The 66805-nt window shown below is 44.9% G+C and overlaps 1 protein-coding gene across 3 annotated transcripts; it reads left to right on the top strand.

Annotated features, from left to right (window-relative positions):
- Positions 1 to 24639: 24639 nt before the first annotated feature.
- ACOT9 (acyl-CoA thioesterase 9) lies at positions 24640 to 65885 on the top strand. 3 transcript variants are annotated; one of them, XM_025373015.1, is made up of 16 exons: positions 24767 to 24935; positions 31270 to 31367; positions 33298 to 33324; positions 34444 to 34489; positions 36996 to 37166; positions 37418 to 37455; positions 45574 to 45657; positions 46348 to 46451; positions 53947 to 54020; positions 59341 to 59408; positions 60573 to 60684; positions 61431 to 61521; positions 61694 to 61779; positions 62206 to 62293; positions 62441 to 62591; positions 62969 to 63291. In XM_025373015.1, exons 1-16 carry the CDS (start codon positions 24916 to 24918, stop codon positions 63079 to 63081), a joined length of 1371 nt encoding a protein of 456 aa, XP_025228800.1. In that variant the 5' UTR covers positions 24767 to 24915; the 3' UTR covers positions 63082 to 63291. The 3 variants fall into 3 exon arrangements, with proteins under 3 accessions (XP_025228801.1, XP_025228802.1, XP_025228800.1); XM_025373016.1 differs by lacking the exon at positions 33298 to 33324 and having other exon boundaries at positions 24640 to 24935; XM_025373017.1 differs by lacking the exons at positions 31270 to 31367; positions 33298 to 33324 and having other exon boundaries at positions 24662 to 24935; positions 62969 to 65885.
- Positions 65886 to 66805: the final 920 nt, after the last annotated feature.

Raw genomic sequence — 66805 nt, 5'->3', positions numbered from 1 at the left:
AAAAAAAAAAAAAAAAGTAATTCTGTAGTCCAAATCCCTCATCTAAAAGTTAAGAAAACTGAAGCCCAGAGGAGGTAAAGTACATGTCCCAGGTCACCCAGCTAGAAAGTGACAGATAGTTGACTAGAAACCTCATTAAAAAGGCCAGGCGCGGTGGCTCATGCCTGTAAACCCAGCATGTTGGGAGGCCGAGGCGGATGGATCACCTGAGTGATCGAGACCAGCCTGACCAACGTGGAAAAACCCTGTCTCTACTAAAATTACAAAAAATTAGCTGGACGTGGTGGCACATGCCTGTAATCCCAGCTACTTGGGAGGCTGAAGTAGAAGAATTGCTTGAACTCGGGAGGTGGAGGTTGCGGTGAGCTGAGATCGCGCCATTGCACTCCAGCCTGGGCAAGAGAAAAGAAACCTCATTAAAAAAGAAACAGAGTCAGAAGTACAGCTGAGATTTACCGACTTTTTTTTTTTTTTTTTTTTTTTGAGATGGAGTCTTGCTCTGTCGGCCAGGCTAGAGTGCGGTGGCACGATCTCAGCTCACTGCAACCTCTGTCACCCGGGTTCAAGCCATTCTCCTGCCTCAGCCTCCTTAGTAGCTGGGATTACAGGCACATGCCACCATCCCCAGCTAATTTTTTGTATGTTTAGTAGAGACGGGGTTTCGCCATGTTGGCCAGGCTGGTCCCAAACTCCTGACCTCAAGTGATCTGCCTTGTCTCTGCCTGCCAAAGTGTTGGGATTACAGGCGTGAGACACCACACCTGGATAGTTTACTGACTTTGAAGTCAAGAAATCTTTTACTGTACCACTGTGCAATTATGACCCTCATAGATTTTCTGGCAGAAATGGTAAATAAAAAAACAGATGTGGCCGGGTGCGATGGCTCACACCTGTAATCCTAGCACTTTGAGAGGCCGAGGCGGGTGGATCACGAGGTCAAGAGCTCGAGACCATCATGGCCAACATGGTGAAACCCCGCCTCTACTAAAAACACAAAAAAATTTAGCTGGCGTCTTAGCGTGCGCCTGTAGTCCCAGCTACTCGGGAGGCTGAGGCAGGAGAATCGCTTGAACCCAGGAGGTGGAGGTTGCAGTGAGCCGAGATCGCACCATTGCACTCCAGCCTGCACGACAGAGCGAGACTCCGTCTCAAAAAAAAAAAAAAAGAAAAAATCCTCTCTAAAAAAACAGATGTTATATGAAATATTCTCCAAAGGCTGGAACTTGGGCAAAAATCTGTAAACAATCAAAACACTTGAGTCCACGTCTCACAAATTAAGTTTCACTAGCGCACGTCTTGTTTTAATTACAACAGGGAGTGCTCTTGACAGTTTCAGTCTCCTCAGCCTCTTCCTCTTCCTAGGCCTTTCTCCTCTGCTTTGCATCCCTGTCCCCAATCACAAGAATAGGACTGATAAGTAGAGCTCTGCAATATGGGTTAGGAACACTTACAGTTTAAGACAAGTAACAATTGATGGCAGCAGCGGCCTGTCTGGAGCGGCTACTGCAAAGATGCCAGCTGTAGTGGGGGAGGCAAGGTAGGGGCTGCGTGCTCCGTGGGGCTGGCCGGAGCCCCACCCCCTTCTGAGTTGGCTGGGTGGGAGCCCCGTGCTTTCAGGCACAGCTGCAGCCGCACAGCTGCAGCCTCCCAGCCACAGCTGCAGACCTGGACATCCCTGTGCTCTCGGGGGCCAGGAAGCCCCCTGCCCCGCAAGGCTTGGAAGTGTCTGCTCCCGCTGCCTGGCCTCTCCTTGCTCCTGGAGCCCACTCTGGGGTGCAGCAAAGTTGTGGCTGAGCCCAAGCGCTGTCTAGACCCAGCTGGGTGTGCCTGCGCCTGGGGCGCCGCTGACATGCCAGCTCCCTGCCACCTTGGCCCCCTCCAGACTTTGGGCACTGACAAGCACAGGAGGGAGGCTGGCGGCGTGGGGCAGGGGACTCTGAGGGCAGCTCGGTGCGGGCCTGCCGGCACTCCTCTGCAGAAACAGCCTGGGTGCTGTGGACGACATGATTGATGGTAGCAGGAGGCAGACAGGCTCCTGGGTGGAAAGGGGTGGGTTGAAGCCCCACCTTCAAGTCAGGGAGGCCTGAAGCCCGGGCACTAGGCTGTCAGTCACGGGTGAAGTCTGTGGCCCAGAGTGAGAACTTACGGTGATTTTTCTGGGTCAACCCATGGCCACCCATGGACCAATCAGCACGCACTTCCTCCCTTCTGCGCCTACCCACTCACACAGACCCTGGGACTACCAGCTATGGGAAGGAGCTACCCAATTCAGGTCTCCTCGACTCATCAAGATGACCTGCCTGAGGAAGGGAGCTACCCACTCTGGGTCTCTTCTCCACTGAGAGCTGGACATTCACTGGGACAACCTGCCTGCGGAAAGGAGCTACCCACTTCAAGTTTCCCGAGAGCTGTTCTGTCACTCAATAAGGCTCCTCTCCGCTTTGCTCACCCTGTAGTTGTCCGCGTGCCTCATTCTTCCTGGATGTGGGACGAGAACTCAGGACCCACTTAATGGCAGGACTGAAAGAGCAGTAACACAAACAGGGCTGAAACACGCCCTCCTCCCCCCACACCCCCCTGCCCCGACTTGTGGGTGATGTGAAGGAGAGAAGTGCTGTGGCCCTTCAGGGAGCCCAGACCTAGGGGTTCCCTGAGCCAGGGATGTGACACCCTCTTTGGGGCTCTGCGGTTTCTGGTATCTTCAAACTTCCCGGCACCACTGCATTCCCCTTGTCCAGACACAGGTGCCCACAGCAGAAGCTGCTTGTGGTTCATCAGATCCAGTTGCAGACTTGCATGGAACTGGCACCTTTGCCGGCGCCTGGAGCTGCCCGCCCAGCTGCAGCAGCTGGTGTGTCTGGCTGTGCGCAGTGACTAGACCTTGCGTTCGCTCGCCTACACAACCCTCGCAGCTCTGTGCCTGGCTCACCCTTGACAGGCGTAGAATCCTGGCTGGTAGCATGAGCTGAGCGCAGCTTGCCAGGCCACGTCGGTGGAACGAGTCTAGCGAGCCTGATCAAAACTCAGGCAAAGGCACTACTGGTCACAGAGCTTTCTAGCTGGAAAAGCAACACCAGAAGGATCCCGTGACACAATCAACATGCTAGGAAATCCCTGCCACCCTGAGAGGCTACAGGAAGCTGCCTCCATCCAGGCCTCTTCACAGAAGGGGAATTGCAGAGACCATAGGATTTTTCTGCTCACAGGAACAGATGGTGTCCGGTCAGGAAGCTAAAATGCTTCAAGGAAAGTGCAATAGGGATTATAATACTGATGATCTGAGACTCTGGTAATGATTCTGAGATGATTCCCAATTCTATGATGAATCATCTCAGAATGACTCTGAGAGGATTCCTGATTCTATGATCATTGAGGTAGATCTCACGGTTGGTTAATCTACTTGGTAAAGCTGAGGCATCACAATACCATCGTTTCTTTCTGAGGTGAGAGCTGTCCCAATACTTTGAAAATAGTCTGCAGGCTGCTCTACCTGTGGAGTAGCCATTCTTTATTCCTTCACTTTCCTAATAAACTTGCTTTCACAGCTGGGTGTGGTGACTCATGCCTGTAATCCCAACACTTTAGGAGGTGGAGGTGGGCAGATCACTTGAGGTCAGGAGTTCAAGACCAGCCTGGTCAACATGGTGAAATGCCATCTCTACTAAAAATACAAAAATTCGCTGGGTGTGGTGGTGGATGCCTGTAATCCCAGCTACTCAGGGGGCTGAGGCAGGAGAATGGCTTGAACCCGGGAGGTGGAGGTTGCAGTGAACCAAGATTATGCCACTGTACCCCAGCCTGGGTGACAGAGCGAGACTCTGTCTCAAAAACAAAACAAAACAAAAACAAAAACAAAAAAACTAAACTTGCCTTCACTTTAAAAAAATGGTCCACATCTCTTCATTTATGTTCTTCCCTCATAGATAGAATACACACTTATCCTCAGACAGGGATTATGGGTTCTCCCATCCATGCGAGTGACTTAGAGAATGCCAGCCCTTGGCATGACGCCAAAGAGTAGTTGACTCAGTAAGTCCTTTTAGGAAGGTGGAGCTAAGTGTACTTGTGTGGTGGAAAAAGCAGGGTGTTTGTTGTTGTTGTTGTTGTTGTTGTTTTTTGGCCAGGCACATTTAGATGCAAATCTCAGTGCTGCCAGTTACCAGCTGTGTAATTTTAGACAAGGTACTTGAATTTGAGTGTGATTATGTGTAAAATGAAGTGAATAATAATAGCTTCCTCCTCCTAGGGTTGTAAATACTAAATGATGTTGTAAAGCCCTTTGTAGAGTGCCTAGAATACAATAGGCATCCTCTAAATGTTTGTTCCTTTCTGGCTACCTGGCGATATAAGGATTCCAACTACTTTTGGGTTAGGAAGAACAGCTGCAAATGGCCTAATGAGGCCCTAAAGTTGTTTTATCCTGCCCTTACACAGGACCATTCTCTTATTCATTGACCTTTGGCATGAAGCATTGACCTTCCTCACGAATAATAAATGTGTAATGATTCTTGTTTGCCAACCAATGAGGTGTGGCTCAATAGTCATAGAATCAGGAATCATTAGAGTATGGATAATCAGTATTGTAAACCCCATTGCACTTTCCTGGGAGCATTTTATCTGCCTGGCCAGACACCATGTGAACATGTGAACATGGTTCAATCCAGAACACATCACCTGGGTAAATTATTTACAAGTCTGTCTCACTTTAAAAGTGGGCCTTATTCATGACCTAAATAGCATTCAGCTATAATCTACACTTGCAGATTTTTTTTTAAAGAAGCAAGCTTATAGAAAAGATGAAAGTAGGAGAAAATGTTCAAAAGGCCATGATACAGAATATGTCAATTCACACAATTTTTCTGTCACCCAGGCTGGAGTGCAGTGGCACGATCTTGGCTCACTGTAACCTCTGCCTCCCGGGTTCAAGCAATTCTCCTGCCTCAACCTCCTAAGTAGCTAGGATTACAGGTGTGCACCACCACGCCTGGCTAATTTTTGTATTTTCAGTAGAGACAGGGTTTCACTGTGTTGGACAGGCTGGTCTCAAACTCCTGACCTCCACCTGCCTTGGCCTCCCAAAGTGCTGAGATTACAGGCGTGAGCCACCATACCTGCCCCTTTGTTCTTTTTATAGATATTTTACAGATACCAGATAGGGGGAAATCGTGCAGTTATAATGCTTAGAATCTGGACAGGACAGCAGACATAACCATTTCCCAGACTTTCTATTTTTTTTTCTTTTTCTTTTAAAATGTCAGAAACCTATTTCTTGCTAAATTTTCCCAAACTTTCTTTCAATTCTTAGTCTCTGAAGCCATGGTTAAAAACAAAAATAGGGCCGGGTGCGGTGGCTCACGCCTGTAATCCCAGCACTCTGGGAGGCCGAGGCGGGTGGATCACGAGGTCAGGAGATCGAGACCATCCTGGCTAACACGTTGAAACCCTGTCTCTACTAAAAAATACAAAAAAAATTAGCTGGGCGTGGTGGCAGGCGCCTGTAGTCCCTGCTACTCAGGAGGCTGAGGCAGGAGAATGGCGTGAACCCCGGAGGCGGCGCTTGCAGTGAGCCAAGATGGCACCACTGTGCCCCAGCCTGGGTGACAGACCGAGACTCTGTCTCAAAAAGACAAAACAAAACAAAACAAACAAAACAAAAAATAGTTAAGTACCTGTGAATAGTAGTTAAGCACTCTTTATTTACTTTCTGTAATATATATTAGTGCAATACAAATCTCAGTTTTGTAATTCTCATTCTACATTTGGAATGTGCCAAATATATTGAAGATGATAAATTAACACATCTAAGAATCCCAGTGAATGCCAAGCTGCATAAACACAAAGGAAACCACAATGCATTTCAGAATCAAATTTCTGAAAACCAGTGATTAGAGATTTTTTTTTTTTTTTTTTTTTTTTTTTTTTTGAGATGCAGTCTCGCTCTGTCACCCAGGCTGGAGTGCAGTGGCGCGATCTTGGCTCACTGCTACCTCTGCTTCCCAGGCTCAAGCAATTCTCCTGCCTCAGCCTCCTGAGGAGCTGGGATTACAGGCATGCGCCACCATCCCCGGCTAATTTTTTTATTTTAGTAGAGTCAGGGTTTCACCATGCTGGCCAGGCTGGTCTTGAACTCCTGACCTCAAGTGATCCACCCACCCTAGCCTCCCAAAGTGTTGGGATTACGGGCATGAGCCACCATGCCTGGCCTGATTGAGAGAAAATTTTACAGATGAGACTGATGACTGGTTTCTCATCAAAAACAATGCAAATCGGAGATGGTGGAATGACATCTTTAATGAGCTGAAAGAAAAACACTGTCAGCCTAGACTTTTATATGCAGTGAAAATGTTCTCCAAAAACGAAGGCATAACCTAAAAATGGATTCATATTTCAGGAAAGCTAAAGGCAAAAGAATTCATCACTAAAACTGTACTATGAGAAATGCTAAAGGAAGTTGTTCAGATTGACAGAAAATTATACCGGATGGACACCTGAATTTACACAAAGGAATGAAGAGCACCAGAAATGGCAAATGTGTGGATAAATAGAAAATATATTTTTCTTGCTTTTAACATCTTTAAAAGATATTTAACTATCTAGGGTGAAAGTAATGGGCATGTATTACGGGGTTTATAACTTTTGTAGAAGTGGCCAGGCACAGTGGCTCATACCTGTAATCCTAGCACTTTGGGAGGCTGAGGCGAGCTGATCACTTGAGGTCAGGAGTTCAAAATTAGCCTGGCCAACATGGTGAAACCTCGTCTAGACTAAAAATACAAAAAAAAAAAAAAAAAAATTAGTGGGGCAGCCAGGGCGTGGTGGCTCACGCCTGTAATCCCAGGACTTTGGGAGGCTGAGGCAGGTGAATCACCTGAGGTCAGGAGTTTGAGACCAGCCTGGCCAACATGGTGAAACCCCATCTCTACTAAAAATACAAAAATTAGCCAGACAGTGGTGGTGTGTGCCTGTAATGCCAGCTACTTAGGAGGCGGAGGCAGGAGAATTGCTTGAGCCTAGGAAGCAGAAGTTTTGGTGAACTGAGATTCCACCTTTGCATTCCAGTCTGGGCGAGAGAGTGAGACCCTGTCTCAAAAAAAAAAAAAAAAAGGGGTGGGCGTGGTGGCTCACACCTGTAATCCCAGCACTTTGGGAGGCCGAGGTGGGTGGATCACAAGGTCAGGACTTCTAGACCAGCCTGACCAACATGGTGAAACCCCATCTCTACTAAAAAATATAAAAATTAGCTGGACATGGTGTCGTGTGCCTGTAACCCCAGCTACTCAGGAGGCTGAGGCAGGAGAATCACTTGAACCCAGGAGGTGGAGGTTGCAGTGAGCTGAGATTGTGCCATTGCACTCCAGCCTGGGTGACAGAGAGAGACTCCATCTCAAAAAAAAAAAAAAAAAAATTGAGGCCAGGTGTGGTGGCTCAGTCCCGTAATCCCAGGAGGCCAAGATGTGAGGATCACTTGAGCATAGGCGTTCGAGACCAGCCTGGATCACATAGGGAAACCTCATCTCTACAAAAATCATTTAAAAAATTAGCTGGGCATGGTGGTGCGCACCTGTGGTCCCAGTTACTTGGGGGGCTAAAGTGGGAGGATTGCTCGAGCTTGGGAGGTTGAGGCTGCAGTGAGCCGTGACTGCACCTGAGCCTGCGTTGACCTACTGAGAGACCCTGTCTCAAAAAAAAAAGAAAGAAATTGATATTCTAATTTCATATATCAGTCTCTTCGCTAATGTGAGTCCTCCTAGACACATAGATTTACCTTTACTGAAGTGACAAATCAAGTTTCAGACTTGCATATCAGAGGGCCAGTATCTGAACCATGGTAAACTCAACAAGCATTTCAACCCTGTGAGCCCCTGTGGGAGACAAAGAGCCACACAGCTTTTTCCAGTTAATGACACCAACCGTGCAGGGTAGCCTGTCCCTTATTTAGAGTGTTTACACGTATTCATATATGAATCTATCCATTTGAAATCTATCCAAGGAAGGAGTACTGACCTTGAAACTGATTTGGTAATGCATTATGAATTAATTGGATTAAAAATCATTCCTTGGAGCATTCAAAGTTAAAAAAATTCCTGTTGATGGACATTTAGATTTGTTTTCTCTTTCTTTCTTTTCTCTTCCTTCCTTCCTTCCTTCCTCCCTTCGTCCCTCCCTCCCTCTTTCTTCTTTCTTCTTTTCCTTCCCTCCCTCCCTCTCTAATTTCTTTCTTTCTTTCTCTTTCTTTCTTTTCTCTCTCTTTCTTTCTTTTTCTTTTCTTTCTTTCTCTTTCCTTCTTTCCTTTCTTCCTTCCTTCCTTTTTCCCTCCCTCCCTCCCTCCCTTCCTCCCTCCCTCCCTCCCTCCCTTCCTTCCTTCCTTCCTTCCTTCCTTCCTTCCTTCCTTCCTTCCTTCCTTCCTTCCTTGATGGAGTCTCACTCTGTTGCCCAGGCTGGAATGCAGTGGTGTGATCTCAGCTTACTGTAACCTCCACCTCCCACGTTCAATTGATTCTCCTGCCTCAGCCTCCCAAGTAACTGGGATTACAGGCACCTGCCACCACGCCCGGCTAAATGTTTGTATTTTTAGTAGAGATGGGGTTTCACCATATTGCCCAGGCTGGTTTCGAACTCCTGAGTTCAGGCAATCCACCCGCCTTGGCCTCCCAAAGGGCTGGGATTACAGGCATGAGCCACTGCGCCTGGCCTTGTTTTTCCTTTCTTTGGCCATTTCAAACAATGTTTGAAATGTTGTTTGAAACAACATTCTTGTGTATGTCCTTGTGTACAGGAGCAAGAATTTATAGGGTATTTACCTAAGACTGGAATGCTGGGTCACAGGGTATACACGTGTTCAACTTTGTGAAATAGTGCTAACTTGTTTTCCAAGGTGATCATACCAATTTACAGCCTGCACTAGCAGTGAATGAGAATTCTTGGTGCTCTCCGTTATCACCAATAGTTGATATTTTCAGACCTTTTGGTTTTGCTTATCTGATGGGTATGAAATGGTATCTTATCAAGGTTTAAATTTGATTAATGTGATAGTGATCTTTTCATATGTTTATTGGCCATATATTTTTCTTCTTCTATAAAATTCTAACTTATGACTTTTGTCCTTTTTTTCCTTGAGACAGAGTCTTGCTCTGTTACCCAGGCTGGAGTGTAGTGGCATGATCTCAGCTCCCCGCAACCTCTGCCTCCCAGGTGATTCTCCCTGCCTCTCAAGTGATTCTCCTGCCTCAGCCTCCCGAGTAGCTGGGATTACAGGTGCCCGCCACCACACCCAGCTAATTTTTTTGTATTTTTAGTAGAGATGGGGTTTCACCGTGTTGACCAGGCTTGTCTTGAACTCCTGAGCTCAGGTGATCTGCCTACTTTGGCCTCCCAAACTGCTGGAATTACAGACGTAAGCCACCACACTGGGCTGACTTTTGTCCATTTTTGATTGCCTTGTTTTTCTTTTTCTTATTCATTTGTAGTAGCCCTTTTATTTAATTCATTATTCTAATCCCTCCCCTTTTGTTATTTTTGTTACAGACATGTACTGAATCTGTGGCTAGAATACTTTTTTGTCAATAGTGTCTTTGGTCATATGGAAGTCTTTCAATTTAAAGTAGTCAAGTTTGGCCAGGTGCAGTGGCTCATGCCTGTAATCTCAGCACTTGGGAGGTCGAGGTGGGAGGATCTCTTGAGTCCAGGAGTTTGAGACTAACCTGGGCAACATGGCAGACCCTGTCTCTACTAAAAATTTAAAAAATTAGTTGGGCATGGTGGTGCACACATGTGGTCCCAGCTACTCAGCAGGCTGAGGTGGGAGGATTCCTTGAGTCCAGAAAGTTGAGGATGCAGTGACCTGTGATACTGCCACTGCACTCCAACCTGGGCAAAAGAGTGAGACCCTGTCTCAAAAAAAAAAAAAAAAAAAGTCAAATTTATCAATGCGTTTTAAACTGAGACTATGTTATTGAGTACAAGCAAGTTCAAAGTTTTTATGTTATGTCACCCAGCTGGAGTACAGTGGCACAATTCCAGCTCACTGCAACGTCAGCCTCTCAGGTTCAAGCAATTCTCCTGCCTCAGCCTCCTGAGTAGCTGGGATTACAGGCTCCTGTCACCACGCCCAGCTAAGTTTTTGTATTTTTATAGAGATGGGGTTTCACTATGTTGGCCAGGCTGGTCTTGATTTCCTGACCTCATGATCCGCCTGCCTCAGCCTCCCAAAGTGCTGGGATTACAGGTGTGAGCCACTGTGCCCGGCCAGTACACCTTTATTTTTGTAAGTATTTACCTGATAAGCCTTTTTCCTAATCTTTACTTTCAGTCTTACTGTATCTTTATGTCAGTGCCATACCAAGGACAAGACAGCAGGAATGGTCCACTCCAGTTGCAGACAATAATGACCCTGTAGCTCCAGCATCAGCTCACCATTCTGGTTTTGAATTTCATGCTTATTACTGTCCTGTCATCACCTACTGTTTCCATGGTAGACTGGACTAAGAGATGGGTAAGAATGATACATGTGTAAGGATGTAACCAATAAATGAGACAGACTCACATCCACCTGAAAGGACGCAATGAAATAGTAGTAAGAAGTCCAGAATCGATTTTTGCCAAAGTACAGTGGAAAGAAGTGGAAATAAAGTTTCCTTATTTACTGGCTTTAGATAGAAAAGAGTCCTAGATTACGAAAATTAAATGCAGACATAGGGTTCTGAGATGACAATTTTCAAGTCATTTTATTTGCAATGTTGGTGGGGAGCCTGTCAATTAAGTTAGAACTATCTGTCATTCATTACTTTATAATTTACCAGAGTAAAAATAAATGTAGAATACACTTGTCCCCATGGGGCGACAAACCAAAAAGGGAGAAATATTGTCTGAAGGCTTGGAGAATGCTGAATATGTACATGAAAGGGAACTTGAATATTCCAATTTGAGGCCCCGTGATCATCTAGGTTTCTAGATGATTTCTCATTTCCAAGTTTGAGTCCTCTGACTTCAGAATCCCCTGATTCCACCACTGATTGCTGTTATCAATGACTGGGGTCATGAGCCTACTTTCAAATCTACCCCATTATCAGTTTTTCACGGCATGTCTCGGGTGCAGGACTGCGCCCTCTGGTGGAGAAGGACACAACTAATTACACATCTGATAATAGCCATTACTTTTTTTTGTTTGGTCATTACTTTCAGTGGCAAAAACTGCAATTATTTTTGCACCAACCTAATATTTGGTAGATGTGTGCTAGCTATCAATTGCTGGCCATTTGACTTTTTGGAGAGTTACTTAATGTCTCTAAACCACAATTTCCTTATCTATAAAATGGTAATACTGACCTCATACAGTTGTTGTATTAAATAAGATTAGTGCTTATTTAAGGAGTTAGTGCTCAATAAACAATACTATCCATACTATTATTTGGTCAGTTTTTTTTTTTTTTTTAGACGGTATCTTACTCTGTCACCTAGTCTGGAGTGCAGTGGCACAATCTTGGCTCACTGCAACCTCTGCCTCCCAGGTTCAAGCAATTCTCCTGTCTCAGCCTCCCAAGTAGCTGGGACTACAGGTGTGTGCCACCACACTCAACTAATTTTTGTATTTTTGGTAGAGATGGGGTTTCATCCTGTTGGCCAGGCTGGTCTCGAACTCCTGACCTCAAGTGATCCACCCGCCTCGGCCCCCTAAAGTGCTGGGATTACGGGAATAAGCCACTGTACCTGGCCCAATCCTGTAATTTTTACCCTGGCAGATTTTTACTAATTATGTTAAACAACAATATAGAAATTCAATAGGAACCCCTTTTAAAAATACCAACTAGTGCCCGGGCGTGCGTGGTGGCTCATACCTGTAATCCCAGCACTTTGGGAAGCTGAGGCAGGTGAATCACTTGAGGTCCGCAGTTCGAGACCAGCTTGGCCAATATGGTAAAACCCCATCTCTACTAAAAATATAAAAGTTAGCCGGGCATGGTGGTGGCTGCCTGTAATCCCAGCTACTTGGGAGGCTGAAGCAGGAGAATCACTTGAACTCAGGAGCCGGAGGTTGCAGTGAGCCGAGATTGTGCCATCACACTGCAGCCTGGGCAACAAGAATGAAACTCTGTCTCAAAACAACAACGACAACAACAAAACAAACCAACTAGTAAGAGTTGCTTCTGGTGATATTCTTTATGACTTTGCTGACCCCAAATGTAACCAGCCCTATCACCTTTCACTTGAAGAATTCATTACTTTTAACCAAAAGGCCTTGGGACTAACCTGGTCATCAGCAATGGAGGATTCCAATATTGGTGCCTTCAACTGTCAGTATTTTTCTTGTATTCTGACTTCTTCTTGCCTAGTGGTTCACGAGTTAGATATCTAAGCCCTGGAATAGGACAGAAAGGTACATCAGGGGCTGGCACTCTGGTGGGAGGTGATATATGGACCTATGGCCCCTGCTCTGATGAAATCTGACAATTTCTCTGTGTGTGGGAGGTGTAAGGGAAATCAGATAAATCTCTCTTCTAGCTGAATAGGAGGGCTATCACTCAAAATGAACTCTGACCTCTTGGTTAGTCCAAGCTCTTGGTTCTTGGTCTCACTGGTCAATCCAACCATGAATCAGGGCCGAGATTAGGAAGAGGCAAGTGAGACATTCACCTGTGCAGAATTTAAAGGGGTGCAAAACCCCCAATAATCAAGATAAATAATATTTCAATGGAATATTAGAAAAATCAAATTTGCATTCAAGGCAAATGCCTCACTTGCCACATCCTGGTCCTGACCCTGGCCCTGCTTGATATAACTGCTTCTATAATTAGTCACAAGTGAAGGGAAGTAAGTAGTGAGATCAGTTATAGGCTGGGCATCAGACATCAGTAACAATCAGGGATTGATCAATCCTCAATCTCCCAAGTGCCATGAGAGGCAAGGAGTTGAGATGATCATGGAATAGAGGATTGGGGTGGGAGGGTATGGAATAATATGCACCTGTTCTGTACATCTACTAACATTTACCCAATGTCTGGACTGAGAAGCGGAGTTATTTTTTCTCATTACAATGTCGGGGTGGACATCCTCCCCCAGGCACATGGAACGGCATATAGCAGCATCCTGCATTCGTGTTTGTAGAATACGTGCCTTAAACAGCCTTGGAGGACGACTACTCTGGTTTAGGGCTGCAAACCACTGTGTCATTGAAGGAACTGGCAATATTTAACTGAACTCAAGAAGATGAAAGGAAAGGAGTAACATGGCAAAGATTTAAACTTGAAGGCTTGTACAAGAAAGTGGGACTAGGCCAGGCGTGGTGGCTCATGCCTGTAATCCCAGCACTTTGGGAGGCTGAGGCGGGTGGATCAGAAGGTCAGGAGATCGAGACCATCTTGGCTAACATGGTGAAACCCCGTCTCTACTGAAAATACAAAAAATTAGCTGGGCATGGTGGCATGCACCTGTAGTCCTAGCTACTCGGGAGGCTGAGGCAGGAGAATCGCTTGAACCTGGGAGGCGGAGGTTGCAGTGAGCCGAGATCACGCCACTGCACTCCAGCCTGGACAACAAAGCAAGACTCCATCTCAAAAAAAAAAAAAAAAAAAAAAAAGACAGTGGGACTAGACTTAGACTTATTCTATGTCATATCAGGGGCAGTTCCAGGAAGCAGATATTAGCTCCATGTAAAGAAAAATGTTTAATAACAAGAATACCCCAACAGAACTGCCCTAAAGAATGGGGAGCTTCTGGAAAAAGGGTTACAAAAAGGCATTTCTACTTTAGGGGGCAGGTTTGCTGAACCTGTTTTTTTTTTTTTTTTTTTTTTTTGACACAGTCTCACTCTGTTGCCCAGGCTGGAATGCAGTGGTATGATCACAGATCACTGTAGCCTCAACCTCTGGGCTCAAGTGATCCTCCCACCTCAGCCTTTTGAGTAGTTGGGACCCCAGGTATGCGCCACCACACCCGGCTATTTTATTTTATTTTATTTTGTAGAGACAGGGTCTCACTATATTACCCAGGCTGGTCTCAAACTCCTGAGATCCAGTGATCCTCCCACTTTGGCCTCCCAAAGTGCTGGGATTACAGGCGTGAGCCACCACGCCCAGCCTGAACCTGTTCTTATAGGGTTGTTGCCAATTCCAATATTCTATTCTTTTTTCTAGATTGGCTGCCAGGAAACGTTTGACTCTTATTATATTACTATAAACATCTTAGGTCACTTCCGTAAAAATAGCCCTCAGAGTCAGAGGGGAGAGCAGTGTGGAATTTTCTGATTCATCTCTGCCTCAAATCATAAAAAAACTTGCTTAACTGATTATTGTAAAAAGTTTGATTCCTTTTTCTTTCTTTTTGTATTGTATCTTTCTTTTCTAAAAGTTGCAGCTTGATTTACCAATTGGAAAACATGTTCTCTTTTCTCAGAACATGTGCTTAGCCATGCAAATTGCTGTTGTGTATATTCATAGCTCTTGAGAGATGATGTAGGGGGCTGAAAAATGTCTTGGCTGGCTTTTAGGAGCCTTGGATTATAGTTCTGGTTCTGCCATTATGGCCTTAGGCAAGTCTTTTAAGTTCACTAAGTCATATTTTCCTTGTTAAAAACATTGTTTGTTTGGTTTTTGAGATGCAGTCTCGCTTTATCGCCCAGGCTGGAATGCTATCACAGTTCACTGCAGCTTGGACCTCCTGGGCTCAAGTGATCCTCCTGTCTCAGCCTTTCAAGTAGCTGGGACCACAGGCATGGGCCGCCATGCCTGGCTAATTTTTGTATTTTTTGTAGAGACGAGGTCTCATTACGTTGCCCAGGCTGGTCTTGAACTCCTGGGCTCAGGTGATCCTCCCGCCTTGGCCTTCCAAATTGTTGGGATTATAGGTGTGAGCCACCATGCCCAGCCTCATTGTTAAAAAAGTTGTACAAAAATTTACAAAAACATTTGTATATGAGGAGAGGAGAGAAGGAATAGGATAGTTTTCCAGGTCCCTTAGAGCTCTGAAATGTAAAGTTTGCATCATCGCTGAGCTGAGTCCAGCAAAATTGTTTCATGTCTTGATCTCACTTCTTTCCTCACCTCCATCCCCAGTCAAATGATGATAGACGGTACAGGGTCAGATAATCAGGTAATGTTACATGACATTTCAGAAAACCGCTTTTTTACTTTTTTTTTTTTTGAGAAGGAGTCTCACTCCGTTGCCCAGGCTGGAGTGCAGTGGCACAATCGAGGCTCACTGCAACCTCCGCCTCCCAGGTTCAAGCAGTTTTCATGCCTCACCCTCCCGAGTAGCTGGGATTACCGGTGTGCACCACCACGCCTGGCTAATTTTTTGTTGTTGTTGTATTTTCAGTAGAGATGGGGTTTCGCCATGTTGGCCAGGCTGGTCTTGACCGCCTGGCCTCAGCTGATCTATCCACCTCGGCCTCCCAAAGTTCTGGAATTACAAGCATCAGCTACTGCGCCTGCCCGAGAAAACCACATTTTAAAAATGGACTTGATGGTAGTCTCCTGAGCTACTAGGCACAACTGTATATGGAGCAATATTTTTTTATTGTTTTATTTTTTTATTTTTTTGAGACCGAGTTTTGCTCTTGTTGCCTAGGCTGGAGTGCAATGGTACGATCTTGGCTCACCGCAACCTCCACCTCCCGGGTTTAAGTGATTCTCCTGCTTCAGCCTCCGGAGTAGCTGGGATTACAGGCATGTGACGCCACACCCGGCTAATTTTGTATTTTTAGTAGAGATGGGGTTTCTCCATGTTGGTCAGGCTGGTTTCGAACTCCCGACCTCAGGTGATCCGCTCGCCTTGGCCTCCCAAACTGTTGGGATTACAGGTGTGAGCCACTGTACCCGGCCAGCAATATTGTTTTTAACTGGGTTTTTAATCCAGTAGACATTTACATTAATTGCTCATTTGCTGTCCTTTTTCTGAACTGGCAGTCTGCATGTTGACTTGGCGACTGGCCCCCAAGCACAGGGCTTCATCATATCTGGGAGTGCAATTGTGCCTGCTGTGTTTGCAATTAGACTTTAGGGACACTCATAGCTTCAGGGACTTGCACCAGTGCCTTCCCCAGGTTCTCAGGCCTCCTGGGCTCAACAGCATGGACTCCCACTTACGAAGGTTCATCTGGTTACTACCACCTTTGAATGTCCAACCTGCCATCAGAGACCAATGCCAAGTCCCCTGACATGGCACTCTTCTTCAAGGAGACTCACAAGCTAATTGGCAAGTTGATGACATTGGACCGTATTACTTTAGAAGGGCCAGTGATTTAAAAAAAATATTTATTTGTTTATTTATTTATTGAGACTGAATCTCCTCTACCACCCAGACTGGAGTACAGTGGCCCGATCTTGCTTCACTGCAACCTCCACCTCCTGGGTTCAAGTGATTCTCCTGCCTTATCCTCCTGAGTAGCTGGGATTACAGGCACATGCTACCATGACCGGCTAATTTTTGTATTTTTATAGAGGTGGGGTTTCACCAGTTGACCAGGCTGGTCTTGAACTCCTGACCTCAACTGATCCACCTGCCTTGGCCTCCCAAAGTGCTGGGTTTACAGGCATGAGCCACTGCACCTGAGAAGAGCCAGAGATTTGCTGGCACAGGAATCAGTATTTTCTCTAAGTATGACTGCCTTTCCTACCTGTAGGGCCTCATTTGCCATGATTATCCTGGGGTTTTTGGAATGCCTGATCCACAGGCCTGGATTCTCACACCAGATGGCATCTGAGGAGATCTGCTTCATCATGAAGGCGGAGTGGGAGCAGGTCCTGACCAATAGGATTCATCGTTCATATCATATACCACAGCCTTCACAAGTAGCCATCCTAACAGAGCATTTGAATGATCTGCTGAAGGTGTAACTGAAGTGCCAGCTTGGAGACAAGACTCTGCAAGTATGGGGTACCACCCTCCAGGATGAAATATAGGCACTATATTCATGTTCTATTGCTAGGTAACAAATTAACACAAATTTAGTGGCATAAACAACACATGTTTATTACCTTAAGAGTTTCTGTGGGTCAAGAGTCTGGGCATAGCTTAGCCGAGTCCTCTGTTCAGGGTCTCCAAGGCTGGAATCGAGGTGTCAGCTGGGGCTGGGGTCTGTCTTCTAAGTTCATTTGGTTGTTGGCAGAATTCGTTTTCTTGCAGTTGTATAACTTCTTTCTTCTTCAAGGCCAGCAAGAGAATACTTTTTTTTTTTTTTTTTTGAGACAGAGTCTCACTCTGTCGCCCGGTCTGGAGTGCAGTGGTGTGATTTCGGCCCACTGCAACCTCCGCCTCCCGGGTTCAAGTGATTCTCATGCCTCAGTCTCCCGAGTAGCTGGGACTACAAGCACGTGCCACCATGCCTGGCTAAGTTTTGTATTTTTAGTAGAGATGGGGTTTCGCCACTTTGGCCAGGCTACTCTTGAACTCCTGGCCTCAAGTGATCCGCCCACCTCAGCCTCCCAAAGTGCTGCGATTACAGGCTTGAGCCACTGCACCTGGCCTCCAATTACCATCATTTCTAATGGCCCACAGGGGGACTCATGTTTCCTGAATTTGCAACTGTGGGCTCTGCAGGGTTCAAGGTTCTGTTCTGCAAAGGGGCACATTCTTGCCAGTGGACACAAGTGTGGGTGTGGCCAGGCCTTTGGACTTCTTATGGCCAAGGAGTCAGCACCTTGGCAGGGATACTTGCTCTCAATCAGCAGGAAGAGGCTGCTGTTGTACAATGAGGCAGAGAGGAATGTGTGTGGAACTTGGGTGATCAATCTAGTTGGGCACTTCTTGGTATTCCTTTGCCTGGTTGTGACTGCGAATGGACAAGTGCGGCAACCCTGGTGTGAAATGGATATGATTACCAGGGGCTCAGACCTCCCAGGAATGAGGGTTTGGGTTACACCTTCAGGAAAGCTAGAGGTGAGGGGCATTTAAAATACATGGTAGAGGAGAGACAAGATGAGAACCAACTGTGACTCCAATACCAACTGTAGTGACAGGGGCTGTAGTTAGTCCTACTAACCTCCCTCTTCTGAGTTACCCTTCAGGAAGAGAGACCCATGGGAACCATGGAGGAGTTCCCTGAATGTGTATGGAGAAATCGATCTGTGCAGTGCAGGGGGTGACCCGTCCTTGCCGTGGAGGTGTCCCACTCAGATCTCCCTTCAGCAGAGAACCTGCCACAAGGGGTAGAGTTAGCAGACAGCCATCAGGATCTGCCTCAGCTTTCAAGCTGAAGCTACATGGTTCCCAGACAGCCTCAAAGCAAAGGCCAGGCACTGCCGTGGTACAAGGGCTCACCACTTCTGGCCAGTACGGGACTCTTCGGGAGGGCAATCTTTGCACCAGCACTCTCTGTTTCACAGGCCGAGGCTTTCTCAGAGCTGCACTGCAGTCCAAGGCTCCTCCTACCCAAATATCTTTCCTGGCCCCTCTCCTTTCTCAGGTTTTAGTCCTGAGAACATCATGAACTAAAGGTGTTCCCTGTCTGGTCCTGTTCCCTCTCCCTTTGATGTTTTATAGGCATTGCCCCCAATAAACCTTTTGTACATCTGACTCTGTATCCCTATATTATTGAAAGAGACAGTTTTATTGAAGGTGACACCCTGAAATGCAGATGTTCTGTTCTTACAAATACCCTCTGATCCTATGTTAATAATAGTATTACATGTTTTAAATGTTTGCCTTTTTCTTTCTTTCCTTCTTTTTTTTTTTTGGAGGTGGAGTTTTGCTTCATCGCCCAGGTTGGAGTGCAGTGACGCGATCTCGACTCACTGCAACCTCTGCCTCCCAGGTTCAAGCAATTCTCCTGCCTCAGTCACCCAAGCAGCTGGGACTACGGGCATGCGCCACCACGGCCGGCTAATTTTTGTATTTTTAGCAGAGACAGGGTTTCACCATGTTGACCAGGCTGGTCTCGAACTTCGGACCTCAAGTGATCTACCCTCCTCGGCCTCCCAAAGTGCTGGGATTACAGGCGTGAGCCACCGTGCCTGGCCATGTTTGCCATTTTTAAGCAAGAGAAAATTGTTAGCGGGTAAAGCATTTTTTGTTTGTTTTTTGAGATCGAATTTTGCTCTCGTTACCCAGGCTGGAGTGCAAAGGCGTGGTCTCGGCTCACTACAACCTCTGCCTCCGGGGTTCAAGCAATTCTCCTGCCTCAGCCTCCTGAGTAGCTGGGATTACAGTTGCGCACCACCGTGCCCGACTAATTTTTGTATTTTTAGTAGAGACAGGGTTTCACCATGTTGGTCAGGCTGGTCTCGAACTCCTGACCTCAAGTGATCCACCTGCTGCAGCCTCCCAAAATGTTAGGATTACAGGCGTGAGCCACTGCGCCAGCCGGGAAAAGTATTTCTAAAGACAAGAACCTTTCTCTCTCTTTTTTTTTTTTGAGATGGAGTCTTGCTCTGTTGCCCAGGCTGAAGTGCAATGGCACGATCTCGGCTTACTGCAACCTCTGCCTCCTTGGGTTCAAGTGATTCTCCTGCCTCAGCCTCCTGGACGAGAACCTTTCAACACTTGGATTTGAAAAGCAGTCATAAAAGTGGATCTGGGGGCCACAAAATTACAAAAATTAGCCGGGCATGGTGGCAGGCACTTGTAGTTCCAGCTACTCAGGAGGCTGAGGCAGGAGAATCGCTTGAACCCAGGAGGCGGAGGTTGCAGTGAGCCGAGACTGGGCCACTGCACTCCAGCCTGGGCGACAAGAGCGAGACTCTGTCTCAAAAAACAAACAAACAAACAAACAAACAAACGAACAAAAAAACTAAGCACATTCATGTAACAGCCCACTAGTCTTTCTGTTTTTTTCTTTAACGTTAGGGTGGAAAATACTTTTTTTTGGGGACAGAGTCTCGCCCTGTCACCCAGGCTGGAGTGCAGTGGCATGATCTTGGCTCACTGCAATCTCCGCTTCCTGGGTTCGAGCGATTCTCCTGCCTCAGCCTCCTGAGCAGCTGGTACTACATGTGTGTGCCACCATGCCCAGCTAATTTTGAATTTTTTGTAGAGACAGGGTTTCACCATATTGGCCAGGCTGGTCTCGAACTCCTGACCTTGTGATCCATCCGCCTCGGCCTCACAAAGTGCTGGGATTACAGCGGTGAGCCATGGTGTCCAGCTGGAAAATACTTTTACATTGTTTCCTTCTCCCCTCCTAACTTTATTATTACTATTATTATTTGTATTTTGAGATGGAGTCTCCCTCTGTTGCTCAGGCTCTGAGTGCAGTGGCATGATCTTGGCTCACTACAACCTCTGCCTCCCGGGTTCAAGCAATTCTCCTGCCTCAGCCTCCCAAGTAGCAGGGAGTACAGGCATATGACAGCATGCCCTGCTCATTTTTTGTACTTTTAGTAGAGATGGGGTTTTGCCATGTTGGCCAGGCGGGTCTCGAACTCCTGACCTCAGGTGATCTGCCTGCCTCAAGCTTCAAAGTGCTGGGATTACAGGCATGAGCCACCGTACCTGGCCCTCCCCTCCTAACCTTATTGTGGATCCTTTTGTATAATCTGAATAATTCAGGAAATAAGATATGTTTTTTTTTTTTTTTTTTTTTTGAGGCGGAGTCTCACTCTGTCGCCCAGGCTGGAGTGCAGTGGCCAGATCTCAGCTCACTGCAAGCTCCGCCTCCTGGGTTTACGCCATTCTCCTGCCTCAGCCTCCCGAGTAGCTGGGACTACAGGCGCCCGCCACCTCGCCCGGCTAGTTTTTTGTATTTTTAGTAGAGACGGGGTTCCACCGTGTTAGCCAGGATGGTCTTGATCTCGTGACCTCGTGATCCGCCCGTCTCGGCCTCCCAAAGTGCTGGGATTACAGGCTTGAGCCACCGCGCCCGGCCAAGATATGTTTTTAAAAAGTTTCTCTGTCCTATTGAAATCGTAGTTTGAATCACTTTGTTTGAAAGTTGATGACAGTTTTCCGGGAACATTTTCTACCTAAATCAGATATCCAAAAGTATATATTGTTCAGCAGCCCAAGGAAAGATGGTAACTGGATATTTTTCACTCATAATACTAGCTTGAACTGACAATGCCATTGGCCAGGTGTGGTGGCTCACGCCTGTAATCACAGCACTTCGGGAGGCTGAGGCGGGTGGATCACGAGGTCAGGAATTCAAGACCAGCCTGGCTAACATGGTGAAACCCCATCTCTACTAAAAACACAAAAATTAGCTGGGTGTGGTGGCGTATGCCTGTAATCCCAGCTACTCAGGAGGCTGAGGCAGGAGAATCGCTTGAACCCAGGAGGTGGAGGTTGCAGTGAGCGGAGACTATGCCACTGCACTCCAGCCTGGCAACACAGCGAGACTCTGTCTCAAAAAAAAAAAAAAAAAAAAAAAAAAAAAAAGAACTGACAATGCCTTGTTAGGTTTTGTTGTTTGATTTAAACAATTTTTTTTTTTTTAAGACATGGGGTCTTGCTATGTTGACCAGGCTGGTCTTGAGCTCCTGTTCTTAAGCGATCTCCTCCCACCTCAGCCTCCCAAAGTGCTGGGATACTGCTTTCCAGCCTTGTTATTTGATTTTATTGTTTTACTTGTAATAATGACATTAATAATATCTTATGTATCTGTCAGTGCATGATTAGGTAACTTTTAATTACACAATTGATACCATCTCTGTTACCCTGAGACCATATTAAAATAGAACTAATAGAACACAACAGGAAACAAAAACATTGGGTAGAGAACCTGTTACTTAAGGACAGTGATTCTCGCCACTATACAATCGTTGTACGTTTCCTGTTCTGATTTTGTGACCATTTCCCCTTCCTTCCCTGCTATCCAAAATGTGTTATAGCATATATGCTTGACAATAACGACGACAACAACAACACACACAGAAATCAGAGTTGCTAAGCTGTTTTAAGAATTTTATGCATGCTGCCAATTGAGATAATTAGAGACTCGTGGATGAATGCTAGGCAGGCTGGGTCTAGCAGGGGTTCCCTGAAGTTAGAACTAAGGTAGGTGGGCTAAGTGATGTGATCATTTTTTTCCCTCTTTAACCTCTGTAGTGGACATCTATGTGGTTGGCTGTTCCGTACTCCTCTTCTTTTCTTTCCTTTTTTTTTTTTTTTTTTCTTTTTTGAGATGGAGTCTCTGTTGCCCAGGCTGGAGTGCAGTGGTGTGATCTCAGCTCAGTGCAACCTCCGCCTCCCAGGTTCAAGTGATTCTCCTGCCTCAGCCTCCCGAGTAGCTGGGATTACAGGTGCCCACCACCACAGTCAGATAATTTTTGTATTTTTAGTAGAGACAGGGGTCTCACCATGTTGGCCAGCCCGGTATTGAACTCCTGACGTCAGGTGATCCAGTTGCCTCAGCCTCCCAAAGTTCTGGGATTACAGACATGAGCCACCGTGCCTGGCCTCCGTACTCCTTTTCTAAGAAGGTGCTCCGTATCCCCATCTGTACAGTTACTTATGGAAATAGCCGTGTTAGTAGATTGTGACCCAGTACCTGGCCATGAGTCTGGGTGAGGCAGTTCCTGGTAAGTCAGGGCAAGGGTTCCTTACCCCGATGCCACAGTTGGCTAGTCCAGGAGTATGTACTTGATCCAAATTGAACCAATGAATCTCTTCTCAGAATTTTTTTGTACTTGGGCCGTAGAAATTTGGGTCAGTCTGTATGTGTGTGGCTGTTGTTGTAAGATGTAAAGTTCAGGAGCTTCTATTGCCATATGGAGAATGCCATTACATAGAGTGAAAAACGAATGAAGCCAGTATGCAAAGGAAAGCAAAGATAAGCAATAGAGAGATGGCATCTGCATGGCATTAAGTCCTTGGTTTCGGCTGTTCCAGCCAACATCGATGGTGTTTATTATATTGATGAGAATGTGTCTTTATAATTTGGAAATTGATGGAAGGTGACTTGATTGCAGGAAAAACTATAAACTGTACCTACCTATTATACCATTTACAAAAAATTCTCTCTTATACTTATTTTTTCTCCCTGAGCCTCCTATTGCTTCTAAGAAAAGTTCAAGTAAAAAGAAGAACAAAAATAGTATAATTCAATACAATATTTATTGCCCTCTGTGTTAGGTGTGGTAGAGTACAAAGAAATATGGCTGACACAAAACCAACAAGACAATCACTGAAAAGGTACAGACAATGTGAACAAAAATGAAGGAGAGATCCTTGTCGGCTAAAAGGGGTGTCTTCCAGATGTGAGATTGATAAAAGCAGGGAAAATTTGGTAGAAAGAGAAAGCTGAAGACCATGCTCCATGTGTAACTCATGAAGTGATTCAAAACAGAAATCTAGCTTAATTCAAATCAATACATTTTTACTTAGCATGTGGTATTGTGAAAAAGCATATGGCCCTTGCCTTTTAGGAAATTGCCATCTTTAGAGGCAAAGCACGACTTGCTTATATTCTCAAAAGATCCCCACTCATTACCTTATTTCTCCTTTAAACTGCTTTACCATATTTGAAATCATGTTGGCCGGGCACGGTGGCTCACGCCTGTAATCCCAGCACTTTGGGAGGCCGAGGTGGGTGGATCACCTGAGGTCGGGAGTTCAAGACCAGCCTGGCCAACATGGCGAAACCCTGTCTCTACTAAAAATACAAAAATTAGCCAGGCATAGTGGTGTATGCCTGTAATCCCAGCTACTCGGGAGGCTGAGGCAGGAGAATGGCGTGAACCCGGGAGGCGGAGGTTGCGGTGAGCTGAGATCGCGCCATTGCACTCCAGCCTGGGCAAAAAGAGCGAAACTCCGTCTCAAAAAAAAAAAAAAAAAAAAGAAAGAAAGAAATCATGTTATTTGCTAACTTGTTTGTTGATTTGTTTTCCTTCCTTATCAACAGGCAAGCGCCTTAAGGGCGGGGATTTTTGTCCTTTTTTTCTTTTTGCAACCCCAATCTCTGCAATAGTGCCTGGCACAATGCAAGCAAGTCAGTAATAACCATTGAAAGAAATGGAGAATTAGGTCGTAGGGTGAAAGAATCTTAAACGCTCTGGCCTTGAATCTCTCTAGCTCGGCCAAGATGTCAAACATTAGGGGTCAGGCCGAGAAGAGAAGACGAACAATGTTTTTCCCTTTAGGTCAGTGGTTCTTAGCCTTTGGTTACATTAGCATCACCTGGGGGCACCCTTAGACATCATCCCGAAGCCCAGACCGCGCCCAGGACTAAACCAGAATCTCCAGCCAGTGGGTCTCAAGCATCAGGGTTTTTTGGTTGTTGTTGAGACAGAGTCTCCTTCTGACGCCCAAGCTGAAGTGTAGTGGTGCGATCTCCGCTCACCGCAACCTCCGCCTCCCGGGTTCAAGCGATACTCGTGTCTGTCCTCCGAGTAGCTGGGATTACAGGCGTCTGCCACCACGCCCGGCTAATTTTTGTATTTTTAGTAGACACGGGGTTTCGCCATGTTGGCCAGACTGGTCTGGAACTCCTGACCTCAGGTGATCTGCCCGCCTAGGCCTTCCAAAGTGCTGGGATTACAGGCGTGAGCCACCGCGCCCGGCCAAGTATCAGTATTTTGGAAAGCTGCCCAGGAGATTCCAATGTGCAGCCCAGGGTAAGAACAGACGAAGCCAAGACGCGGGGATCAAGGATAAAGGAGACAAGTTCCACCAGGCGGGGCCGCGACTCTTCTCGACATCACGCTCTGGCGTTGCTGCGTGGTTCGTTTACTCAACCGAGAATAGGCCGGTCCTCGCTCTAGCAACACGACTTGCACAGCTGATTGAGTAGGAAGCTCCGCAGAGGCGGACTCCAGCCTCCAGTCAATGAAGTGGTAGGGTCCGCCGGGCACAGCGCGGCCCCGCCCCGGCACAGCGCGGCCCCGCCCCGGCACAGCGAAGCCCCACCCCCGGACACCACGCTCCGGCCCCCAGGCTGTCTCGCAGCTAGGGCGCGGTCTGGTGCTCATGCGTCTTTGATCGCCTCAGTTTCCCTCCGCCGACTAGCGCGCGGGACCCGGTTCTCCATCGCGCTCACGGCAGCCTAGTGCAATGAGGCGGGCAGCACTGCGGTAGGTGGCAGCGCGTGGAAGGGGCTGGCAGGGCGGTAGCCTGGGGCGCCCCCGCCTTCCCTCTGAGCTCCGGGCTGGCCCCGGCGGAAGAAGTGGGCCACGTATGGGCATCTGGGCTCGCTGATAAGGGGCGCTCGCCCACTGTGACTCCGGCCGGACATGAGCCCGCCGGCCTTGGGTTGGGAGAACCTCGTCCCCACTTTGGCGACTTCTGGCACTGAGTTTGATATTAAAAGCAAAGCGACACTTTTAAGGGAGGAAGTTGGGTGTTCCCTAAAATTCCTTTCTCCTTGCTCATCAGGGGTGTGGTTGGTAGCCGCGTTGGGGTAGCCCCTTGTCAGAAAGATGGTATTTTGAGTTCTGTGTTACCTCTAGCCCTCCATCCTCCTTTGGAGGACATTTTTAGGATTAAATGCTTGACCTACTTAGGCTGTGACTTAAGTTTGTTGTAATATTGGCAGAGATTGCAGGGTAACTTTTGGCTCCCAGGACCCAAGGACTGTGCGTCTAGGGCCCTGGTGCCTATTTGAACTTTACCTTCAATGAGCCGCAAAGCCCTTATAAGAGGCTGGGTGCTTTGATTGGACCACGTGGGTAAGGGAGGATGCCTTTTTGTATATGTAATCTTCCCAGCTGGCACAGTTAAGGCCTGAGGGCCTTAGACTCCGAGCGTATCCAGGTCTCTCTCATCCCTTTCACCTGAGCATGCCAGCCTTTCCGAGTTTTCTGCCTGCTGGCTCCCAGGCTCGCACCTACTCCAGTTTCTGAAGTTATCTCGCTGCCAGTGGGCCTGTCCCCCTGATGTGATTCATCGTGCTTTTGACTCACATTAACCCCATCAATTCTCTTGGAGGTCCTGGATCTCTCTCTCACTGTTCCTGGGGACTTTGTTATCAGTTGTAGGGTTCTGTCTCTCTTGTTTATAGTACTTAAAAACAAACAAAAAACCTTTGTTAAACTATTTGAAGACAACTGAAAGTCATTATGAGAGGGGCCACAGTTGACTTTAGCTTGCAATGTGAAAGGTCTTCTACAAAAGCTCCATGGTCCTGTTCAAGTGCTCTCATAACCCTGTGTTCCTTTCTTGAAAATTCTCTTGAGGCCGGGCGTGGTGGTGCACGTCTGTAGTCCCAGCACTTTGGGAGGCCGAGGTGGATGGATCACTTGAGGCCAGGAGTTTGAGACCAGCCTGGCCAACATGGCGAAACCCCATCTCTATTAAAAATACAAAAATTAGCCGGGCGTGGTAGTGCACGTCTGTAGTCCCAGCTGCTCGGGAGGCTGAGGCAGGAGAATGGTGTGAACCTGGGAGGCAGAGCTTGCAGTGAGCTGAGATCGCGCCCCTGCACTCCAACCTGGGCGACACAGTGAGACTGTGTCTCAAACAAACAAACAAAAAACTGTTGAACGTTAAGCAGATAATCTCTTAGTGTCTAGTGAGAGGAGGAGTTCACAAATGAATATCGACTGAGATGATTAGGTTCTTTGGTGGGCAACCTTTGTAGCTTCTTTTCTTTTTTAGACTTGCAAGAGGCACCTGACTTTGTTTAGTCTCTAAATAGAGGTTATTTCCTCAGAGTGGAGGGCATATGAGTAGCATTGCCTGTTATTGCACTGAACACTCTTCCTTGCCAACTGCTGTATGCTTGGGACCCAGGGCTGAGCCAAGACATTTCTATTCACACCTCCAGGGTGACTTACGTGACTCCCTAGGCTGGCCGTGGAGGCCTTGAGTTCCTTGATTTCCTTTGATTGGAAAGGTTCAGTCATGAGGTCCTTGGACTTGAGCGTCACAAAGGCCTCTCCACAGTAAAGGCCTAGAGGTTTTGCTATAAGTAAGACTCCTGAGGGCTTATCAGGAGATAAGCCAGTAACCCTGAGGTACTGAAGTGTTAAGTATTGATTAAAACCATTCTCTCACCTCCTCCACCTCAGTGCGGTTTGTGTGCGTGTTGGGGGAGATTGGAAGAACTGGGCTTCATCCGGACTCTGCTGGTGTGCCCGTTGACTGGCACTGGGGAAAGTCATCCGAAATTGGGGCCTCAGTTTCTTAAGGAGGTTGGTTTGAATCAAAATCTTCAAATATAGGAGGACATGGGGGTATCAAAAAGGGTCTGTGCACCTCCTGAAATAGTATATACCATTTTGTGTGTGAGCAAAAATGTATTCCAGCCCTTCCCACACCCGCTCAAGGTCCACAGTTTCCATCAGATTATCAGTAAATAGGATACCAAATGTAGTGAAGAGTCACCATTACATGCCAGGCGTGGTGGCTCACGCCTGTAATCTCAGCACTTTGGGAGGCCGAGGCGGGCTGATCACTTGAGGTTAGGAGTTCAAAACCAGCCTGTTCAACATGGTGAAGCCCTGTCTGTACTAAAAATACAAAACTAGCTGGGCATGGTGGTGCACAACTGTAATCCCAGCTGCTCGGGAGGCTGAGGCATGAGAATCGCTTGAACTCGGGAGGTGGAGGTTGCAGTGAGCCAAGATGTCGCCACTGCACTCCAGCCTGGGTGACAGTGAGACTGTCTAAAAAAAAAAAAAAATTACTATTACCCGAATATTCCCGAATACTATGTTGACAGTATGATGTAGATTTATTATTACCAATATGCTATTGGTGTAAGCAACATTTTTCAAAAAGTGTTCCAATTATGCCTTTGTTGTGTCACAGGAATGTATTTCCAAATTTCTTAAGGCAGCATGCAAAGCAATGGGGCTCTAGGACCACAATTTTCCAAATAAATTGACCAAAGTGTTTCTCTGTATTCATTAACTCCCTTCTTTCCTCTCCTCAGTTGATTCTATGTTTGGCAATGGTCCATGATAGTGCCTGGCTGAGGCAATCTTTCTTTCTTTTTTTTTTCTTTGGAGACAGAGTCTTGCTCTTTTACCCAGGCTAGAGTGCAGTGGTGCGATCATGGCTCACTGCAGCCTTGACCTCCCCAGGGCTCAAGTGATCCTCCCACCTCAGCCTCCTGAGTAGCTATGACCACAAGTGTGCACCACTACGCCTGACTAATATTTTAAAATTTTTTTGTAGAGACGGGATCTCCCTATGTTGCCCACGCTGGTCTCAAGTGATCCTCCCACGTTGGGCTCTCAAAGTGCTGGGATTACAGGCATGAGCCATTGTGCCCAGCCTGGTTCTTTTTGCTCTTTAGGGGAGACTTTGAAGAAGCATGACTTTCTGGAATAATGATAGCTAGAGTTTTTTGAGGACTTGTCAGTATATTAGACATGATCTTCTAGACATGCCCTTCAGGGTTTAATATGTGTTAATTCCTTTATCCTTTTGACAATCCTATGGGATAGGTAGTAGTATTATCCCCACTTTACAGATGAGGAAACTGAGGATCAGGGAGGCTAGGTAACTTGTCTAAGGTCACTCAGCTAATAAGCAGCATGATCGGGCTTTTTTTTTTTTTTTTTTTTTTTTTTGAGACAGAGTCTTGCTGTGCAGTGGCACAATCTCGGCTCACTGCAGCTTCCACCTCCTGGGTTGAAGCAATTCTCCTGCCTCAGACTCCCGAGGAGCTGGTACTGCAGGTGCCCGCCACCATGCCCAGCTAATTTTCATATTTTTAGTAGAGATGGGGTTTCACCATGTTGGCCAGGTTGGTTTCAAACTCCTGACCTTAAGTGATACGCCTGCCTTGGCCTCCCAAAGTGTTGGAATTATAGGTGTGAGCCAGTGTGCCCAGCCTTTGGGCTCTTAACCCCTATACTGTATTGCCTCTCACACAAGCAGGACAGAATGATTTTCATCCCTCTTCAGAAAATGCTGCTTCTTAGTGTAACAAAACAATTTCTGTGTATATGTGTATTTATTCAGATATGTGAGACTGGTTATATAGCTCCTGTTAGTGGTGTGTATTCAGGGTATTTAGCCATTCAGAATCAGATCCCATTTCTTATATTGGATACATTTAACATATCTATTATAGTTGCTATTAATGCGTTGGGGGTCATTTTTTTTTTTTTCTCTTTCAGCTAATCGTAGCAATAGAAAGGATTAGCTTTTTCCAGTGTGTTCTTTAAAACCAGATATATTCAGTTGTAAAATGCTAATTTCTTTTTTTGAGATGGAGTCTTGCTCTGTTGCTCAGGCTGGAATGCAATGATGCCATTTCAGCTCACTGCAACCTCCGCCTCCTGGGTTCAAATGATTCTGCCTCAGCCTCCAGAGTAGCTGGGACTACAGGTGCGCGCCACCATGCCTGGCTAACTTTTATGTTTTTAGTAGAGATGGGGTTTCACTATGTTGGCCAGGCTGGTCTCGGACTTCTGACCTCAGGTGATCCACCCGCCTCGGCCTCCCAAAGTGTTAGGATTACAGGCGTGAGCCACCATGCCTGGTGGGCGCATGTAGTCCCAGCTACTTGGGAGGCTGAAGCAGGAGAATGGTGTGAACCCGGGAGGCAGAGCTTGCAGTGAGCTGAGATCGCACCACTGCACTCCAGGTTGGGCGACAGAGCGAGACTCCATCTGAAAAAAATATATATATTATCTGCATACAAAAGTACAGGAATTGAATATTTTTCGTGAAAAAGTAAAACTAAAATATATACGAGAGAGGCTCATTAGCTGTGTGATTGAAGAATAAACAGAGATCCAAAATCCCAAATCCTCCAGCAAGAATTTTGGTCTTCGTAGACCAGCAGGGATTGTGTTGCAACCAAATAAGATAACTGGGTGACTAAGAAGTTCAATTAGCCAAGGAACATGTACTCATATTTCTGTGTTCTGTGCAATTAGATGATTTGACTTGGTGAAAGGATAAGGATTTGTTCTAACAGCACAGTGTCAACACTGCGTGTAGATTTTACAGAGTACTGTAAATACTGAGAGACTTTCTCTGAATGCTGTCCTTCAGAAGAGAAATCTATAGTAGCTTGGTCTCTAAAGAAAATTAAAAGTATCTCTTTTTTTGTTGTTAGTCATTGCTTATTCCCACATTAGGTAGTGAGAATTTACTAGTAAATTGAACTAGAATGAGTGACAGTATCTGGGGTTCTGGTTTTTTTTTTTTTTTTTTTTTTTTGAGACAGGGTCTCGCTCTGTCACCCAGGCTGGAGTGTAGTGGCATGTTCTTGGCTCACTACAACCTCCGTCTCCTGGGTTCAAGCGATTCTCCTGCCTCAGCCTCACAAGTAGCTGGGATTACAGGTGCCTGCCACCACGCCCAGCTAATTTTTGGATTTTTAGTATAAACAGGGTTTCACCATGTTGGCCAGGCTGGTCTCGAACTCCTGACCTCAAGTGATCTGCCTACCTTGGCCTCCCAAAGTACTGGGATTACAGGCGTGAGCTACCACGCCTGGCCTGCAGGGTTCTTGACCTATTCAGTGCCTTGCCCTCTTCAGCTGTGCTCTCACAGATCCGTTTATTAATCTGTGATGTTGCCTGTGTGCTACCCCTGACATAATATTGTGTGATTAGGAGTCAACACTTAAGCAATAATGAACCAAAATCAACTTATTTTGGGAAAGTAGGTTAGGCACATTTAGTTAGACAGCTTTTATTTTTTGTTTTTTTGAAGTAGGATCTCACTTTGTTGCCTAGGCTGGAGTGCAGTGGTGCAATCTTGGCTCACTGCAGCCTCGACCTCCTGGGTTCAAGTGATCCTCCCACCTGAGCCTCTTGAGTAGCTGGGACCACAGGTGCATGCCACCACAACTGGCTAATTTTTGTATTTTTTGTAGAGATGGGGTTTTGCCATGTTGCCGAGGCTGGTCTTGAACTCCTGGGCTCAACCTGTCTACCTGCCTCAGCCTCCCAAAGTGCTGGGATTACAGGCCTGTGCCACCATGGCCAGTAGATAGCTTTTATTTTATTGTGTTGGGACTCTAGAAAATTTCTGCATAAGTTAAATAAACACTTTCTTTGCATCTGGAAAGGGCTAATTCAGTGTTCAAAGTTTACTTTATAATTGGGTTTATCTTATTTATTGAGGACATATGGTACGATAATAAAGAACAGAATAAATTGTTCATAATGAGTTTGCTCAGTTGTTTACCAAATCGATTATGGACTTCTGAAACTAATAAAATAGACCAATAATAAATCCATTAAACCTAGTTGCCATCTTTTATTTATTTTGTAGATAATTACCTAATTGGTCTCTGCTCTCAAGAAATGTTTAGTGGGAGAAATGATTTATGGAATAGCCTCATGAAAACATACATACACTTGTGAAACAACTACAGACTCCTGCAAGACAATATATACTAAGGGTGGTATGGCCAGATACTCTGGGAGGAGGGTAGGTCTTTGAGATTGCCAGGGAAGAAGCCGTGGAACCTACTCTGTGTTTTATCTTGTTTTATAGGCTTTGTGCCTTGGGCAAGGGGCAGCTTACTCCTGGAAGAGGACTGACTCAAGGACCCCAGAACCCCAAGAAACAGGGAATCTTCCACATTCATGAAGGCAAGCATGGTGTCTATGTTTTGTGTCTATGTGGTGAAAAACCTTGTTTTACTTTTATTTGAAAGGTATATAGAAATGTAGTTTAGAGCAAATGAGGCATATTAAAGGTAGATCTTTCATAAACATTTCATTGACGAAATGACCAGGATAGCTGCATAATATTAATAGCTTCAGGTAGAAGTCATATTCAGATTTTGAACTATTGTTCCTGGGAGCCTTGAGGACTGAGCTCTTTTAGTTAAGCGATTTCCACTTCCTGTGTGTAGGTTCTGAAGGCATGGGAAAAAAGAGATGGGCCCATTAGTTGTACCGAGTAAACACTCCTAGTCCATAGTTATGTTCGAGGGATCCTGTTAGTCCATGCTTAATTAAAGTTAATTTCAATTACCAATATGATATGCAAACTGTGGATTGTCTTTATTAAACTAGGAGTATTCATTATAATTAAAATTTTGAGCCGGGCACGGTGGCTCAAGCCTGTAATCCCAGCACTTTGGGAGGCTGAGACGGGCGGATCACAAGGTCAGGAGATCGAGACCATCCTGGCTAACACGGTGAAACCCCGTCTCTACTAAAAAAAATACAAAAAACTAGCCGGGCGAGGTGGCGGGCGCCTGTGGTCCCAGCTACTCCGGAGGCTGAGGCAGGAGAATGGCGTAAACCCGGGAGGCGGAGCTTGCAGTGAGCTGAGATCCGGCCACTGCACTCCAGCCTGGGCGACAGAGCCAGACTGAGTCTCAAAAAAAAAAAATAAATAAAAATAAATAAATAAATAAATAAATAAAATTTTGGCTTCTTTAAAGGGTCCAAATAAATTTATATTATGTGTGTATATAAATATATATGTAAATAAAATTTTAAATTTTTTCCTTCTTGGCCCTCAGTACTTGCCTCTCTTCTTACACTGACTAAGCTAGCAGTAATTATTTTATGTCAGTGAGCATCAGTAGTCCATATCCTGTTTGAGGTACTTTCTATCCATTCTTTTTTTTTTTTTTTTTTGAGATAGAGTCTTGCTCTGTCACCCAGGCTGGAGTGCAGTGGCAGGATCTCGGCTCACTGCAACCTCTGTCTCCCAGATTCAAGCGATTCTCTTGCCTCAGCCTCCCGAGTAGCTGGGATTACAGGCATGCTACACCACGCCCAACTAATTTTTGTATTTTTTAGGAGAGACGGAGTTTCGCCATGTTGGCCAGGCTGGTCTCAAACTCCTGGCCTCAAGTGATCCGCCTGTCTTGGCCTCCCAAAGTGCTGGGATATCAGGTGTGAGCCACCGTGCCTGGCCTGTTCATTTTTTTTCTTTTTTTTTTTTTTTGAGATGAAGTCTCACTCTGTCGCCCAGGCTGGAGTGCAATGGCGTGATCTTGGCTCACTGCAGCCTCTGCCTCCCAGGTTCAAGCAGTTCTCTGCCTTAGCCTCCCGAGTAGGTGGGATTACAGGTGCCCACCACGCCAGGCTAATTTTTGTATTTTTAGTAGAGTCGGGGTTTCACCATCTTGGCCAGGCTGGTCTTGAACTCCTGACCTCATGATTCACCCGCTTCGGCCCTGTCCATTCTTTTATTCAAGGCACTTAGGAGGAAAAAATCAGAAATAAGACTAAATTACTAATGGTTGTTGTTTGCAGTTCTGTAACATTTAATTGTAATTATACACCAAACTTATGGTGTATCCATAATTGTTTGATAGAAAAATCAACCATTTTTTCATGAAAGTTAAAATGCATGTTAATATTAATCATATTTGGTTTTGATCACTTAGTTATTGAAGGACTGAGGATTGCTATAGTTAATTTCCTATAACTGGAATATGTATTTTGAAGTGCTAGGAAAAACACATGAACTCAACACAGTATTTGAAATACTATAGATTTATCTTTTAGTTTCCAGTTATTGCTGGTTCTCTAATTGATTTTCCCTTTATTCATATAGCATGTTCACCTATACATGTGAATCATGGTGTGTGTGGTAATTAGTATCAGCTTTTCTTTTAAGAGCTTAAATTTTGTAAGCACTAATATACGCTTGCACTTTTGGGCAGTGGCATTAACTAAAATTGCATTCTTTGCCTTAGCTTGATGTAAGTCTTTGCTTCATTTTTCTGGCTTAAACTTTTCTAACAACTAGAAGACTATAAATATATGAGAAATTAATTATAATGAGACTCAGATTTGGATATTAGTATTAGTCTCTGAACTAAGTAATTTGATCTAATACTGCGTATAAGAAGATAGATGGGGGCCAGGCACGGTGGCTCACACCTGTAATCCCAGCACTTTGGGAGGCCGAGGCAGGTGGATCACCTGAAGTCAGGAGTTCAAGACCAGCCTGACCAACATAGTGAAACGCCGTCTCTACTAAAAATACAAAATTAGCTGGGCATGGTGGTGTCTGCCTATAATCCCAGCTAATTGGGAGGCTGAGGCAGGAGAATCACTTGAACCCACGAGGCAGAGGTTGCAGTGAGCTGAGATCATGCTATTGCACTCCAGGCTGGGCAACAAGAGTGAAACTCCGTCTCAAACAAAACAAAACTACAAAAATTAGCCGGGTGTGGTGGCACAGCACCTGTAATCCCAGCTACTGGGGTGACTGAGGCAGGAGAATCGCCTGAACCCGGGAGGTGGAGGTTGCAGTGAGCCGAGATTGTGCCACTGAACTCCAGCCTGAGTGACAGAGCGAGACTCTGTCTCAAAGAAAAAAAAAAACAAACAAAAAAGAAGATAGGTGGGAATCCTGTTCATATCTCCATCATAATGGTTCTTATTGGCTAACACTGATACAGCCCCATTAAATGAATAGTTGAAGTTATCCTTTTCTGTTTGTTTATATAAACCCTGTGATTGGCATAAAGGTATTCATTTGTGCACTAAAGAGACAGTATAGTTCTTTCAGGTTTTTAGGGAGCAGAGGCTTGATCCTGTCCCTGAGCTGTTTGTTTTGGCATTAAATGGAAATCTATGGATCTTTAAATCTTTTGAGTGCATGAATTGCTTTTCATAGTTCTTGAGCTCATTGCCATAATCCGTTTCTCATATTTCTTTGTTTCATGGAATGACCTCTTTCTTTTTGTTTCAGTTCGAGATAAGTTGCGGGAGATAGTAGGAGCATCCACAAACTGGAGGTATGCATCTTTGTTTTCATTCGTTCTTTTCATCCCCAACGTATTATACTAGGCTCTATGTAGACTCAGTTGATGGTCTCGCAGTGGGGATGGGGAGCCCTGTGTTCAGAGATAGGTTGAGAAGTATTTTGCTTGGGGGAGAAGGTCAACATTTCAACATGCTCATCAGATGACACCTCATTGTCATGAAAGAAGGTGATTTACGTATATTCTGCATTTTCAAAATGCATTTAGGTATATTACCTCACTGATTCTCATAACAAAACTTGTGACGTGCTTATGACATATGTTCCTGTTCCTTTTTTACACACAAAACTGAAACTCAGAGATTGAATGATTAAATATCAGGGTTTGGGACTTGAACCCAAGTCTCTTAGTTTCTCTGTTTCATGCAACTTGAATCCTTTATTGCTTCTTGTCAGTTCAAAATTAGGCCTCCCATATTGTCTTTATCTTTCTCACAATATTTCCTTGTTGTAAAATAGGATCATATCCCTCTTGGTTTACAGAATTTTGAGGCTACAATGAGATAGAAAAAACACGAGTGATCACTAGATATATAATAATCTATCATTGGTATAGAAATTAATGACTTATTTTTAAATTCTTTGTATGAAAAATTTCAATTTACTAAAAGGTAGAAAGAATGAATACCTGTGTACCCACCACCTGGATTTGATACTTATTAATATTTTGCCAAATTTCCCAATATACACATATGCTGAAGCATTTCTAAATAAATTATAGATACCACAACACTTCAGCGTGTATCTCCAGTAAATATTTTATAAACCAGCCTTTGCTTATCTCCAGCAAATAAGACATTCTCTCATGTAATCAAATTGACAGCAATTCCTTGCTAGTATATTACTCATCCATAGTCACATTTCCTTAACTGTTACCATTTTTTAAAAAATAGATTACTCCTTTTAACAAAAATGTTTTTATAGCTGTTTAAAAAACATCAAGATCCAATAAAGGATTGCATATTGCATCTGGTGGTTATGACTCTTTAGTCTCCCCTAATCTAGGGTAATAGACAGTCATCCTTCCCCCATTCTTCCCCCATGAGCTTGACTTTAAGGAGGCCAAGCCATTTGTCTTGAGAATGTTCCACATTCTGGATTTACTGGTGTTATTTAACTCATTCCTCTATCTCCTGTATTTTTTGAAGGGTGAACATTTCTGGAAATAATACTTTATAAGTTAAGCTTAGAAAGACATCTTAGCTAATGTTCTTATCAACATTGTCGTTCCGTATCCCCTTGTCTCTCTTTTCTCTTCCACCTTAATCTTCTCTTCTTTTTCTTCCCTTTCTGTCCCTTTTCATGTTCTGTTCTTCTTTACCTTTTGTTCTGCCTTCCATACTTCCTTTGGATATAGTCCATTTTCCCTCCTCTGTCTCTCTTTCCTGAAATTGAAGGCAGAGAGAGAGAGAGAACTGGGGCTCAAAGAATCCGAGAACTGTCAGGTGAGAAATGGGAATATAAAGTAGAGTGGCCAACCCATTCTTTAGCGTATATATTTATATATATACTATTGTGTCCATCTCTCTGAATTTTTAATTTAATTTCAAATATTCTAGTCTTTGAGTAAACTTTTTGATAAGGGTGAATATATGGCTCATTTGGGTATATCTATATCACTTTTAAGTTTTGTTTTTTGTTTTTGTTTGTTTGTTTGTTTGTTTTTGGTTTTTTTTTTTGAGACCGTCTTGCTCTGTTGCCCAGGCTGGAGTGCAGTATTGTGATCTTGGCTCACTGCAACCTGTGCCTCCCACGTTCAAGCAATTCTCCTGCCTCAGCCTCCCAAGTAGCTGGGATTACAGGTGCCCACCACCACGCCTGGCTAATTTTTTGTATTTTTAGTAGAGATGGAGTTTTGCCATGTTGGCCGGGCTGGTCTCGAACCCCTGACCTCAGGTGATCCACCTCTCTCGGCCTCCCAAAGTGCTGGGATTACAGGCATGAGCCACCGCACCTGGCCTTAAGTATGTTTTTCTTTCTTTTTTTTTTTTGAGACAGAGTCTTGCTCTGTCACCCAGGCTGGAGTGCAGTGGCGCAGTCTCGGCTCACTGCAAGCTCCAACTCCCGGGTTAACGCCATTCTCCTGCCTCAGCCTCCCGAGTAGCCAGGACTACAGGTGCCCGCCACCACGCCCAGCTAATTTTTTGGTATTTTTTAGTAGAGACAGTGTTTCACCGTGTTAGCCAGGATGGTCTCGATCTCCTGACCTCGTGATCTGCCCGCCTTGGCCTCCCAAAGTGCTGGGATTACAGGTGTGAGCCACCATGCCCGGCCTAAGTATGTTTTTAAGCTTGAGAAATGATACCGGAAATGATCAATTTCACCAAGTGGTGGGTGGGAAGGGAGGAAAGGAAGAGAAGGTGAAAGTAGGCCCAGACCTTCTTTTTCCTCCTTTGATGGTATCTTACTGACCTGTATACCACTGGAATTGTGGGCTAGCACTGCTCTTGTTTTATGAATCCTGCATCCTTTCTTCTCAGAGACCATGTGAAGGCAATGGAAGAAAGGAAGTTACTTCATAGTTTCTTGGCTAAATCACAGGATGAACTGCCTCCTAGGAGAATGAAGGACAGTTACATTGAAGTTCTCTTGCCTTTGGGCAGTGAGCCTGAATTACGAGAGAAATATTTGACTGTTCAAAACACCGTAAGGTAACACAGTGCTATTTTTATGTATTTGTTTTTATTTCCGTGTTTTATAACAATGTTGAAATACAATTCACACACCATACAATTCACTTATTTAAAGTGTACAATTCTATGGTTTTGATACATTTAGAGAGTTGTGCATCCATCACTATAATCGATTTTGGAACATTTTCATCACCCTGAAGTGTGTTATTTATTTTTAAAAGGAGACCAACATGATTTGCATTTAATTCACTGTCTGCTTTATTTCACAGATTTGGCAGGATTCTTGAGGATCTTGACAGCTTGGGAGGTACTGGTATTATTTTAGTCTTTCTAATAGATACCTACAGATATACATTGAATTCTGTGACTGGAAAGGGCTCTTTTATTCTTTAACCTGCACAGTTGGTGATATTCTAAAGTGCACAAAAAAAGAAGGACATCGGCCGGGTGTGGTGGTTCATGCCTGTAATCCCAGTACTTTGGGAGGCTGAGGCAGGCGGATCACTTGAGGTTGGGAGTTCAAGATCAGCCTGACCAACATGGATAAACCCCATCTCTACTAAAAATACAAAATTAGCCAGTTGTGGTGGCGGGCGCCATAATCCCAGCTACTTGGGAGGCTGAGGCAAGAGAATCACTTGAACCTGGGAGGCAGAGGTTGTGATGAGCCAAGATCGTGCCATTGCACTCCAGCCTGGGTAACAAGAGTGAAACTCCGTCTCCAAAAAAAATGTAGATTCCTATTTAATGGAGGTATAGTCTGAATAATCTTTCTTACTAGTAACTTAAAAAAAAAGTCTTAAACTTACAGAAAAGTTGCAAATACAGTATAAAGAATTTTTCTGTGGCCAGGCACGGTGGCTCACGCCTGTAATTCCAGCACTTTGGGAGGCTGAGGTGGGCAGATCACGAGGTCAGGAGATTGAGACCATCCTGGCTAACATGGTGAAACCCTGTCTGTACTAAAAATACAAAAAATTAGCCAGGCGTGGTGGCATGTGCCTGTAGTCCCAGCTACTCGGGAGGCTGAGGCGGGAGAATCACTTGAACCTGGGAGGTGGAGGTTGCAGTGAGCTGAGATCACGCCACTGCACTGTAGCCTGGGCGACAGAGTGAGACTCTGTCTCAAAAAAAAAAAAAAAAAAAAAATTTATTTGTCCCTGAATTATGTGAGAATAAGTCACTAACATGATGCCACATCACCCCCAAATATTTGAATATGTCTTTCCTACAAACAAGGGCATTCTTCTACATAACTACAAACAGTCATTAAAAATCAGGAAATTAACACTGATGTGTCATACTGTCTAATCCTCAGGTCCCATTCAACTTTTGTCAGTGGTCCTTCATAGCAGAAGGATCCAGTTCTGAATCATATGTTGATTTAATTGTCATGTCAGGACTAGTTCCTTAATCTTTGTTTGACTTTCGTGACTTTGACATGGTTCTTTTGTGTATTGTCCCTCAATTTGGGTCTGTGTGATGCTTCCTCGTGATTAGCTTTGGGATATGCATCTCTGGCAGGAATGTCACAGAAGGGATTCTCTGTTCTTATTGCATCCTATCAAGTGGTACATGGTTTTGATTTCTCGTTACTGATGATATCAGCTTTGCTTACTGGATGGCGATGATGTCTGCCACTCTTCTTCACTGTAAAGTTACTCTTTTCCCCTTCGTAATTAATAAGTACCTTATGTAGGGGAGGGGGCAGGTAACTTTGAGACCTTCATCAGACTTTCAATTCATTAGTTTTAAATCAGTATGGACTCAGGAATTCCTATGTTATTGAATGGACTATAATATGTTACTATCATCTATTTGATGCTCAGATGGTCCCAGGAGTGTCCCAGTCCCTTCAGGCTAGCTTCTGTGTGGTTTTCTTTGATGCGTCCCCATTGTTCTTTGAGCTCTTTCTCACTTTCTGGCACAATAAGATATTCTAGGCTCATCTTGTACTTTGCCCCAGTCCTAGAATCACCCACATCTCCAGGGAGCCCTTTTTTGAAATGCAGAATGATATTTTGAAGTGGAGGATGATATTTTGAAATGGAGAATGATATTTTGAAATGGAGGATGATATTTCGAAATGGAGATACGTGCGTTGGGAGTGGTCATTGCTCCTGGATATCACTGCTCCCGTACCCTCTTAGCAGAGGAGCTGGGAAATACATGTGCATATACATACATATATGTTATTTCTAAATCTTTGTACAGATGTATGTACGAAAACCATGGGATTGCACTGATAGCTCCGATTCCAGTTCAGCCACCACGGGGTTCATTCTCATTTTCTTCCTTTCCATATTTGTATTCCCTTCTCCAACTGGCTCCATTCTCCTTCATATATTGACTTATTTAATCAGTTCCCCTGTATGTGACCAGTTTCCTATGGCTGCCACCCCTCATGCTCCCCTCACCTCACCTGGGCTCTGGTACCACGGATGCTCCCCTCACCTCACCTGGGCTCTGGTACCCCACACCAGGTCCCCCCCGCAGGCTCACCCACTTCACTGTGCTCAAGCTGTGACACGCTCTGCCATCACTCTTGCAGCCCCTCTGCAAGGATGTCCTCCTCACCCTGCTCAGATGCCAGCCCCCTACTCTAGGCTACCTTACTTGCTCCCACCTAATGATATTTGGGCTGAATGGTTGGGAAAGGGTCTGAAGAAAGGTTCTAATATATTTTTAAAAAACTATTAAACTATTTTTTTTAATAGAGATGGGGTCTTCCTGTGTTGCCCAGGTTTTTCTTGAACTCCTGGGTTCAAAGGATCCTCTTTCCTCAGCCTCCCAAAGTTCTGGGATTACAGGTGTGAGCCGCCATGCCTGGCCTTTTTTTTTCTTTTTCTTTTTTTTTTGAGACAGAGTCTCACTCTTGTTGCCCAGCCTGGAGTGCAGTGGTCTGATCTTGGCTCACTGCAACCTCCACCTCCTGGGTTCAGGCGATTCTCCTGCCTCAGCCTCCTGAATAGGTGGGATTACAGGTGCCCACCATCACATCTGGCTAATTTTTGTATTTTTAATAGAGATGGGGTTTCACCATGTTGGCCAGTCTGGTCTCGAACTCCTGACCTCAGGTGATCTGCACGCCTCAGCCTCCCAAAGTGCTGGGGTTGCAGCTGTGAGCCGCCATGCCCGGCTCTGACTTTTAAAATATAGATATAAGCTTGTTGTTAAGCTTACACCTAGCAACTACTTTTCTCTAGATTAAATGAACCCAGTTAAAAATTCATGGCTGGGCACAGTGGCTCACACCTATAATCCTTGCACTTTGGGAGATCGAGGCAGGAGGATCGCTTGAGGCCAAGACTTTGAGACCAGCCTGGGAAACAGTGAGTCCCCATCTCTACAAAAACCAAAAAAGTAACTGGGTGTGGTGGCATGCACTAGTAGTTCCAGCTACTCAGGAGACTGAGGCGGGAGGGTTGCTTCAGCCCAGGAAGTCGAGGCTGCAGTGAGCTGTGGTGACACCACTGCACTACATCCTGGTTGACTTTGGTTTGCTTAGGTGTCCGTATATACACAAACTCCCCTGCCACCACTACCCTCTTTCTTGCTCATTAACTGCTATTGATGGCCAGTCTCTTTTTTTTTTTTTTTTTTGAGACGGAGTCTCGCTCTGTCCCCCAGGCTGGAGTGCAGTGGCGCGATCGCGGCTCACTGCAAGCTCTGCCTCCCGGGTTCACGCCATTCTCCTGCCTCAGCCTCCTGAGTAGCTGGGACTACAGGCGCCCGCCACCTCGCCCGGCTAGTTTTTTGTATTTTTAGTAGAGACGGAGTTTCACCATGGTCTCGATCTCCTGACCTCGTGATCCGCCCGCCTTGGCCTTCCAAAGTGCTGGAATTGCAGGCGTGAGCCACTGCACCCGGCCTGGCCAGTCTCTTTAACCTGTTCACTTGATTCTATTCCTTCTATTTCTTCAAGGAACTGCCTTATCACTTAGCTTTCTCCATCATTTCCTGAGCCTTTTCTCAACTTCACTTTTCCCTCAAGTTATAAACATATTCAAGCTTCTTCCATCTTAAAATGAAAAATAGACCGGTCAGGGTGACTCATGCCTGTAATCCCAGCACTTTGGGAAGCCGAGGTGGGTGGATCACTTGAGGCCAGGAGTTCGAGACCAGCCTGGCCAACATGGTGAAACCACATCTCTACTAAAACTACAAAAAGTAGCCGGGCATGGTGGCGCGTGCCTGTAATCCCAGCTACTCGGGAGGCTGAGGCACGAGAACTGCTTGAACCTGGGACGCGGAGGTTGCAGTGAGCTGAGATTGTGCCACTGTACTTCAGCCTGGACAACAGAGCGAGACTCTGTCTCAAAAACACAAAAATTAGCCGGGTATAGTGGCGTGTGCCTGTAGTCCCAGCTACTCGGGAGGTTGAGGCAGGAGAATGGCTTGAACCCGGGAGGTAGAGGCTGCAGTGAACTGAGGGCACCACTGCACTCCAGCCTGGGTGACAGAGTGAGACTCTGTCTCAAAAAAAAAAAAAAAAAAAAAAAAAAAAAGATAAGTAAAAAATCCTCTTTTCTTATAACACCTCACACTTTCTTCCTTACTTCATAGCTCACTTTCTGAAAAGAACTGGGAAAATCACCTGCTCTCATTGCCTCTGTATGCTAACTTCCTGTTATTAAATATTTGCCGGTCTGCTGGGTTCTGGCTTCTGCTCCTCCACGCCATTGAATCTGCTCTTGCCAAGCTCGCCATTGGCTCCTTTACTGCACAATTGAATGGATGCTTTTCAGGGTTGACCTGACCCCTTTGTGGCTTCTTATATCGTCCAGTCCACCCTTGGGCTTTGGTGACATTTCCTTCTGCTTCTGTGGCTGCTCTTTTGTAGTCCCCTTTGTAGGTTCCTCTTTTTCTGTTGATCCCTTAAATGTAAGTTATCCCCAGGGTTTTGTCTTCTGCTCTTTCAAAAAGTGATTATTTTTTGAATTCATTTTATTTTATTTTGTTTATTTTGTTTTGAGCCAGAGTTTCGCTCTTGTTGCCCAGGCTGGAGTGCAGTGGCGCAATCTCAGCTCACTGCATCCTCCACCTCCCAGGTTCAAGTGATTCTCCTGCCTCAGCCTCCCAAGTAACTGGGATTACAGGCACCCACCACCACGCCCGGCTGATTTTTTGTATCTTTAGTAGAGACGGGGTTTCACCATGTTGGTCAGGCTGGTCTCGAACTCCTGACCTCAGGTGATCCACTTGCCTTGGCCTCCCAAAGTGCTGGGATTACAGGCATGAGCCACTGCGCCCGGCCTTTTGAATTTTATAATTTGTTCATATTAATTAAATTTTAAGGCATTTTAAAATTTAACAATGAAAATAGTTAAATCTTTTAAAGTTATTTATATAGGTTTTGAGACAGAGTTTCACTCTGTCACCCAGGCTGGAGTGCAGTGGCGTGATCACAGCTCACTGTAGCTTCGACCTCCTGGCTCAAGCAGTCCTCCTGCCTTAGCCTCCTGAGTGGCTGGGACTACGGGTGCACACCACCATGCCCGGCTAATTTTTTTGATTTTTAGTAGAGACAAGGTCTGCCATGTTGCCCAGGCTGGTCCCAAACTCCTGGACTCAAGGGATATTCCCACTTTGGCCTCCCAAAGTGTTGGGATTACAGGCGTGAGCCACTGAGCCCAGCACTATTTTTTAAGTTGAGGTTAAAATATAAAATTTACCATCTTTATTTTTTATTTTCTATTTTATTTTTTTGAGACAGAGTCTTGCTCTGTCACCCCCCAGGCTGGAGTGCAGTGGCACCATCTCGGCTCACTGCAACCTCCGCCTCTCGAGTTCAAGCAATTCTCCTGCCTCAGCCTTCCAAGTAGCTGGGATTACAGGCATCTGCCACAACGCCTGGCTAATTTTTGTATTTTTAGTAGAGATGGGGTTTTGCCATGTTGGCCAGGCTGGTCTCAAACTTGTGACCTCAGGTGATCCCCCCACCTCGCCCTCCCAAAGTGCTGGGATTACAGGTGTGAGCCACCGCGCCTGGCCCATCTTTATCATTTTTAAGTGTATCGATCAGTGGTAAAAACTACATTTATATTACGTTTTCCTCCGTCTCTTCTCTACCCTTCCCTTCTGCCCTTTTTTGGGTTGACATTGCAGATTCTCTATAAACCCATCTACTCCCAGTGTTTCAGTTGCTATCAGTGTGCTGAATACTTACGAAGCTACATTTTCTGGCCTGTTTTTCTGAGTTTCAATCAGTTTTTCCTCTTAGCTACTAGATTTATTTTTCTTTTTTAGAGACAGTCTCGCTCTGTTGCCCAGACTGTAGTGCAGTGGTAAAATCATAGCCTACTGCAACCTTGAACTTGTAGGCTCAAGTGTTCCTTCTGCCTCAGCCTCCTGAGTAACTGGGACTATAGGCACACTGCACCATGCCTGGCTAATTTGTTTTGTTTTGTTTTGGAATAGGGTCTCACTCTGTCACCCAGGATGGAGTCCAATGGTACGATCACAGCTCACTGTATCCTCCACATCTCAGGCTCAAGCATCCTCCCATCTCAGCCTCTCAAGTAGCTGGGACCACAGGCACATGCCACCATGCCTGGCTAATTTTTGTATTTTACTGTAGAGACGGGATCTCACCATGTTGCCTGGGCTGGTCTGGAACTTCTGGGCTCAGGTGGTCCATCTACCTCTGTCTTCCAAAGTGCTGGGATTACAGGCTTGAGCCACCATGCCTGGCTTAATTTGTAAAGTTTTTTGTAGAGACAGGGGTCTCACTCTGTTGCCCAGGCTGGTCTCAAACTCTGGGCTCACGTGATCCTTCTGCTATGGCCCTCCAAAGCCCTAGGATTACAGGTGTGAACAACTGTGCCCTGCCCAATACCTTCATTTGGATGTGCCATAGGCTCTTCAAATTCAACACATTGAAAATGGCCCATTGTTTTCTTCCTATATTCTCTTTTTATTTTGAGACAGAGCCTTACTCTGTTGTTCAGGCTGGAGTGTAGCAGCATGATCATGGCTAACTACAGCCTTGACCTTCTGGGCTCAGGCAATCCTCTCACCTGTCTCCTGAGTAGTTGGGACTACAGGCATGTGCCACCACACCTGTCTAACTTTTGTGTTCTTGGTAGAGATGGAGTCTCTGCTGTGTTGCCTGGGCTGGTCTTGAACTCCTAGGCTCAAGTGATCCTCCTGCCTTGGCCTCTCAAAGTGTTGGGATTACAGGCATGAGCCACTGTACCCAGTCTGTGTTCTCTTTTTCAGTGACTAGTACACCATGCTTACCTATCCAAGCTAGAAAACTGAATTTATTCAAGTCTTGTCAGGTTTACCTTCTTCTTAACTCATAGTCTTTTCATTTCTACTCCTGTTGCCATAGGTTGGAGCCATCTGATTTCTTTGCTGGACAAAGACTTTTAAATGGAGTTTATTGCCTTTAGCCTGTCATTCCCCCAGTGCGTCCTTTAGTAGGTGCATAGATGGAAGGATTTACAGTTACTCAACAAATACTTATTGAGCCACATATCTTGTCCTGAGAGTTTGTGATACAAATTTGACTGGATCATAGGGGAAGCAGGGAGCCAATCAACATATAATTATACAATTTTTTTTTTTTTTAATTTTGAGACAGTCTCACTCTGTTGCCAGGCTGGAGTGCAGTGGTGCAATCTCGGCTGACTGCAACCTCTGCCTCCTGGGTTCAAGTGATTCTCCTGCCTCAGCCTCCTGAGTAACTGGGACGCCACCACGCCCGGCTAATTTTTGTATTTTTAGTAGAGACGGGGTTTCATCATGTTGGCCAGGATGGTCTCAATCTCTTGACCTCGTGATCCACCTGCCTCCGCCTCCCAAAGTGCTGGGATTACAGGCTGAGCCACCGCGCCCGGCCCAACATATAATTATACAACTTTAAATGAGTTGATATCTGTAAGGTGCATGAACCATGCTTGGCACATATAAATGCTTGTTAAAATATGGAAAGTATAGAGATAACCACAGGGTGGCATAGGAGCCAAGGGTGTTATGGGGAAGGAGGGATAACTGAGTGAAATAATTGTTTCATGATTAATTAGGACAGAGCCAGGGAGAAAACAGGTAGCCAAGTCCTTGTGATTTGTTTCTGTTTCCTGAAGATGTTTGATACTGTCAGACTCGTGCTGAGTTCCTATTCTGATTTTGGCACTGAGTCTCTGTGGAGTAGTAACAAGCTGCCTGGTGGGTCTGGGCTTGCTTCGGGCTTTGATTTCTTCACCAAATCTTAAAATTGAGGGGGCAGTCAGATTGGAGGATCTCCCAAATCCTTCAATTTATAAAAGTGTTTGGTCCTAGGATAAGATGATCAATGGAATATTGGGGGCTGGGTCTTCAAAAGGAGACAAGACTTTTAATGGATTCCAGGGAGTAAATTTGAAATGTTGGGAAATAATTCTGCCTTTTAAAAATTTGGTACACTCCTGTTTTCCTGCAGTTCTTACTTGTTACATGCACAACAAAATCCATTCAGCCAAGATGTCTCCTTTATCGATAGTTACAGCCCTGGTGGATAAGATTGGTAAGTGATATCATTTTCTATGCATACTTAGAATTCTTAGTAATTGCAAGATATTATTGAGATTACAGGAAGTCCTCTCCTTTTATGGGAATTTTTTTTTTTTTCTTTTTGAGACGGAGTTTTGTTCTTGTCACCCAGGCTGGAGTGCAATGGCACGATCTCGGCTTACTGCAACCTTCACCTCCCAGGTTCAAGCAATCCTCCTGCCTCAGCCTCCCGAGTAGCTGGGATTACAGGCGTGTGCCACCTCACCCAGCTGATTTTTGTATTTTTAGTAGAGATGGGATTACACCATGTCGGCCAGGCTGGTCTCAAACTCCTGACCTCAGGTGATCCACCTGCCTTGGCCTCCCAAAGTGCTGGGGTTACAGGCATGAGCCACCACACCCGGCCCTTTATGGGGAATTTTAATGTACATATGCATATGAAAATGTCTAGAATGCTATATACCAAGATATTTATTATAATTAAGTGGATTTTGCATGATTCCAGTTTTATTTTTTATATTCTTTGCTTTTTCTATGTTTTTCAAAAACACATGTAGATTTCTTCTGCGTGTCAAAAAAGTTATTTTAGTTTTGAAGACAAAAAAGAAATGTAGTGGAATTAGCCATAATTTCTAATTGTGCATATTTACAGAACAGAACATTTTTGGTATGATTTGGACCCCGATTAACTTCTGTTTTGCAGATATGTGTAAGAAGAGCTTGAGCCCAGAACAGGACATTAAGTTCAGTGGCCATGTTAGCTGGGTTGGGAAGACATCCATGGAAGTGAAGATGCAAATGTTCCAGGTAAATATGCGCCTGAAGATTGTCCACTGTTTACATAAAACCAGCTAGTCTCCATGCAGGAAAAGCTTATTCACCTATGTACAGGTATGTTGCTTACTGCTTCTAGAAAAACAGTTGAAAGCTCATGTCATATGGATGGTGGGTTATTAATATCCTCCTTGTGGACAAAGCTTGAAGTACTATTTGGTGTTTATGTTTAATATTTATTACTTTCTAATCATATACAGCTCCACGTTAAGGTGTTGATTTCTGGTTCTGCCCAGGATAATTTCACAGAAGTCTGTGTTATGGTAGGAGTGAATGGAATTGATTACTGTATTCATTTCCCAGGATTGCTGTACAGTTGGCCCTCTGTGTCTGTAGGTTTCACGTCCACAGATTCAACCAACCATGGATTGAAAATGTTTGGAAAAAAACAATGAAAAATAATATAAATAAAACACAATACAGTATAACAACCGTGTTTTTTAAAAAATAGAGATGGGGCTGGGTGCAGTGGCTCACGCCTGTAATCCCACCACTTTGGGAGGCTGAGGTGGGCAGATCACTTGAGGCCAGGAGTTTGAGACCAGCCTGGCCAACATGGTGAAACCCTGTCTCTATTTAAAAAACACAAAAATCAGCCAGGCATGTTGGTGCACGCCTGTAATCCCAGCTACTTAGGAGGCTGAGGGACGAGAACCACTTGAACCCAGGAGGTGGAGGTTGTAGTGAGCCGAGATTACGCCACTGCACTCCAGCCTGGGTGACAGAGTGAGACTCATCTCAAAAAAAGAAAAAAAAATAGAGAAATAGAGATGGAGTTTCGCCATGTTGCCCAGGCTGGTCTTGAACTTCCGGCCTCATGTGATCCTCCCACCTTAGCCTCCCAAAGTGCTGGGATTACAGGCATGAGCCACCATGGCTGGCCTTCAAACAGCTATCTATATGGCATTTATATTGTATTAGGTATTGTAAGTAATCCAGAGATGATTTAAAGTATACAGGAGGAGGTGCATAGGTTTTATGTAAATATGACACCATCTTATATAGGGGAGTTGAGCATCTGTGGATTTTGGTATTGGCGGGTGGTGGTGGGGAGTTCTGGAACCAATCCTGTGTGGATTCTAAGGGGCAGTGGTACCACAAAGTACCATAAACTGGTGGCATAAAACCAGAAAATTTATTGACTCATAGTTTGGAGGCTACTAATCCAAAATCAGGGTGTCAGCAGAGTCATGCTCCCTCTAAAACCTGTAAGAGAGAAACCTTCCTTGTCTGTTTCTTGCTTCTGGTGGTTTGCTGGCAATCCCTGGTGTTCCTTGACTTCCAGCTGTAGCACTTCATTCAGTCTCTGCCTCCGCCATCACATGGTGTTCTCTCGTGTGTCTGTCTCTCTGGTGTCTCTTGTCAGGGTGCCACTAATTATACTGGGTTAAGGGCCCACCCTACTCCAGCATGACCTCATTTTACCTAATTATGTCTGCAACGACCCTATTTCCAAATACAGTCACGTTCACAGTTACGGGGGTTAGGATTTCCACGTGTCTTTTTGGGGGACACAATTGGACCCTTAACAGTCATTTGAGCTATTACAGTAGTTAGGAACAGCTCATCTGATGAGTAAAACTCAGAATAGCTATTACAAACAAATGAAGAAATTTGGCAAGAAAAAGTACCTCAAAGAGGATAACAACACAGAAATAAAATGATTTAGTGTATGTCCAAGATTTCGTTGTGGAAAACTTATTTAAGAATGATTGGCCAGGCACGGTGGCTCATGCCTGTAATCCCAGTACTTTGGGAGGCCGAGGTGGGCGGATCACGAGGTCAGGAGATCGAGACCATCCTGGCTAACATAGTGAAACCCAGTCTCTACTAAAAATACAAAAAAGTTAGCTGGGTGTGGTGGCGGGCGCCTGTAGTCCCAGCTACTTGGGAGGCTGAAGCAGGAGGATGGCGTGAACCTGGGAGGCAGAGCTTGCAGTGAGCCGAGATCGCACCACTGCACTCCAGTCTGGGCAACAGAGCAAGACTCCATTTCAAAAAAAAAAAAATAAAAATTCTTGGTTAATTCCTAGTCTGCTCAGTGCCGTGCCATGCACAGCAGATTCCTGGCACAGGACCTGCCTTTTAGGGAATCTTGACAATTTGAATCTTGGACAAATAGTTTGAAAAAGTGATATAGGAATTATTGAGAGAGAATCAGTGGAAATCAGTGTCAGACAAGTAAACACTTTTGTTTTAAATTTGCATTCTTCACTGGCTGTTTGACTAATCACTTACGACTCGAGTGATCTTTTTTATTGCAGGGAAGTGATGTGGGGATAAGCACTCTACCTCTGGTTTGCATAGATTTAAGTTCTAATCCCAGCGCTGCTGCCTCCTAGTCATGTGGCTGTGGGGAAACCACCTCTCTGAGCCTCTGTGTTCTCCAATGTGACATGAAACTAGTAACAGAGCACCACCTTACATGGTTGTGGAAAGGGAAATTGGAAAAAACCCATTCATGTGAAGTACTTGCTACAGTGCCGATTACACAGTAACCACTGTTGGAAATTTTTTTTTTTTTTGAGACAGGGTCTCGTTCTGTCACCCAGGCTGGAGTGCAGTGGCATGATCTTGGCTCACTGCAGCCTCTGCCTCCCGGGTTCAAGCAATTCTTCTGTCTCAGCCTCCCTAGTAGCTGGGATTACAAGTGCACACCACCATGCCTGGCTAGTTTTTGTATTTTTTATAGAGACAGGGTTTCACCATGTTGGTCAGGCTGGTCTCGAACTCCTGACCTCAAGTGATCTGCCCGCCTCGGCCTCCCAAAGTGCTGGGATTACAGGCGTGGGCCACCGCCCCCAGCCTGGCAATAATATTAATTTATTATAAATACTGTTGAGGTGGCCTCAAATTTCTATTTTGGGCTTGACCTTCATACCCACTTTTCTGAGTGCTCCTTAATTTCTTCACCTAGACGTGCTGTTGCTACCTCAAGTTCCAATAAACAGTACGTTCCAAACTGAACGGCTCCAATTCTCATCCTCCTCCAGTCTCCCCTTTGCCAGCCTCCTGTTTCCTCCAGCTCCAGACCTTTGTGACAGCTTTAATTTTTCCCTTTCCCATGCAGCCTTTTGCCAGGTCTTGCAAATTCATCACCCACAGCAACTCACCAGAATTCTTTCTCCCCACATCCTTTTGGCCCTGTGTTTTATTCAGGTCCTCACTGCCTCTTATGTGAGTGCCTTAACGGTCTTTTAATTAACCTGACTTTCTCTAGCCTGGCCTCTCCCTGTTAATTTCATGCATTTTTACCGCGTAAGTCTTCCAAAGCTGATCTTGAATCAGGTCACTTCCCTTCTCAGAAACCTTCAGTGACCATTCATTATCTGTGGATTAAAGTCTAAACCCCTTTGACTGGCCCAGGCACAGCGGCTTACGGCTCCAATCCCAGGACTTTGGGAGGCCGAGGCAGGTGGATCTCTTGAGCTCAGGAGTTCAAGACCAGCCTGAGCAACATGGTGAAATCCTATCTCTACAAAAAGTACAAAAAATTGGCTGGGCATGGTGGCTCATGCCTGTAATTCCAACACTTTGGGAGTCCAAGGCAGGCGAATCATGAGGTCAGGAGTTTGAGACCAGCCTGGCCAATATGGTGAAACCCCATCTCTATTAAAAATACAAAAATTAGCTGGGGGTGGTGGCACGTGCCTGTAGTCCCAGCTACTAGGGAGGCTGAGGCAGAAGAATCACTTGAACCAGGGAGGCAGAGGTTTCAGTGAGCCGAGATTGTGCCACTGCATTCCAGCCTCGGCGACAGAGCGAGACTCAATCTCAAAAAAAAAAAAAAGTACAAAAAATTAGCTGGTGTAGTGGCATGCGCCTGTGATCCCAGCCACTTGGGAGGCTAAGGTGGGAGGATCACTTGAGGCTGGGAGTTGGAGGTTGCAGTGAGCTGAGATTGTGCCACTGTACTCCAACCTGGGTGACAGAGTGAGACCCCATCTCAAACAAAAAACAAAACTCCTTTGATTAATTAGGACCCAAGGGGCTTCATAAACTAGCCCCAGCCTATGTTTCCAACTATATTCCCTTTGGCTTATCTTTTATATACCTTCTTAATGCTCACCACTGGCCTTCAAGCATCGTAAGAATAGGGAGTTATTCATCTTTGCGTTCTAGTGCTTGGCACTAGTGGGTGTTCATGATAGTAAACCATAATTTACATATAGGTTGAACATTGCAACTCTGAAATCTGAAATGCTCCAAAATATGACTTTTTGAGCACTGACATGATGCCCAAAGGAAATGCTCGTTGGGTTTGGAATGTTCAACCTGTGAGTATTGAATGCAAACATTCCAAATCCAAAACTCCAAAATAGTCTGAAATACAGAACACTTCCGGTCCCAAGCATTTGGGATAAGGGATATTCAGCTGGGAGTGAGTGAATGAGTATCATTGCTGCTGCTTTTTCCTTTGCCTGAAATTCTCGTGCTCTGGCTTTGTATCCACATTCTCCCTGTGCTCCAGGATAACTTCATGCTCAATCCCTTTCCTTATTCTCCCATCATGTAACACCTGTTCCTTCCCCAGGCCTCCTTCCTCAATACCATCTCTCTGACTCACTCTCCTGGCACCTGCTAGTCTCCTACAGAGCTGTGCATGAACATTCTTTTCTCTTCCACTGTGGACTCTACTCCTCAACGATAGGACCTGGGTTTGAGTCACCTAGCTCACTTCCTGACATCCATTCATTTCACATTCATTTAGCAATCATTTATTGAGTGCCTGTCCTGTGCTAGACATACAGCAGTGAGCAAAACAGATAAAGTTCCATTCTCTTGGAGTTGATATTCTAGTAGTGCCTAGAACCTGCCTCCTTCATTCATTGGCAAATGCTGATCAGGTATCTGCTATCTGCCAGTCTTTGTGCTAAATACTAGGGGTATAACTGGAGGAAAATGGTCTTTGTCCTCCAGGAGCTCACGGTGCAGTAGGGAGACAGCCACATAAACAAATGATTATCATGTAGTATATTGTTATGTATTATTTTTCAACAGGGACACTGTTGGCATTTCTGGTGGAAGCATTCATTGTTCTGTAGGCCTGTCCCCTGCGTTATGAGGGATTTAGCTCCCTGGTTACCCCTCTCCACAGTAATGCCCCCCAAGTTATGTGACAACCAAAACCACTCTATTTTTCAAATGCCCCGCTATTAGAGTGATATCTACTTCTCTTACATTGAGAACCACTGTCAAGAGAGGACTCTTTCTATTAAGGGGGCTGAATGAAGGAGGGAAAGAAAATCTGGGGAATAGGGATGGGGGAGGGGAGGAGTGTCATGAAGAATGAGGCTGCTAAGGAAGGCATCAGGTAAAGATTTAGACAGGAGGCAGTCAATAGCCTGCTGTATCCCAGGACCTCTCGGTTGTTAGTTAGCTATGGCTAGAGAAAAAGGTGCAGGTATGAGCACAGTATTTGGTGAACAACTGGAGAAGAATCCTAGGCTCTGTTGTGGAGGGCTTTATATGCCACGCTAACAGGATTAGCCCAGGTGCTGGTGGAAGAAAAGAGGAACTATTGAAAGGTTTGAATAGGGCAAAGGCATAATGAGATTGGTGAGACTGTTCCTACAATTGAGGGGGAAGGTGATAAGGGCCTGAGTAGGTAGTAGTGATGAGGCTTGTATCATTTGTTGAGGAGGGAACCGAATATACTCTCAGGTTATAAATAGCTTCTGTCATTACTTTATGGTATGACTTTCCTGGAAGTACAGACTTCTAGGGGATAAAGAAACATCTTAAGGCCCAGGCATGGTGGCTCATGCCTGTAATCCCAGCATTTTGGGAGGCTGAGGCTGGCAGATTGCTTGAGTTCAGGAGGTCAAGACCAGCCTGGGTAACATGGCAAAACCCCATCTCTACAAAAATTAGCTGGGTGTGGTGATGCACGCCTGTGGTGTCAGCTACTCAGGAGGCTGAAGCGGGAGGATTACTTGAGCCCATGAGGTTGAGACTGCAGTGAGACATGATCACGCCACTGTACTCCAACCTGGGTGACAGAGTGAGACCCTCTTCCTGGGGATGGGGTGGGGGGGGGAGAAACATCTTAAAACCTCAGAGGCCTGTGCATTGTAAATACAGGTTGAGTATTCCTTATCTGAAATGCCTGGGACCAGAAGTGTTTCTGATTTCAGAATATTTGTATTTACTGGTCGAGCATTGCTAATCCCAGAGTTCAAAATCTTGAAATGCTCCTCCAATGAGCATTTTCTTTGAGTGTCATGTCAGTGCTTGAAAAGTTTTGGATTTTGGAGTATTTTTTATTTTTGGATTAGAGATACTCTACCTGCATTTAACTTAACCCACATAATCATCTTTGATTTTACCTCTTTTTGGGAGCTCCTGTGCCCAGCTATGGAGGCATAAACATGTGCTAGTGGTTGGCACACTGCAGTTCCCTGGAACATACTAGTGTTTGTGAGCATGATGGGAGGTCCGCTTGGGTAGGTGTGCCATCAGGAGGACAGGTACGCCCTGCAAGAAGCTCAGATTCTGAGGGAAGCAGGCAAATTAAACGCTTATGATACCCTCTGTGACCCTTGCCTTTGGGTCCCAGTCTTGCACAGTTCCAAACTCCATGCCAGCAGCCCATCTCACGCAGTGTACTGTTTGCATTTTGTTTGTTTTGTTTTGGAGATGGGATGTTTTCTGTCACCCGGGCTACAATGCAGGGGTGTGACCATAGCTCAGTGCATCCTCGAACTCCTGGGCTCAAGGGATCCTCCTGCCTCAGCTTCCCAACTAGCTGGTACTACAGGCATGCACCACCATGCCTGGCTAATTTTTAATTTTTATTTTTAGTTAGAGACCAGGTCTCGCTATGTTGCCTAGGTTGGTCTTGCACTCCTGGTCTCAGGCGATCTTCCCATCTAGGCCTCTCAAAATGCTGGGATTATAGGTGTGAGGTACCATGCCCAGACCCCTGTTTGAGCTTTGAGGTTTTTTTTCTCCTCTGCTAGGCCACAGGCTCCTATGTCATCCTGCCATTCCCAGAGCCTAGTGCTGTGCCTGGCTCAGGGTAGGCCCTTAGCAGATGATGGTTAATGAGCGTGCTTCTCCTCTTTTTCCAGTTTCAGGCTTTCTCTCTCCCTCTCTTTTCTTTTCTTTTCCTTTTTTTTTTTTTTTTGAGACGGAGGCCTGCAATCTCGGGTCACTGCAACCTTGGTCTCTTGGGTTCAAGCCGTTCTCATGCCTCAGTCTCCTGAGTAGCTGGGATTAGAGGCATGTGCCACCACACACTGCTAATTTCTGTATTATTTAGTAGAGACGGGGTTTTGCCATATTGACCAGGCTGGTCTCAAACTCCTGGCCTCAAGGGATCTCCCACCTTGGCCTCCCAAAGTGCTGGGATTATAGGCGTGAGCGACTGTGCAGGGCCAACATACATACTGTCTGTTAGAGTTGTGACAGGTCTTCCCGATCAATCTATTTCTCATATGTACATTTTCTTTCCTTTGTTCTTTAGTTACATGGTGATGAATTTTGTCCTGTTTTGGATGCAACATTTGTAATGGTGGCTCGTGATTCTGAAAATAAAGGGTAATTGCTATTTTTTCATAATTCTTTATTTTGAAGAATTTCAAAGATACATAAGCCTAGAGAGAAGATTATAATGAATGTCCATATACCTGTCATTTGGACTTTACAGTTTTAATTGCAATATTTTGGCCATTCTTGTTTCATCTGTTGTTTAAAGAAAATTTATATTTTAAGGCAAATCCCAGACATAATGACATTTCACTCTTAAATACTTTAGGCATCTTTTAAAAAATAAGAATATTCTCAGGCCAGGCGAGGTAGCTCATGCCTGTAATCCCAGCACTTTGGGAGGCCAAGGCTGGTGGATCACTTGAGGTCAGGAGTTTGAGATCAGCCTGGCCAACATGGTGAAACTCCACCTCTACTAAAAACACAAAAATCAGCTGGGCGTGGCGGCACGCGCCTATGATCCCAGCTACTGGGGAGGCTGAGGCACGAGAATCATTTGAATCCGGGAGGTGGAAGTTGCAGTGAGCCGAGATTGCACCATTGCACTCCAGCCTGGGCAACAGAGCGAGACTCTACCTCAAAATAACAACAACAAAAAGAGATGTTGCACAATTCTGTGAATACACTAAAAACCATTAAATTGTACACTTTCAATGGGTGAATTGTGTGGTATGCAAATTATACCTCAATAAAGCTGTTACCAAAAAAAAAAAAAAAAAAAAAACAGACTTACAGGCATAAAAATCAAATGTAATATGTGGACCATATTTGGATCCTGATTTGAACAAATCATTCAAAATATATTTGGAGAAAACTGGATATGAATTAATATTAGAATATATTAAGGACTTACTATTTTTGTTAGGCATGACAATAATAATGTAGTTACTTAAGAGAATATTATCCTTTTTTTTTTAGATGGAATTTTGCTCTTGTTGCCCAGGCTGGAGTGCAATGGCGGGATCTCGATTCACTGCAACCTCCGCCTCCCGGGTTTGAGCGATTCTCCTGCCTCAGCCTCCTGAGTAGCTGGGATTACAGGCGTGTGCCACTATGCCTGGCTAATTTTTAGTAGAGATGTGGGTTTCACCATGTTGCCCAGGCTGGTCTTGAACTCCTGACCTCAAGTGATCCACCCACCTCAGCCTCCCAAAGTGTTGATATTACAGGCGTGAGCCACCGCGCCCAGCTGAGTTGTGCAATCTCTTAAATCTTTTTTAATCCAGAACAGGTGTGTCTTCCCCTATTGCTTCTTATTCACTCGTTGAGAGGCTGGATCATTTGTTCTAAATAGTGTCCCACTTTCTGGATTTGTCTTATTGCTTTCTCATGGTGGTTGGTTGGTTTTTTGGTCTTGTTTTTCTCTATCCCTAGTAATTTCTCTAAACTGAAGTTAGATCTAAAGCCTTGTATTAGATTTTGGTTGAGCATATTTGGCGAGAGTACTACATAGGTGATGTTGTATATCTCATATCTCATGTTGCATCGTATCAGGAGGTACAAGTTGTCCCACTCACAGTGATGCTAAGATTGGTGTGGGGGTTCAAGCAGTTACAGCCTAATCTCTTTTTTGTGAAGTTCAGTTTTTCCTCTTCTGATCAGCAACAATCTACAGGGGTTTCCTTTGTCATCCTGCAAATAGCTGAGTTTCCCATCAGTCTTTTTCCAGCGCTTTTGACGTCCACTGCTGATCATTGCTTTAATTACTATCATGAGGCGGTTTAGAGTAATTCTCAAATTTTGTCATTCCTTCTACATTTATTAGCTGGAATTCTGTAAAGAAGAGCTTTCCCTTAACAACTAGGGCAATTGGGTTTGAAATGGAGAGTTAGGATCAATGCTTCATTCTTTTATTTACATGTTTTCAGAATAAGGAGTTGGTTCACTAGCTGGTGATGACATGCCTTTCCCAGTTTTTTAGCTTTTTAGAAAAGTATCATGTTTTTAAATTTCTTTTTGTTTTGTTTTGTTTTGTTTTTCTGTGTGTATGTGTTTTTGAGATGGAGTCTCGCTTGGTCACCCATGCTGGAGTGCAGTGGCGCGATCTCGGCTCACTGTAGCCTCTGTCTCCTGGGTTAAAGAGATTTGCCTGCCTCTGCCTCCCGAGTAGCTGGGACTGCAGGCATGCACCACTATGCTTGGCTGATTTGCTTTGTATTTATAGTAGAGACGGGGTTTCACCATGTTGGCCGGGCTGGCCTCAAACTCCTGACCTCAAGTGATCTGCCCACCTAGGCATTCCAAAGTGCTGAGATAACAGGCGTGAGCCATCACGCCCAGCCCCAGTTTTTTTTTTTGAGATGAGGTTTTGCTCTTCTGTCCAGGCTGGAGTGCAGTGTCATGAGCACTGCTCACTGCAGCCTGGGCCTCCTGTGCTCAAGCAATCCTTCTGCTTCAGCCTCCTGAGTAGCTGGGACCACAGGCGCATACCACCATGCCCAGCTAATTTTTTTTCTTTCTTTCTTTTTGAGATGGAGTTTCATTCTTGTTACCCAGGCTGGAGTGCAGTGGCACAATCTTGGCTCACTGCAACCTCCACCTCCCGGTCCAAGCGATTCTTTGGCTTCAGCCTCCTGAGTAGTTGCCAAGCTAATTTTTAAACCTTTTGTAGTGATGGGGTTTTGCCATGTTGGCCAGACTGATCTCAAAATCCTGAGCTCAAGTGATCTTCTCGCCTCGGCCTCCCAAAGTGCTAGGATTACAGGCGAGCCACTGTCCTGCCAGAACAGTATCGTTATGAATTCATGGTTTTAATATGTTTTATGTATTTCAATAAATTGCAGCCATCGTTTCTCTTGATGCTCCAAGTGTACCATCTTTGGGCAGTGGGAGTTCCTCTAAGCTGGCTCCTTTCCACCTGTCTCTTTGATACCTTCCTGCTCTCTGACACAAGATGTCTTGGGCTTATCTTACATATTTCCTGCCTCAGGCCTGGTGTCATCCATTTCTCCAAGTAGTTCTGGGGTTCCTTTTAGTGGGAACTGGTATTTAGACCTCAAAATCTGGGTACTAGAACAGTACATTGTTACTAGTTTGTTATTGTTTCTAGGCCTTTTCAGTGGACAGAGCTAGGATATATTTTAAACAAACAAAAAGCCTCATGAAGGCTGGGTGTGGTGGCTCATGCCTGTAATCCCAGCACTTTGGGAGGCCGTGGTGGGCAGATCACTTGAGCCCAGGAGTTTGAGACCAGCCTGGGCAACATGGCGAATCCCCATCTGTACTAAAAGTACAAAAAATTAGCCAGGTGTGGTAGCATGTGTCTGTAGTCCCAGACGATGTGGGAGGCTGAGGTGGGAGGATCACTTTAACCCAGGAAGCGGAGGTTGCAGTAAGCCAAGGTTGTACCACTGCACTCCAGCGTGGGCGACAGAGCAAGACCCTGCCTCAAAAAAAAGCCTCATGGTCATTTTCAAGTCAGATTTAACCATATAGACGTCAACTTACTTTACGTCATCTTTTTTCTCTTAAATTGAATTATTGGTTTCTAACAACAGTTACACCCAAACTGAGAAAAACTAATTGTGTGGGTAGAGCTGGGGTGGGAGGAATTGCTCTTTGCACAGGACAGAGTTCAGTGGCCTATGGGAAATCTCGTTTGTATTAGAAACTTGATTTAGGAGTCTGCAGTGAAAAATCTTTGCTGCTGCATGGAAAGCTGACTTGGAAAGTCAAATTAAGATAGGAAAATATGTTGGTCACTTAGTGATCTGAAGGAAGAATAACACCCATCTACTCTGGCCCTTCCTGCTAGCCCCAGCTGACCTGCTGTGGCCAGTGACTGGCCTGAGGCTTCTATTCAAGCACTGAGGCCATTGCTGCAAGTTTCACTCCCAGCTGATGCATGTCACTTTTCCAAGCTGTTGTTTCAATTCTTTTGTTTTTTTGTTTTCAAGACAGAGGTTGACTCTTGTTGCCCAGGCTGGAGTGCAATGGTGCAATCTCGGCTCACCGCAACCTCTGCCTCCTGGGTTCAAGTGATTCTCCTGCCTCAGCCTCCCTAGTAGCTGGGATTACAGGCACCCACCACCACACCCAGCTAATTTTTGTATTTTTAGTAGACATGGGGTTTCACTGCGTTGACCAGGCTGGTCTCGAACTCCTGACCTTAGGTGATCCACCTGCCTTGGCCTCCTGAAGTGCTGGGATTACAAGTGTGAGCCACTGCCCCCGGCCTGTTTCAATTATTTTGTTTCCATTGTTGTTTCATCAAATCTTTCGATTCTACCATGGTGAAGTATTATCCCTTTTCCCTTATTTTTTATTTCAAGAAATTTGATGCTTACAGAAAAGTAGAAAGAATAATGCAACAAACAAATGCCTTTCACCTAAATTGTATTACATTTGCGTTATTCTCTTAACCTCTCTCTATAAATACACATATTTACATATTTATTCCCATGAATCATTGGAAAGTAAGTTTGAGACTGCTTCACCCATTCAGGAGTTCAGCGTCTATTTCCTAAGAACCAGGTATTTCTGCATAACCTCAATGCCTTTATTATATCTGAGAAATTTAACAGTGATGCAATTATTTAATATGTGATCCGTATTCAGATTTCACCAGTTGTCCCTAAAATGTCCTTTATAGCTATCTCCCCGATTCAGGACCCAATCCATCAAGGATTATATATTGCATTTGGTTATCCTGTTTCTTTTGAATAGTCTCTATGCCATTTGCTGTCTTTCAAAAATTGATATTTTTAAAGAGTCCAAGCCAGTTTTCCTTTCCCTTTTCTTCTTTCTTTTTTTGAGACAGAGTTTCGCTCTTGTTGCCCAGGCTGGAGTGCAGTAGCACGATCTCGGCTCACCACAACCTCCGCCTCCCAGGTTCAAGCAATTCTCCTGTCTCAGCCTCCCGAGTAACTGGGATTATAGGCATGTGCCACCACGCCCGGCTTAATTTTGTGTTTTTAGTAGAAACCAGATTTCTCCATGTTGGTCAGGCTGGTCTGGAACTCCCAACCTCAGGTGATCCGCCCAGCTTGGCCTCACAAAGTGCTGGGATTACAGACGTGAGCCACCATGCCTGGCCTAAAGCCAGTTTTCTTGTGGAATGTTCTACAACCTATATTTGACTATTTCCTCATGATTAGAATCAGGTTAAACATTTCGCAATTGCCATTATCCTTTTTATAATGTGAAGTTTCTAGTGTGCAATTAAGGCTGTAACCGTAAGGCTTCCCTAATTGTTCCAGCGTTCACGTGTAAGGCAAGCAGTAAGCACTACCCAAAATGAAAAGCAGATTCTTTAAAACTAGTAGGTGATTAGTAAAACTAGTAGGTGATTAGATGAACTAGTAAGTTCATCTTCAAGTTTTATTAGATAATGGCGTATCTTAAATTATATATATTTTTTTCTTCTTTTTAGGCCGGCATTTGTAAATCCACTCATCCTTGAAAGCCCAGAGGAAGAGGAGCTCTTTAGACAAGGAGAATGTACATTAATTTGTTTATAATAAAATAAATTTGAAAAGCACATTAATTACACTGAAGAAGAGATTATTTAAGATTTTATATGGGTTCTTCATACCAGTCAAATGTCTTTTGTTTGTTTGTTTGTTTTTTTTTGAGATGGAGTCTCTCTGTGTCGCTAGGCTGGAGTGCAGTGGTACCATCTCGGCTCACTGCACCCTCTGCCTCCTGGGTTCAAGTGATTCTTCTGCCTCAGCCTCCCGAGTAGCTGGGACTACAGGTGTGTGCCACCACACCCAGCTAATTTTTGTATTTTTAGTAGAGATGGGGTTTCCCCATGTTGGCCAGGATGGTCTCGATCTCCTGACCTTGTGATCTGCCTGCCTTGGCCTCCCAAAGTGTTGGGATTACAAGCGTGAGTCACTGTGCCTGACCCAAATGTCTTATTCATACCAATAATTTATTGAAATTAAAAATATGCTATTCTTTGTTCTTTGGAGTCCTTTGAATGATTTTATTGATCAGACAATATTTACTAAGTGAAGTAATTTGTTATCTCAGTTTTTTTTTTTTTGTTTTTTTTTTGTTTTTTTTTTTTTAAAAGACGGGTTTTTGCTCTGTTGCCCAGGCTGGAGTTGGGCTTGGGTCCAGGAGTTTGAGGCTGCAATGAACTATATTGTAGCCTCGACCTCCTGGGCCCAAGCTATCCACCACCTCAGCCTCCCGAGTAGCTAGGACTATAGGCACATGCCACCATGCCTGGCTAATTAAATTTTTTTTTTTTTTTGTAGAGACAGGGGTCTCACTATGTTGCCCAGGCTGGTCTTGAACTCCTGGGCTCAAGCGATCCTCCTGCCTCAGCCTCCCAAAGTGTTGGGATTACAGGCATGAGCCACTGCACCTGGCCTGTTTTCTCCGTTTTAATGAAGTGAGAAATGCATCTTGATGGGATAACTGCAGGTCAGAGCTCTGGATCAGGATGATATCAAGTGATCTCACACTGAACCAATATAATTTCCACGTGGAACCAAAGACTCACTGGGAGTTTTATGTGGCCTCTGCAGTTTTCTCTTGGATATGTGTATAATTTTCAGTGAGATTTTGAATGGCACCCCAGGTCAGAACGCCCTGTGCTGTAGTGTGACCCTCCTGATCCTGATCATTGCTCCTTATTCTCCCATGTTTCAGTGAACAAGGGGAGAAGAATTGCCTTCAGTTCCACGTCGTTACTGAAAATGGCCCCCAGCGCTGAGGAGAGGACCACCATACATGAGATGTTTCTCAGCACACTGGATCCAAAGTAAGGATGGTGAGATTCCACGTTGGAAAAACATTTAAACCTTGGCCTTTTTTTTTTTTTTTTTGAGACACAGTTTCTTTCTTGCTACCCAGGCCGGAATGCAATGGCATGATCTCAGCTCACCACAACCTCTGCCTCCTGGGTTCAAGCAATTCTCCTGCCTCAGCCTCTGAGTGGCTGGGATTACAGGCATGGACCTCCACGCCTGGCTAATTTTGTATTTTTAGTAGAGATGGGGTTTTTCCACATTGGTCAGGCTGCCTGCCTCGGCCTCCCAAACTGCTGGGATTACAGGCGTGAGCCACCACACCCGATCTTTTTTTTTTTTTTTTGAGACAGAGTCTTACCCTGCCACCCAGGCTGGAATGCAGTGGCATGATCTTGGCTCACTACAACCTCTGCCTCCCGGGTTCAAGCAATTCTCCCATCTCAGCCTCCCAAGTAGGTGGGATTACGGGTGCCTGTCACCACGCCCAGCTAATTTTTTTTTTTTGTATTTTTAGTAGAGATGGGGGTTTCACCATGTTGGCCAGGCTGGTCTCAAGCTCCTGACCTCAGGTGATCTGCCAGCCTCGGCCTCCCAAAGTGCTGGGATTACAGGCATGAGCCACCGTGCCTGGCCTAAACCTTGGCCTTCTTTAGAGCCACAATTGTCTGAGTGTATTGGGAGTGACTTGCAAATGTTTTTACTTTTCAACAAGAGAACCATGGCATTAACAGGGTTTAATAAATATTCATTTGTATAGGACTATAAGTTTTCGGAGTCGAGTTTTGCCCCCTAATGCGGTGTGGATGGAGAATTCAAAACTGAAGAGTTTGGAAATTTGCCACCCTCAGGTATTATAATTTAGTGAGAAATCTGAATAGGATAGCTTCCATTCATGATATTTGTCCAAGATTTGACACACCTTTAAACTGGCCTTTGTCCTGTGGCATTGTTAATTCCTCTGTTCTGTATACAAAGGTGGCCATAAGTTTGTATTCATTGATATTTATTTATGTCCTGTAGGAGCGGAACATTTTCAATCGGATCTTTGGTGGTTTCCTTATGAGGAAAGCATATGAACTTGGGTGGGCTACTGCCTGTAGCTTCGGGTGAGTTCTATGTAAGGCAGTCTTAACTTCTGAGAAGCAATTTATATCACCCCACTGAAATGAAACATTTCAGACCAGTCTGGGTGTGTGTGGGAATATGTTATGTTTTTAAATGAATACCACACTGATACCAGCTGAGTTTGATCTTCATTTTAGAAGGTTGTTTCTGACTTTGTAAGTTCATACATTTGAAAAACCACTGAGAAAATACAGTGATGATATGTAGGAGGGAAAAGATACAGTTATTTTGGCCCTAATCTGCTCACGATGGCATCTCTTACCATTCCTCACTGGTAGGATCTTTTCCCCCTTGTCTAAGTTTATTCTTCATTCATTGTTATTTTGCTTCAGCTAGTTGTTAGGGAAAAAAATTGAGATCATCTGAATTTTGTAGTATACCCCAAATTCTGTCTTTCCCCCCAATAGTGGTTCTCGACCGTTTGTGGTAGCAGTAGATGACATCATGTTTCAGAAACCTGTTGAGGTTGGCTCATTGCTCTTTCTTTCTTCGCAGGTAGGTGTGTGATGAGAGTTGACATACAACTTTTTTTTTCATTTGAGCCTAGAAGTTTCTATATCCAAAAGCCACTGTTTTCTCTTATGACTGTCTTTTTCCGCTTCCTAATGCAGTTGACTGACTATAGTGTCTATAATCTGTTAGGTATGCTTTACTCAGAATAATTACATTCAAGTCAGAGTACACAGTGAAGTGGCGTCCCTGCAGGAGAAGGAGCATACAACCACCAATGTCTTTCATTTCACGTTCATGTCAGAAAAAGAAGTGCCATTGGTTTTCCCCAAAACATATGGAGGTAAATAGTGATTATTGCTTGTCCCTAACAAAGGGAAGAACTTCTAAGGACATTTTTCTCCTTTTGAATTGTAGGAAGTGTATTGATGCCTGTCAGCACAAGAGCATGTCTTTAGGAGATTTTGCTTTTGAGATTTGGCAGCCCTGAAGACCAAAGATGCCTGTGGCCCCCAGGCAGGCAAGCAGCCACTGGTAGTAAAAAACTGAACCAGCCAAAGGAAGGGGACAGGAGTCATGGCCTGCTCCTTTGGGAATGTGGCACACCCCTGGCCCAACAATGCATCTTGTTCTGTCCCAGTGTTCCCAAGTAGTCTTGTGTTTATATGGTGGCTTTCTAAGGTGTTACAAGTTTCTCCAGGGTTCTCTCTTGTGTTTCAGAGTCCATGTTGTACTTAGATGGGCAGCGGCATTTCAACTCCATGAGTGGCCCAGCGACCGTGAGAAAGGACTACCTTTGGAACCCTAGGAACACCACATTTGTTGAAAACTAGCACTCCACCCAGTGACGTGGTATCTAATGAAGACCTGATCGAGTGTATTGGTTTGAGTGTTGCATCTTATCCTCCATACAGGAGGAGGATGTATTCAGCCTTTAGGATGATCAGAAAAGCAGAAAGAGAGAGTGGCCAGATGGGGCTGAGGGGAGAAAGAATTATTAAACAATAAATACTTTCAAAACAATTTTTAAATTATGAACCTACCATGTTGCCTCCTATCTTCTAAAAAAACAAACAAAAAAAATTGAGAGACTGGGTGCGGTGGCTCATTCCTATAATCCCAGCACTTTGGGAGGCTGAGGCGGGTGGATCATGAGGGTCAGGAGATCAAGACCATCTTGGCCAACATGGTGAAACCCCATCTCTACTAAAAATACAAAAAATTAGCCGGGTATGGTGGTGTGTGCCTGTAGCCCCAGCTACTTGGGAGGATGAGGCAGGAGAATTGCTTGAACCCAGGAGGTGGAGGTTGCATTGAGCTGAGATCGCACCACTGCACTCCAGCCTGGGCGACAGAATGAGACTCTGTCTCAAAAATAAATAATTGAGGATACCATTGGATTCATTCTTTTCTTACACATGTTGCAACTGTCAGTATACAAGGTTTCCTGCCAGGGTGTTTGGATGACATTCTTTAAACCTAACCAGTTTCTCTGTGCTGTCTAAATCCCATCAGCCATACATGATTCCTTTGCTTCCCTCTATTTCCCAACTTTTGTTGTCAGAGGGTAGATGAAAAGTTGGGGTGAAGGGATTTAACAAAAGATACTGCATCTGTAAAGATTTGTGGGAAGATTTGGGTCTGAAACCATACCATGAGGAGGTGTGTAGAGATGATCTAGATAAGGAAAAACACAGGACCATTTGGTCATTCTTTCATTCACCGGACAGCTATTTAGCACATTCTGCTGGTGGCTAGGCAGGATATATCTGATTTTAAAAATAGGAACCACAATAATAATAGCTGCTTACGTTTATGGAGCATTGCCATGTGCTAGGTAGGCACCATCCTCAGCACTTGGCAGGTCTGAGCTCCTTTATTTCTTCCAATCAACACTATGAGGCACGTTCTGTAACGCCCTCTTAGGGTTAGGCCATTCAGGAAACTGAAGCACAAGAGAGCTTAAGTAACTTGCTCGAGGTCTGACGTGTAACATGTGGAGGTGCTGGGATTCAAAACCAGGCAATGTGGGTCCAGGGCACTCTTGACCAGTACCTGTACTGCTTTCAAGGAATAGAGCAAGAGAGGTCATACCTAATATCACAGTGTCACCTAGGAAGCCCAAGGGAGGCATTCCCGTTAATCTGCCTCCTAGGTGGCAGGGCGTGGTAGCTTATACTTGTAATCCCAGCACTTTGGAGGCCGAGGTGGATGGATCATGAGGTCAGGAGTTCAAGACCAGCCTGGCCAAGATGGTGAAACCCCGTTTCTACTAAAAATACAAAAATTAACCGAGCGTGGTGGGGGGTGCCTGTAATCCCAGCTACTCGGGAGGCTGAGGCAGAGAATTGCTTGAACCCGGGAGGCGGAGCTTGCAGTGAGCCGAGATTGTACCACTGCACTCCAGCCTGGGTGACAGAGCGAGACTCCATCTCAAAAAAAACAAAACCCCAAAAAAATCAGCCAAGACCGCTTCTTTTTCAACAGGAAGGTAACTTAGAAAAAAAAATAATCTCTGGGAAAAGTGCTCCCAAGAAGGAAGCAATATTTACTGTGGGTTCTACATTAGTGTTCACAAACTTGGCTCTGCCTCAGAATTAGGTGGAAAGCTTTTTTTTTTTAAGACAGAGTTTTACTCTGTCACCCTGGCTGGAGTGCAGTGGCACGATCTCAGCTCAATGCAACCTCTGCCTCCTGGGTTCAAGCAATTCTCCTGCCTCAGCCTCCTGAGTAGCTGGGATTACAGGTGTCCGCCCCCACGCCTGGCTAATTTTTGTATAGTAGAGACGAGGTTTCACCATGTTGGCCAGGCTGGTCTCGAATTCCTGACCTCAGGTGATCCACCTACCTTGGCCTCCCAAAGTGCTGGGATTACAGGTGTGAGCCACTGCACCCGGCCGGTGGAAAACATTTTTAACAAAAAATTTTTAGGCCAGGCACAGTGGTGGCTCATGCCTGTAATGTCAGCACTTTGGGAGACTGAGGTGGGAGGATCGCTTGAGACCAGCCTGGGAAACATAGTGAGACCCTGTCTCTACAAAAAGTTAAAAAATTATCCGAGCATGGTGGTGTGCACCTGTAGTCCCAGTTAGGAGGCTGAGGTGAGTGGACTGCTTGAGTCCAGGAGTTTGAATCTGCAGTGAGCTATGATCATACCACTGTACTCCAGCCTGAGTGACAGAGAAAGACCCTGTCTCAAACAATTTTTTATATTAGTTTATGTAATGTTTATTGAAATCACAGTGTCAACAAGCACCTCCAGCATGAAATAGTCACAGGAGCAAACACAACTATCTCTTGGAAGCATGCAGTTTGACTCATGGAATCAAGTATATGCTGTACTGTAATAACTTGTCTCTCCATGCTGGAATGCCATCCTGACTGAGATTTACCTGGCCCTTCAATACAGCATTTTGCATATCTACGTATGACATGATGGGGGGTGGCTAACGGGGAGGGATGCACCCTGGGGAGTTTTGTGAATGTGTTAAGTGGAGTTAAGAGACCTACTGCATGCTATTGTATAGATTATATATTATATATTTAACCATTTGCTGCTGTACACTGAAGCTTTTTCTAGTATTTCCTTTTTGCTATTATAAACAATGTTGCAGTAAATATCCTAAATACTCTAAAACATTTGACCCTTAAATTATTCTCTTTGGAAAAATATTAAATGAGATATTTAGGTCAAATAGTAGGCACACGTTGAAGGCTTTGAATATGTATTTCATGTGACCCTTCAGAACAGTTTCACACAATCACTGACACATTAGCAATTTCCCTGAACTTTGCCAATTTTTATCTTTTCTTTTAAAAATATCTTTGCCAGGATATGAACAGACAGTTCTCAAAAGAAGACATTCATACAGCCAACAGACACATGAAAAAATGCTCATCATCACTGGCCATCAGAGAAATGCAAATCAAAACCACAATGAGATACCATCTCACACCAGTTAGAATGGTGATCATTCAAAAGTCAGGAAACAACAGGTGCTGGAGAGGATGTGGAGAAATAGGAACACTTTTACACTGTTGGTGGGATTGTAAACTAGTTCAACCATTATGGAAAACAGTATGGTGATTCCTCAAGGATCTAGAACTAGAAGTACCATATGACCCAGCCATCCCATTACTGGGTATATACCCAAAGGATTATAAATCATGCTGCTATAAAGACACATGCACACGTATGTTTATTGCGGCACTATTCACAATAGCAAAGACTTGGAATCAACCCAAATGTCCATCAGTGACAGACTGGATTAAGAAAATGTGGCACATATACACCATGGAATACTATGCAGCCCTAAAAAAGGATGAGTTTGTGTCCTTTGTAGGGACATGGATGCAGCTGGAAACCATCATTCTCAGCAAACTATCACAAGAACAGAAAATCAAACACCGCATGTTCTCACTCATAGGTGGAAACTGAACAATGAGATCACTTGGACTCCGGAAGGGGAACATCACACACCGGGGCCTATCATGGGGAGGGGGGAGGGGGAAGGGATTGCATTGGGAGTTATACCTGATGTAAATGACGAGTTGATG

The sequence above is a fragment of the Theropithecus gelada genome, chromosome X (assembly GCF_003255815.1).
Source record: "Theropithecus gelada isolate Dixy chromosome X, Tgel_1.0, whole genome shotgun sequence".
Lineage (NCBI taxonomy): Eukaryota > Metazoa > Chordata > Mammalia > Primates > Cercopithecidae > Theropithecus > Theropithecus gelada.
The sequence above is the reverse complement of the archived record's forward strand: the minus strand, read 5'-3'. Positions and strand labels throughout refer to the sequence as shown.

What these genes read in the sequence shown, in the direction of transcription:
- ACOT9 (XM_025373015.1), top strand. Translation starts at nt 24,916, where the DNA reads ATGAGGCGGGCAGCACTGCG. An exon ending in AATCTTCCACATTCATGAAG is followed by an intron (nt 31,368 to 33,297) that starts GCAAGCATGGTG and finishes TTATTCATATAG; the next exon opens with CATGTTCACCTATACATGTG. An exon ending in CTCAGCACACTGGATCCAAA is followed by an intron (nt 60,685 to 61,430) that starts GTAAGGATGGTG and finishes TCATTTGTATAG; the next exon opens with GACTATAAGTTTTCGGAGTC.